General features: G+C 45.0%; 4 non-coding genes across 4 annotated transcripts; 1 reads left to right on the top strand and 3 right to left on the bottom strand.

The window, feature by feature from the left end:
• Nucleotides 1–41,889: 41,889 nt before the first annotated feature.
• Nucleotides 41,890–41,979, top strand: trnar-ucg (transfer RNA arginine (anticodon UCG)). The gene is given in 2 exon segments: nt 41,890–41,926; nt 41,944–41,979. It is a non-coding gene; the product is annotated as a tRNA-Arg (tRNA).
• A 6,165-nt stretch (nt 41,980–48,144) lies between these two features.
• Nucleotides 48,145–48,234, bottom strand: trnap-agg (transfer RNA proline (anticodon AGG)). Its single transcript is given in 2 exon segments — nt 48,145–48,180; nt 48,199–48,234. It is a non-coding gene; the product is annotated as a tRNA-Pro (tRNA).
• An 8,011-nt stretch (nt 48,235–56,245) lies between these two features.
• On the bottom strand, nt 56,246–56,335 carry trnap-agg (transfer RNA proline (anticodon AGG)). Its single transcript is given in 2 exon segments — nt 56,246–56,281; nt 56,300–56,335. It is a non-coding gene; the product is annotated as a tRNA-Pro (tRNA).
• A 4,761-nt stretch (nt 56,336–61,096) lies between these two features.
• trnap-agg (transfer RNA proline (anticodon AGG)) lies at nt 61,097–61,186 on the bottom strand. The gene is given in 2 exon segments: nt 61,097–61,132; nt 61,151–61,186. It is a non-coding gene; the product is annotated as a tRNA-Pro (tRNA).
• Nucleotides 61,187–72,089: the final 10,903 nt, after the last annotated feature.

Below are 72,089 nucleotides of genomic sequence, written 5' to 3'. Positions count from 1 at the left end.
ACAGCCTGCCATCCTGAATAACCCGCTTATCCCTGCTCTTTGATTTCTGTCTTTTAACCAGTGTAAAGCCCGTGTAGATTGGAGTTCACTCTCAGCTTTTACCATCGATGTGAAAATGAAACACGAGGAGACGAGGATTGCCCCGAACAGCAGAGCTGGGCACTGACTCGATTTCTATTGCTGCAGGAGTTATTCTGTTCCTCTGATATTTCCCTCACCATGCAAAAGCCTGTTTTAACTCACAGGCATTATTGGGCGGTTTTATTATATGTTGGAGAGTTTCCATCAAATAGATTGTAATAAATCTGCAAAAAGACTAGGTTAGGACTGGAAATGATAAGATGTCGATCACAGAGTGAACATCAAGGTCAGGCTCATTGTCAAATGAGACAGGAAACCACGAACAAGGAGGATGGGAATGAAGCAAGGTGGAAAGGAAGGGAGGAAGGAGGATAGAACTCTGGATTCGACCTTCTTTCCATTAGAGCTGGGAGAAATATTAGGTTGAGAAAGTGAGAACATTTTACCAAATAGGGAGAGAAAATATTGTCTAACATGGGGACTGTAACATTTTCAGGCCACGTATCTTCCAACTGCATTAACAGTCCTGAGGCTCGAACCTCTCACCAACTTCGATCTAACATTATTATCCAAAAGGAGTCATCCAAAAATCCCTTTTATTTCAGTATTTCTGTTTCCAAACGGTAGAAACAATCTTTAATGAAGTCCTTTTACCACATGTCCTGCCCGTGCACTCAGATTGACAATGTGGAAAATGTGGAGCAGGCTTCTGGAAACAAACGGATTTACATATTTACCTCAAAGTTTCGGCACTTCTGGGACTGAATTCCTGCTTTCAAGAAGAAAATTGCCGTTTTCTTGTGATGTACTGAACACGGTCTGATTATCTGGCAGTTATTATTTGAAGACTTGTGGAATGTCTCCAGGCCGAGGAAAGTGGATCTATTAAAATGTTCGGGCACATTTGGGATTTGAACGCGGTACCTCTTGCATTTTAATTGATGTGAATTCCCAAAACGAGATTCACACCCCTAGAGCAAAGAGCCACTAACCCTGTGCAGCGCGTTTAATCTCGGCAATGATAAATTCATATACATAAAGCAGATATTTTAGATCAGAGACAGTCTTAAATCTCATATATTGCTCAAATTCATCAATGTGTGAATCTGACGTTAAATGTGTTTCAATACAGTGGGGGGATTTAAAGCAGATTCGGGGCCGTTGGTTTCCAAGGCGATCTTACCTTTGTCTGTCTTGCCGCCCTCTCCCCTTCCTCCCACACGCTTCTGGTTTTTAAACCTTATTTTAAATCTGCTGCACTGCTGGGCCAGTGCATTCCATACCCCTTTCTCATACCCCTTTCTACAAATACCCTTTCACTGCTTGACTTCTCTGTTTATTAGTTATGAATCTCCTTGAGGTGCAATGGTGGCGTTTGTGACATCTAATTAAAAGGCGGCCAATTGGAAACAACTTGGGGTCACAGTTTCTTTTGCACAGAATTGAACCTGAATTTTTCAAGATGGAAGATTGTAATTGCTGCATCACAATAAACAATATATTGTTATAAATTTTGGCTCTTTAGATCACCAGTGTCAGAAGAAGAACTGTCTGATCCCCTGATTTATTTCATATAAGACACAAACATAGGGTAATCATTCAGAATCACCTCACAGATTGACAATGAGATAAATTAAGCGGGAGATAATAATAATAATAATAATAATAATAAACTTTATTGTCATTGTTAGTGCACAAGTGCAGTACAACGATATGTAGGCTTGCGGCTCCCGAGAGTGTACATTTAGATTAAGACATTTAAACATTCACCATTCATTTGGTTTGTAATACATTAACATAAACATAATAAAGTGCATTGGCAGATGTGCAGGCTTTAGAGTTTATTTGTGGAGTTCAGTAGGATGACAGGCCTGGGAGAAGCTGTTCCTAAATCTGGTCGTTCGGGTGCGAATGCATCTGTAGTATCTCCCAGATGGCAGGGGGGCGAACAGACTGTGGCTGGGGTGGGTACGGTCTTTGATGATGGTCCGTGACCTCCGTAAACAGCGTTTCTGGTATATATGTGCTCTATGGTCGGTAGCCGGGTGCCGGTAATGCGTTGGGCAGTTTTGACTACCCGCTGCAGGGCTTTCCGGTCATGGGAGCTACAGCTGCCATATCATACTGTGATACAGTTCATCAGGATGCTCTCTATTGTGCAGCGGTAAAAGTTAGAGAGGATCAGGGGTGACAGGTTACATCCCTTCAGCCTCCTTAAGAAATATAGGCGCTGCTGGGCCTTCTTCACCAGAGAGGAGGGATTGAGGGACAAGGAGAGGTCTTCCGTGATGTGGACTCCGAGGAACTTAAAGCTGTCCACCCTTTCCACCACAGCCCCATTGATGTGGATGGGGGTGTGACTTCCGCCTTTAGACTTCCTGAAGTCCACAATTATTTCTTTGGTTTTCTTGATGTTAAGGGCCAGGTTATTATCGGCGCACCACTTCACGAGATGCTGGACCTGCTCCCTGTAGGCTGACTCATCGTTGTTGGTGATCTGGCCTACTACCGTGGTATCATCCGCAAACTTGATGATGGTGTTGGAACCATGAACAGCCACACAGTCGTGGGTGAAGAGGGAATGGAGGAGGGGGCTCAGCACACATCCTTGTGGGGCGCCCGTGTTCAGGGTCAGTAGGGGGGAGGTGTGGTTACCTAATTTGAAAGACTGGGATCTGTTTGTTAGGAAGTCCAGGGTCCAGAGGGAAGTGTTCAGGCCAAGAGTGTGGAGTTTGGTGGCCAGCTTGTTGGGGACGATAGTGTTGAATGCTGAGCTGTAGTCTATGAACAGCATTCTGATGTAGGTCTCTTTACCGTCGAAGTGATTCAGTGCAGAGTGTAGAGCAGTTGTGATTGCATCCTCCGATGATCTGTTTGCACGATAGGCAAACTGGTGTTGGTCAAGAGAGGTGGGAACACTGGCTTTGATGTGAGCCAGGACCAGTCTCTCGAAACACTTCATTATGATGGGTGTGAGTGCGACAGGTTGCTACTTGTTCAGACACGTCACAGCCGTTTGCTTTGGCACAGGAATAATGGTAGCAGTCTTGAAGCATGTAGGGACTACTGCCTGGGCCAATGACAGATTGAAGATGGAGGTGAAGACATCAGCCAGCTGATCAACACATTCCTTGAGTACCCATCCAGGGATGCTATCAGGTCCAGCAGCCTTACGTGTGTTCACTCCGCGTAGAACACCCCTTACGTCGGAGGTCGACAGAATGAGCACCTGGTCTTCCGGGGGTGGCAAGGCTTTGGTTGCCGGCTCCCTGTTGTCCTTGTCAAAACGAGCATAGAAGTTGTTAAGCTCCTCCAGAAGGGAGGCATCGCTGGTGTTTTTACTCTTGTAGTCAGTGATGGACTGGATGCCTTGCCACATGCGCCGGGGGTCCGAGTTGTTGTGGAAATGATCCTCTATCCACAGTGTCTGTTTCCTTTTGGCAGTCCTGATACCCTTTTTTTAGGTTCGTCCTAGCTGCACTGTAAGCCGCCGCGTCGCCAGATTTAAATGCTGCGTTGCATGCTTTCAACAGCGAGCGGACCTCCCTGTTCATCCAGGGTTTCTGGTTGGGGTATGTCCTGATATTTTTATGGGTCGTGACGACCTCGATGCAACTGTTAATGTAGAATAGCACTGTGGATGCGTATTCCTCGATGTCATTATGGGCAAACATGCTCCAATCAGTGCATTCGAAGCAATCCAGAAGCTCCGATACTGCCCCCTCTGGCCATACTTTCACTGCTCTCACTGATGTTCTCCCTCTTTTGATGAGCGGTTTGTATGCCCGGGCTAGAAGCAGGGAGAGGTGGTCAGACTTCCCAAGGTGGGGGCAGGGAATGGCCTTATAAGCATCTACAATGCTCGTGTAGACTTGATCCAGTGTGTTCTCCCCTCTTGTGGGGCAGGAAACATTCTGGTGGAATTTCGGGAGTACAGATTTTAGGTTTTTGTGATTGAAGTCCCCCGCGATGATAAAAGCTCCGTCTGGGTGCGCAGTTTGTTGTTCGCTGATGGCCCTGTAGAGGTCCGTCAGTGCTAGTTTGGCATTAGCGTGTGGTGGGATGTAGACCGCAGTGATGATAACAGCCGTGAATTCCCGAGGCAGGTAGAAGGGTCTGCACCTTACCATGAGGAATTCCAAAGCAGCTGAACAGGATCTATCGATTATGTCTGTGTTAGTGCACCAGGCATTGTTAGAGTAAATGCACAAACCGCCTCCCTTGCTCTTCCCGGAGTCTGCAGTTCTGTCGGCGCAGAAGACCGTGCGTCCTTCTAGCTGGATGGTGGTGTCAGGGATGCCGTTGTTCAACCAGGTCTCTGTGAAGATCATGGCACAGCATTCCTTTGTCCTTTTCTGTGAGGAGTGATCAAGTTTGATCTCATCCATTTTATTTACCAGTGACCTGACATTGGCCAGGAAAATACTTGGGAGGGAGGGTTTGTGTGGGGCCCTCTTCAGCCTATTTTGGATTCCGGCCCTCTTGCCCCGCTTCTGCTTGCGGTCTCTGCGCGGTCTGCGCCGACTTCCAGCTGGGGAAGGACGCCACGCTGGTCCCGGGGATCGGGCGATGTCGGGAGGCAGATCGACGGCGCCAAGTGTGAGCCACACGCAGTCGGCCCAGATATTGAGGAGCGTCTGCCGGCTGTACAGTAGGTCTGCTCTCAATTCCCGTATTAGCAGAGTCCAGAAGAGACTCAGAAAGAGGGTAAAAACGCTCAGTCTCGGGAGAGACAAAGCCGCTGCGCCCATGCGCGCCGCCATTTTATTTTTTTACAGACAGCAACGTGACACATGGTGGAATAGACAAGAGAGTTGGAGACATAGAAAACGGCCTGAGAGTCCAGAAGACAGTGGCCAGTAGCTGATAGATATCAGTGAGTGGAGGCGAGGAATTGGGTCGAGATTCGGCCCCGTGGCTTAGCTGGTCAAAGCGTTTGTTTAGTAAACAGGAGATCCTAGGTTCGACACCCAGCAGGGCCGTTTCTTTAATGAATCTCCAGGCGTGACTTTCTTCTCATGTGCAAAGGCTAAAATTATTTTAAATGTAACTGCGGCTGCACTAGTTCCCATTCTGGTTGAAGGCTCCAGTCACTGCGGTGCCTAGTTTGAATTTCACCGCTTCCTGCTTTCTGGTGGTGCTGATTTTGGCCTCTTCACCAAAAAATCCATCTTTTCTAAGCAGTGCCGTGCGTTACTTTGTTGTGGTCAGAGCAGAGCTACAGTAGTTGATCTGTGGCACCGCGATCATATAGTGGTTAGTATTCTGCATTGTGGCCGGAGCCACCTCGGTCCGAATCCTAGTCATGGCAGAAATTTTTCTTCCTCCCACAATCAATAGCCCTCCATTACTTTCCTCCTTCAATATCATTGTAACTTTCCTGCGGTATTACCTTAATCTAACATTCACTTTCAGCCACTTAAACTGCTAAGTGTGCTCTGCTCCCACCGCTGATCCTGGGGCACATGTCCCATTCGCCCAAATCTGAATTGGTGCATTGAAACCAGTCGATAGATTTAGACCTGCGGGACCCCTCGACAGACAAGCTCTGAGAAAGCAGGGCCGGCCTTTGGAACCAAAGCAGCCCGATTGCACAAGAAAATTCCTCGCGAAATGAAGTGCACTGGGGAGGCTAACTGAAGAATTGGGTTTGTTCAACTGGTAGTTGGCGCTTTTCCGTAAGCAGTTGAGGAGCGTGAGCGACAGGAAGCACTACATAGCTGCGGATGAAGGGTGAAATATGCAATTTTGGCAAATTGGCTATCATAAAGTAAAATGGACGCTCAGGAGTTAACAAGGAGAGTAAGGGATTCTCCGGATGTAACAGAAAGTGTAAGGGACACTCCGGATATACCAGGCAGTTTAAGGGATGCTCCGGAATTACCAGAAAGGGTAAGGGACGCTTCTGTTGTACCAGACAGGGTAAGGCACGCTCTGGATATACCAGACAGGGTATGGCACGCTATAGATGTACCAAGCAGGGTAAGGGACGCTCCGGATGTATCCGACAGTGTAACGGACGCTCCGGATGTATCCGACAGTGTAAGGGCGGCACCCGCTGGATCAGACAGGGTAAGGGACGGTCCGGATGTATCGGGTAGGGTAAGAGACGCTACGGATGTACCAGACTGGGTAATGTACGCTCCCGATGTACCAGACAGTGTAAGGGAAGCTCCGGATGTATCAGATAGTGTAAGGGATGCTCCGGATGTACCAGACAGTGTAATAGACACTCCGGATGTACCAGACAGGGTAAGGGATGCTCAAGCGGTTCTGGACCGGGTAAGGGATGCTCAGGGCCTATCAGATAGAGTAAGGGACGCTCAGGAGTTATCAGAGAGGCTGATGGATTCAGAGTTATTACTTTCTACAGCTCACATTTTCTAAGTATCAATAAAAGCAAAAGTTGAACCCGAATGTAACAGCTGCTCTGCCGTGTCCCACGTGGGGTCAATGAGAAGGTAGAATGGGGGCGCACTGGACATTTACAGAGCTCAGAAATACATTTAAACTGACACAGATTCCCCCACCCAATACAGTAATAAATAATACAGATACATCAAAATATATTTGTAACGAACAGTGGTGCAAAAGCATTTACATCTAACACAATAGCAACTCACAAATACACTTGTATCTAATATGGACACACACAAATATATTTATAACCATCACTCGTGATTGTTTGCTGAAAAGATACCTTAATTGTTTGTCTTTAAAGCCATTATATTTACATGGCAGCTGCATTGACCTTCCTCCAAAGCCGCTGGAGATTGATGGAGAATGATTTGGGTCCTGAACGATCATTTCTTAGGCGGATTAAAACAAGTTTGAGTGCAAGTCCAATATTAGAAGTCGACGTTTAAAACGGGCTCGTGTGGGACCTTTCGCAAATCGCAATCTACCATCCCCAAAGCGAGATTCTTACACCTAGACTAAATAGTCACGCTGTCTAGAATACAGGCCCAATCAACTGGTTATCAAGCGTAAAATCAAATGGATTTGTCATGTACTGTCCATTCCATTTTGACTGACACGTGTGCCCGCAGTTCCATTCCCGTTCCAAACCCTCTGTTTACTGTCGATGACTTGCCCGGAATGTGTTTGGAGAAGTGTTAGAATCGCAGTACAGCCCTTCCCATTGTCGCTTCCTCTAAATCTCCATCCAGGATTTTCACCAGTGCAAGCTTCATCAGCTTGAGCTACTTTTTAATTAGTTCTCAGCATTAACTGTGCTGATCCTTTAAATTGCCCCACTAGACGGCATCTCCAAATTTGTCCATTGCACCTCTAGGGCACATTTCATACGTAAACCTGCAACATCTGCCAGAGAAAGATTCAATTTCAGCGGTTCCAACAACAATGAGTCGATCGATATCAACCTCGACCATCCTTAACTACGATATAGATGCAAATCTCTGCGCTCCCCTGCTTCAGTGACATTTTGTTTTGCAGCGATGGGCAATTTGTGCTCTCTGAGGCTGCAATTGCTGCTTTCCGCTGGCAGAGGGTGCTTGGAGAGAGCGGGGCCGGAAAGGTGGCCTGAACGTTGCTCCATTCTCGGCCTCACGCACTCCGGGAGCTGGGGAACAGCAAACCAACTCATGGGTTTGTTGCCGCATCTGAAATGCGGCTCCAAACTGTTGCTATTAACCGAGTCAACGCTGCCGGATCCTGTAATGATCTCTCACACTGTCGATATCTCTGTAGAGTTTTTATTAATCTCTACCTGCAAGAGATGATTGAACCAGGGACCTGTTGTACTTTAGATGGAAGTGATAACCGCTACACTTCAGAAGCCACTGCTCTTTAAATAATTGGAGAAACAGCTCAGAACAGCAATTGTCATCTACAAATAACCTTACCATGCGATACGGATCCAAATCCACGTCAAGGAGTTAACTTTAAGAAAACTGTTTACTCTATTACGTAAAACTCATTAGACTGTGTGAAACCTTTGTTGTAATCGTCATTAATCAACCGGTAACTCACATGGTTAACGAATCATGGGCCAAATTTTAAAACGTTTTTTGCGTTTTGGAAGTGATGAATTTTCATCGGTTCTCATTTTGCAGGCTGCATTTTAGGAGTTGGATCAAACTGTTCAGTGCTTATGACACCAGGATCTGGTGCAGCCTTTGGTAAATTCACCAGCTCGCTAATACATGAGAGTAACTCCTGCTTCACTCTTTCATATAAACCCAGCCAATGCGCCTCAATTAAACAACATTGCACCCCTGCACGATTAGACAACCTGAAATGTGCAAGTAAATGAGCACGGATAAGTAGGACTATTCAAGCATGGTTCTAATAGCGCAATTGGTTAGCGCGCGCTACTTATATAACTAGTACAGGCTCCGAGACGTGCCGAGGTTGTGAGTTCGAGCCTCACCTAAAGCAGCCAATGCTTTTGCGGTGTGATATTTCGACCGGAGCAGAAGGTACAATTGGTGTTTCCGCAAACTATATGCTTGTTAGCTGTTCCACGTGGGCTCTTAGGTTACTCAGGCCAACCGTGTTACAATAAATAATAGGAGTTTTAAAGGATTCCTTCAGTGTGACGTATTGACAGGAGGGAAGGTGGGGCCAGTTTTAACTGTTAAACAAGCAACTATCAGGCAAAGAATAATGTGCAGCAAATAGATTCGATTTCAAAGCAGTGACTAAGTCTTTGGCACAAGCGAGAAGATGAGTAAACTCACGAGTTATCTGTACATGTTTCCAACATCATGTTGAACACAAACAGCGATTTACCTGAACATGATGTTAAGAGTTACAATGGACGGAAGTTACATACAGACAATCGCCCAAACAACATATCCACAATTAGGTTGTCGCCGACCTTCTTGTTATTGGGAGAATTTTGAGCAGATTCAGTAAACTGCTCATATAAAGAAGTGGATTTAGGAAAAGATAAACATATTTCAAATTAATGAGCAGGTCCTTTGCGAACTGTGTTCGCACCAGTGCAGAGAAACCTAATGCAACGTCATACTAAAGTCAGCGGCTCGTTGTCCTTGGGATCTGATTCTCGCAAGAGATATTTCACTGCTTAACATGCGAGCGGTCCCGGGTTCAAATCCCGGATGAGCCCCGCCACATTTAGTTAAACTCAACAACTCGGGCATCACAGCTGGCATCGCCTTCCTTTAAAAAAGATGAACACACTGAATGATCCCGGACTGTGAGCACACCCGGTTTAACCAGACACAGAGTGATCCTTGACTGACCACGACCCCGCCCATTATAGACAGGCCTGATTATCATTGCTTATGAAATCGATGGAAACATAACTGGTTTTTATAAAGGGCGGCCGATTACGATGCGCGATTTTTCTAGGGCGCCAAGTTGAAGTTTTACTCCATTATCATTTTTCCCTTTACCTCCGTCATTTCACTCCAGCCAAATGAACTGAGTTCAGGTGCCAGACGTAGCTCAGCGGTAGCAAACTCAAGCCCCACTCCAGAGACTTGAGCACATAATCCAGGCTGACACTCCATTGCAGTACTGAGGTAGTGCTGCACCGTCGGTGATGCCATCTTTCAGGTATGACGTTCAACCGAGGCCTCAGATCCCATGAGAGTATGCCGAAAAGAACAAGGATTTCTCCCCATTGTACTGCCCATTATTTATCTCTCAACTAAAGACACTAAAACAGAAAATCTCCTCATTAAGTTTGATAAATATTTTTGAAATTACATTTCCTCCCAAACGAAAAAGTTATGTTTCTGCTCCCTAGTCTATGTTCCCGCTTGTCTTTCATTTGGTGCCAATCGCAGAGGAAGGATGGCAGGTAGGGGCGGTTCTCAATCTTTGATTCCTGCTCTACCTTCATTCAAGAACTCCAGTGGTCTGTTTTCATTTTAACAAGATATGAAGAGTGCAGGGGCACAGGCCTGAATCACCAGTGTGATTTTGACAAGTTTGCGATTACAAAGCCTATTTTATGCAAAATTCAGTGAAATGCTCGGAATGTTTATCAGCATCAAATGTGTGAAGGAATAACGACGAGGATGGGATTACGAACCCACGTGTGCAGAGCACAATGGATTACACTGCGCTCAACCATTCCAAGGGATATGGCGAGTAAGCAAGGACAGGGTACTGAATTTGGATGATCAGCCAAGGTCTCATTAAGTGGCGGAACAGGCTCCAGGGGCCGAATGGTCTACTTCTCGTCCTGTCTTCTATGTTTCTATTCACTGCTATTTGCATCAAAGCAAAAATACTCTGAATGAAAGTCCACTTCACCGCTTGTCCTGCCCGTGCACACAGATGTACAATGTTGAAAATGTATAATCAGCTCATGTAAGCAAAAGGCCTTCCGTTATCCTCAGGTGAGGAAATGTCAGAAATGGTCGGTTGGAAGCCAGATTCAGGACAGGGAAGAAAAACTTTCGCCCTGTTACTTAATTGACCACAGCAGGACTCAAGCCTGCAATCATCTGATAACTGAGCAAAGTGTACCAATATCAGACACCTTATCCATTAGGCCACGCAGCCGCTGTTACTTCGATGCTCTTGTTATGGGGTGAATTGTGAGCAGATTCAGGGAAACCTAATGCCACTTCGAGCACAAAATCGGCGGCTCGTTGGTCTAGGGGTATGATTCTCGCTCAGGGAATTTCGCTACATAAAAATCCCGGACACCGCCAACATTAACAACTCGGTCATCACAGCTAAAATCGCACTCCTGTTAAAAAGACTTATACAGTTGATGATCCGTGAGTGCGCGCTCACCTGGTTTATTCATAGAGTCATTATGACACAGACGGAGGCAATTCGGCCCATCGAGCCAATGCTGGCTCTCTGTAGAACAATCAAGCCAGTACCATTCTCTCCCACTATTGCCGTATTCCTGCAAGGTTATTTCCCTTAAGTGCCTAAACAGTCTCCCTTTGAATACATTGAGTGAATTCGGCAGCGAATTCCAGGCCATCACCGCACAGAGTGTAATTTTTTTCCTTCACATCCCCCCTGTATCTCTTGCCCAAAATCTTAAATAACCTAGTCCTTGTACCATCAACTAGTGGGGAAAGCCGTTCCCCGTCTCGCCATCGAAACCTGTCATAATCTTGTACACTTCTATGAAATCACTCCTTAACCTCCTTTACTCTGATGAAAACAAATCCAGCTTCTCCATGCTGTCCTTGTAGCTAAGAACCCCCATCCCCAGAACCATTCTGGTAAATCTCCTCTGCACCCGCTCAAGGGCCTTCACATCCTTCCTAAAGTTTGGTGACCAGATTTGACGCAATACTCCAGTTGTGGTCAAATCAGTGCTCTATAAAGACTCAGCATTACTTCTCTACTTTTGTACTCAATACCTCTATTTATGAAGCCCAAGTTCACAAATGCTTTGCTAACCACTCTCTCAATGTGCCCTGCCACCTCCAGGGACCTATGCACATTAACTCCCATGTCCCTCTGTCCCTGCACACTATATAAAATTGTGCCTTTAAGTGTATATTGTCGCTCCCTGTTCCTTCTGCCAAAAATGCATCAACTCACACTTCTCTGTTTTAAATCCCATTTGCAACTTTTCTGTCCATTCTGCTAGCCTTTTTATGTCCTGTTGTAGTCGGTTGGCATCATTATCAATGTTTGCCATACCCCCAGGTTTGGTTGGTGTCATCGGCAAATTCAGAAAATCTACTCTGTATTCCAATATACAGGTCATTTAGATATATATGAAAAAGGCAGTGGGCACAGCACTGACCCTTGGGGAAAAACACTGTCTACCATCCTCCAATCTGAAATACAGCCATTTACCACAACTCACTGTTTTCAGTCCTTAAGCCAATTCCTTATCCTAAGCTGCCACTGACTCACCTGTTCCATGAGCCTCTATTATGTTAACCAGCCTTTTATGTGGTACTTTGTCAAACGCCTTCTGAAAATCCATGTAGCCAGCATCCACTGCATTCACTTCATCGATCCTCTCTGTTACTTCATCAAAAATTCAATTAGATTAGTCAAGCACGTTCGGAATTTTACACATCTGTGTTGGCTTTCCTTAATTAGCTTAAACTTCTCCAAGTATCCGTTAATTTTTTCCTTGTTTATTGTTTATAAAAGTTTACGCACCACTGATGTTAAATTGACCGGCCTGTAGATATTGGCCCAGAAATTCGGGTCCCAACACGTGAGTACGGACGGAGTACCCACGCGTTGTCCCGATGGAAGTGCTGGTTTCTTGCATGCACTACACATGCGCGGGAAACCGGCATTTCCGATCCTCTGAACCAAAGGGTTCAGAGGTCGAACGCATGTGCGCAGGAGTCTGCGCGTGCGCATTGAACTTCTGCTTTTTTTTACAGTTTGCCCGTGCGTGATGGCCTCTACATTTTACACATTTAAAAACCAGACATAAGGACTTCATTTTAAAAGGTAAGTGGTCCATTAATTAAAATTAGAAATTTTTTTCCACAGGTTTATTATTTTTAAATACTTTACAGTAAGGTAAGTTTATTTTTAGCCCTGATTTATTATAAAATTATTTTTTTCAAAAATATAAATTATTGTTTAAAATAGTTATTTAATGTTATTTATAGTTGACAAAAAAAATGTTTTTAGCCTGTTTTTTTGTTTTTCATACAGACCCCAGCATCTGCAATATTTGACCCCTTGTGACCCCACGTCATTGTTCTTTGATGTAATGTTTTCCTGACTGACCTGTTTGGACACCATTCACACCTTTGATTGCTGTAATTATCTCTCTGCCGAGGTGTGATAAATGGCAGTTGGTAAGATTACCTGTAAACATCTGACATGATTCTCTGACTATATAATCAGTGTCTTTATGCATTTCTCCACTTCACCTGACGAAGGAGCAGCACTCTGAAAGCTTGCGATTTCAAATAAAGCTGTTGGACTATAACCTGGTGTTGTGTGACTTCTTACATTTGTCCACCCCAGTCCAACTCCGGTATCTCCACACCATAGTTGATTTAAATAGCGTGATTTTTTTCAAATTTATTTTAAGGTTAGGTACTGTTTTGGGCGGCCGGAGTTTTCATGAGTTTGACAGTTCTTTCTGTCAAACTCATGCATGGGCTTTTCCCTCCTTCGATTGGTTGCCCAGTGCTCACATGAATCCAGCCAACACATCGCACTAACTACGCCGCTGGATCACGCAAGCACAGCGCGCCGGGAGCTGGAGTGGGCCACAGACCGGAAATGCATGCAGGCCCAGGCCTCAACGGCCAGTGCGCTAGGTAAATGCAGGTCGGGGGTTTTCACCCATGGGAAGCCCCCGAGCCGAATTTCTGGGCCAATATTTTGAGAAGAAATTTAACTTCAAACAATTTGGCCAATCTTAATGACCAGATAATCTGTTTAGTGTCGTTAGTTGAGTGATAAATAATGGGCACTACATTAGGAAGAATACTCTGGTCATTTTGAAATATTGCCATGGGAACTGAGGCCTCCGGTTAATATCTCATCAGAAAGTCGGCACCGCTGACGGTGCAGCACTCCCTCAGTACTGCACTGGAGTGACAGCCTGGATTATGAACTCAAGTCTCTGGAGTGGGGCTTGAGTTTGTTGCCGCTGGAACACGGCTGACACCTAAACTCAGTTCATTCGGCTGGAGTGAAATGACGAAGATAAAGAGAAAGATGACAGTGGAGTAAATGTTCAACTTGGCACCCAAGAATAAACCGGAAATTGTTATCGACTGCCCATTATAGAAACCGCCCAATTTATGTTGCAATCGATTTCATAAGCAATGAAAATCATGCAATGTCTATAACGAGAGCTGGATCGAAAGAATCATAGAATCTTAGAAATGATGCCCTGTAGATCCAAGTCCAGTTCATTATTGTACATCAAATAGAGCAGTGAATGTGGCCTCAGACAGCGCATTACAGCCCATCTCTGGGAAACGATATACAGCGGCCCGGCCAAACCTCCCCACACACCGAGCACAAGCACAGAAAAAACAGGCACAGGAGCTTTTGCCGAGGAACCGGAGTGAGTAAAATGTTCTTTTATCTGTGATAGTTGTAAATATCTTTGCTGTCTCTGTGTTAGTAACAAATGTAGTTGTGTGATTTTCTGTTGTATAGAAATATATTTGTTTATTTGTGTTAGTGTTTATGTGTTTTAATGCAACAGTTTTATTTAAAATTGCACTGCGGCACATCTGTACTCGTTATAAATGTATTTCTTCTGTATATGTTTGTAATTATGTTACTTGTAAATAAATCATAAATAAACGAAAGTACAATTATAACACAGCGATACACGCAGCGATGCTCTCCGGCCGCGCAGCACCAGCCGCTTGTAGCTGCGATGGCCGGAAGGATTAATGCGTTGGGCTTGAAATCCACTCGGGTTTTCCAGCTCGCTGCATTACTGTTTAAAGCTTCATTCAATGCTCGAATAAATAAGAGCTGGAGCTGCCGGGCTGCATTTACATCGATCGCCAGTGCTAATCTAACCCGCAACAGGGCAGGAAATGATAAAGAAAGGCTGAAAGAACATGTAGTCCGGCAGAGCTGGACATCCAGTAGATCGAATTATCTGCCGAGCCGATGATGAGACTCCTTCTTGAAAATGGTTTGTCAGTCCAGCTCAGAGGGGATTAAACATCATGAAAGTGGGATGGGACTGGGGCCACTTGTATAACAGGAAGTGTAGGGGGCAGTTTCCCTTCCTTGAAGAACATTCATGATTCAGTTGCAGAATTTGTTTGCACCAGTCGCCACTCGGCCCAAGGATGAGCCGAGCCGATCACGTGGAGCTGAAGCAATTCCTCCAAACAGTTATGTCAGTGACATTTCAAGAACAATAAGAAATCAGCGTCGCTTTGTCAGCGACCGTGTCCCATAATGGGTGAGGTGTTTAAGTTCGGTGTGTTACATAATGTTTCGGAAAATTGCAGTTTCGAGTCTTCTCACGGTCGGTTTGCACACTGGGTTCCAACGTCCAACTGTTTCACACCCGACCATTTCTAGAAATCACTGATCTCATGTAACAGAAATACCTGAATTACTTTTGCTGACAGAAACTGACTACACATTTTTAGCAGTGCGGATCTGGATGCACCGGCAGGGCTTGCGGGAAAGTGTAAACTTTTCCTCTTACATTAGGGGAGCGGAGGATTAGATGCGAGGTGCTGTTCAGCCAAGAGGTTTGAAAGGGGGAAAGGGCTGGTAGACGGGGGGAGTGAAAAGAGCAGTGACTCGCCCAAGGTCGATAAGGCCGAACGAGTGAAGATAAGAAGACCAGAACAGGCTGGAAACAAAGAACAAGTGAGGATCAGCCGGTGTGGAGACAAGCGAACGAATGGCAGGTTAGTCTAGTTGTTTAAAGTGCGGTGTTTATAGTTCTCAGGGTTCCATCCCACTTTGAGTCAGAGAGAGTTGTGCTAAGTTTATGTTCACAGAAGGAGAAAACACAGAAGGAGGCCATTTGGCCCATCGCGCCTGTGCTGCCTCTTTGGTAGAGTTATCCAATTAGTTCCAATCACTTGAGCTTTTCTATTGCAATGTATAGTTTTCTCTTCCAGTATTCATCCAATTCCCTTTGAAATTTATTACTGAATCTGCTTCCACCATTCTTTCAGGCATTGCATTCCAGATCACAACAACTCCCTGTATGAAACAATGGTCCCTTATGTCGCCTCTGGATCTATTATCGATCAGCTTCAATCTGTTTGCTCTGGTTACCGACCCTTCTGCCACTGGAGACAGTTTCTCATTATTTACGTTAACAAAACCGGTCATGATTATGAAAACCTCTCTCAAATCTCCTCTTCTCCATCTCTGCTCTAAACAACCCCAGCGTCCCCAGTCTCTCCACATAACTTAAATCCTTCAGCCCTGGAACCAATGCGTAAATCTTTTCTGTTTATTTCTTCCCTCTCATAAATAATTACAATGAAATGTTTGCAAGGAAAAGCACGAACAATAAAAAGAAGAGTCAAATAAATACTGAACAAAAAGGATGTGAATGTTTGGAAGGTGAAAAGAACAGAGGATCTGAGTTTTATTATCGATCAGTGAGAGGAATCCATCGCTCTCCCGGGCTTGTGTGGGTCAGTTTACTGATAAACCTGGGAATTGAGAGAAAGCTGGTTCATGGTTTGTAGAACAAGACGAGCCCCTGGGACGGAGCCACCAGCTGCCGCTCTGTAATAACAGACAGAGAGGGCTAGTTTATGTGAGCCCGGCTAGCTCAGTCGGTAGAGTATGACACTTTTTATCTCAGGGTCGTGGATTCGAGCCCCACGTTGGGCGAAGCATCTTTTATAATTTTTAGCTGATTTCACATGCGATTCCCTGCTCTGATTTGCTGCAGAAAGTTCAGGGAGTGTTTGACACAAATGAAATTTAACAGCGGTATCAGAAAGTCTCTCCCTGATTCTGGAAACTTATCTCTCCCTAGTATCCCGTTGCTAAACATTGAAGTTCATATAATTTCATCTGCAGCTCGGGGTTAGTCTGTTCTGTAAACGTTACAAAAAACCCTTCAGTGTATTTCACTCCGTGTCCAACCCTGTGAGGTCTCCCCTGGTGTGTCAGCTTTCTGTGATTATAAACGCTTCAGCAGATCATTAACATAACCTGATCTTTGAGATCTGGTTGTGTCCCATTCTCCTAAAGTGAGGAATGAACGAAGAGACAATTCCAACCTGGGTTAGATTTTCTTCCAAAAGAGTGACACAAAGCTTCGTTAACATTGGGCCATAAAGCTCAGTTGGGAGAGCGTTCAACTGAAGATCTTAAGGTCCCTTGTTTCGGCCGTTTTTATTATTTTTTGTCTTTCTTTGGTCTGATTCTCGAACTGAAGGATGTAAACTGAAGTTAATTAATCGCCACTGAAGGGTTTCGTTGAAATAGAGAGAAATCAAAGATGGGAAATATTTTAATTTTCTGTATTTAGCTTTGATTTTTCTATCTCCTTCTGCAATTTTGTCTGTTTTTTTTCTCACTCGGTGCCGGGTGAACATTGGATTTGATGCATTTGTCCTAAACTGATGCCTTTTCCACATCTCGGGACGGTCAGACACGTCCTGTCTGTCTGTTGCTGCTTGTGACCATTAACGGGAACAGGCCGCGAGTTAAAACTTAATCAGCAAACCGAAAAAAGACAAATAACCAGAAAGATGTGTTACTCCGCCCCAGTGCAAAGGTGCAATCGATGTCTTTCAAAGTAATTGCACCATACATTTTGTGTGGATCTAATTTTGTAAAGTTTAGATTTCGCATGTTACGAACATTATAACAAAATGTAAAACAACAACAACTTGAATATATGTAGCGCCTTTCATAGAATCATAGAATGGAATGGTTACAGCACGGAAGAAGGCCATTCAGCCCGGAGAGGCCGTGCCGGCTGTCGGCAAGAACACTTCAGCTAGTCCCACGCTCCCGCCCATTCCCATAGCCCTGCATTTTTTTCCTTCAGATAATTATTCAACTCCCTTTTGAAAGCCATGATTGAATCTGCCTCCACCACCTTTTCAGGTAGTGAATTCCAGATCCTTATCATTGCTGCATAAAAAATGGTTTTGCTTCAGTCGCCTTTGGTTTTTCGCCAATCATAAATCTGTGTCCTCTGGTTCTCGACACTTCTGCCAATGGGAACAGTTTATCTCTACTCTATCCAGACCCCTCATGATTATGTAAACCTCTATCAGATCTCCTCTCAATCTTCTCTGCTCTAAGGAAAACAACCTGAGCTTTTCAGTCTATCCACGTAAGTGAAGTCCCTCATCCTCGGAACCATTCTCGTACATATTTTTCTGCACCCTCTCTAAGGCCTTCACATCCTTCTTAAATTGTTGTGCCCAGAATTGGACACAATACTCCAGTTGGAGCCAAGCCAGTGTTTTATACATGATCAGCATAATTTCCACTCTTTTGTAATCTATTGCTCTATTCATGAAGCCCAGGACCCCGTCAGCTTATTTTTTAACTGCTTTCTCAACCTGCCCTGCCGCCTTCAACGATTTGTGCACATACACCCCCAGGTCTCTCTGTTCATGCATCCCCTTTAGGATTGTACCCTTTAGTTTACGATTCCTCTCCTCATTCTTTCCACCAATATGTATCACTTCACACTTTTCTCCGTTAAATTTCACCTGCCACGTGTCCGCCCATTCCTCCAGACTGTCTATGACGACATGAACTCTAACGCTATCCTTCTCACTGTTTACTGTACTTCCAAGTTTTGCATCAGCTGCAACTTTTGAAACTGCACTGAACTCCCAGGCCCAAATCATTAATATATATCAAGAAAAGCAGTGGTCCTAGAACCGACACTGGGGATCAAAACTGTAAACCTTCCTCAAGACTGAAAAGCAACAGTTCACCACAACTCTCTGTTTCCTCTGCTTAGCCAATTTCGTATTCATGCTGCCACTGTCCATTTTATTCCATGGGCTTTAACATTGCTGGCAAGCCTATTATGTGGCGCATTGTCGAAAACCTTTTGGAAGTCCATGTACAGCACATCAATCGTATTGCACTCATCAACCCTCTCTCTTACCTCATCAGAAATCTATATCAAGTGGGTGAGAGAGTTATACTACAATCAGTGAGCGCAGCACATCCCTTCAACATTGTTCAGATATAAAATTTAAAAAATACTCTCTAACAGAAAACCTGAGAGTGTAATCAAAAGTAACAGAAAAAGCGCACTTAATTCTGAAAATAATTATTGCCCCAAAACTGGACATTCAATCCTTCAAACACTGCCCTGATATAAACTCAGGACCGCACACTGTGAAAGCTCAGTGATCCCGCCATGATTCAAGCACACAGCATTTTACTGTGAATGCAGATACACTGGTGTTCCACCACTAGGTCCACAGTTTACAAGTGACACCGAATCCAGAGAAGGTAGATCAGTGTGGACCGCCACCCGGGCTCTCGGACTGCGAAAGGTGGAAACAGCAGCAGCCAGGCTTGCCGCACTCTAATCCAGCCACTACCGGTGGAGAGCTGCCAGTCCCGGCTGGAGCCATGCCTGGGAGCCGCTGAAAACAGTGACTACAAGAGCAAGTCAGATGCTGGGTATTCTGCCGCGATTGTCTCATCTCCTGACTCCCAAATCATTTCCCCCAACTACAAGGCACAAGTCAGGTGTGTGATGGAATACTCTCCAATTGTTTGGATGAGTGCAGCTCCAACAACACTCAAGGAGCTCGACACCATACAGGACAAAGCAGCCCGCTTGATTGGCATCACATTCAGCACCTTAAACATTCACTCCCTTCACCAGTGGTGTACCCGGATGCAGTGTATGCCATCTACAAGATGCACTGCAGCAACTCGCCAAGGCTTCTTCAACAGCTCCTGCCAAACCCAAGAACTCTACCACCTAGAAGAACAAGGGCAGCAGGCGCATGGGAACACCATCACTTCCAAGTTCCCCTCCAAGTCACACTCCAGCTTGAGTTGGAAATATATCATCGTTCCTTCATCGTCGCTGGGTCAAAATCCTGGAACAGCCTCTATAACAGCATTGTGGGAGTACCTTCTTCACACAGACTGCAGCGGTTCAAGAAGGCGGCTCACCATCGCCTTCTCAAGGACAATTAGGGATTGCCAGCAAGGCCCACATTCCAAGAAGGAATAGAAAGAACAGTTTTTCCACGCATGATGTTGCTTAATAAAGGGATTGTTGATGAAGTGCCTGTCTAACTAATTGCTGCGTCACCTGATCAACGTTCCCTCCATTATCTTTTTTTAGTTTTAACATTGCAGCCAGCATTTCTTCGGACAACAACAAAACCAACACAATTCTATGATAGCGGTGGGATTCGAACCCACGCTCCCGAAAATACTGGAGCCTAAATCCAGCATTTTAGACGGCTCGGCCATGTTACCACGCCAACGCTGCTGCAGTTCTGATACTATTGATTGATAATTGAAAGCCGGCTCGCCTGTTGATTTTGCATTGAGTCAAGGGCTTTGCAATTGTGTTCATGGAGGCAGGTGGTTGCGAGGTTAAGGCGGAGGGTCGCTAATCGTTTATGCTCTACATGCGTTGTTCCGAATTCTACCATTATTGCATTTATGATTGATCTTTTTCCCCTTTTTCAACACATCCAAGACTCCTGTATCTGAGTCCTTTGCTTGCCCAATCCGCAGTGGGAAGTTTTGTTTTGCTGCCTCACTCTATTTGCTTAAATCAGCAAAGTCCTCATTTCGGCCCCAACTGCTCCTTGCACGGAGGTGCTGAAATTGTAAGATATGAGTTACGTGTTGTATCAATCAAAGTGGATAGTGATGTCCTGGTAAAACGAAAATTTCTATTCAGATGCTGCCTGAGCTGCTGAATATTTCCAACATTTTCTTTATTTAATTTTGTGCTTTCACTTTTGCAGTTTACCCAACAACACAAAACTTGCCTCAAGGGCGCAGCTTCAGGCATAACGTTCCTGTGCTCTTCCCACACACAAGATCGCGCTTAACTTTCCCACACCCGCTGTAAGGTCAGTCGGTTCCGCCCACATTGTCCTGCGCCGCTACATTCCAAATACACTTTGCTCCTGGTATCAGGGAGTCTCAGAGTTTCTCAGTGGGGATTCTGGGAAAGGTGGGACTTGTACAAGTCGGACGGTTTACACCTGAACCAGGGGGGAACCAATATCCTTGCGGGGAGGTTTGCTAGCACTGCTGGGGAGGGTTTAAACTAACTTGGCAGGGGGTTGGGGTACAGAGTGGAGCTATAGTAGGGGGTGATTTACGGTCAAATACAGAGGGAAAAACAAGTCAGCTGGGAAGGCAGAGCAAATATGTGAAGGCAAAATAGAATATGGCAGGGCTGGAAGGCATTTATTTTAATGCAAGGAGTCTTGCAAATAAGGTGGATGAACTGAAGCTGTTGTTGAACACATGGGAGTACGATATTGTTGCTATCACGGAGACATGGTTGAGGGAGGGTCAGGACTGGCAGCTCAATATTCCGGGGTATAGAATCTTCAGGCGAGACAGAGGGGGGTGTAAAAGGGGAGGGGGTGTTGCAATATTAATTAAGGAGTCAATTACTGCTGTAAGGAGAGATGATATATTAGCGGGTTCCTCTAATGAGGCCATATGGGTAGAACTTAAAAACAAAAAGGGGGCAAGCACTTTGCTGGGAGTGTACTATAGGCCCCCAAACAGTCAGGGGGAGATAGAGGAACAGATATGTAGGCAAATCTCAGAGAAGTGCGAAAATAATAGGGTAATAATAGTGGGGGATTTCAACTTCCCCAATATAAATTGGGACAGTCAGAGTGTGAAAGGCTTAGAGGGTGCAAAATTCTTAAAGTGCATCCAGGAGAGCTTTTTGAGCCAACATGTAGAAAGTCCTACAAGAGAGGGGCGGTACTGGACCTAATTCTGGGGAATGTAGCCGGGCAAGTGGTGGAAGTGTCAGTAGGAAAGCATTTTGGCGACAGTGACCATAATTCGGTGAGATTTAAGGTGGTCATGGAAAAAGACAAAGACGGCCCGGAAATAAGGGTTCTAAATTGGGGGAAGGCCGATTTTAATATGATAAGGCAGGATCTGGCCAAAGTGGACTGGGAGCAGCTGCTTATAGGAAAATCCACATCAAAACAGTGGGAGACGTTCAGAAGGGAAATAGAGAGAGTACAACGCCAACATGTTCCTGTAAAGGTCAAGGGTGGGACCAACAAGCAAAGGGAACCTTGGATGACAAGGGATATACAAAAATGCATTAGAAATAAAAGTGGGGCTTTTGGCAGTTACAAAAGACTAAAGACAGAAGAAGCCCTAGAGGAGTATAAAAAGTGCAGGGGCATACTTAAAAAAGAAATTAGGAGGGCGAGGAGGGGCCATGAAATAACACTGGCGAGCAAAATAAAGGAAAATCCTAAGGTGTTTTATAAGTATATTAAGGGGAAGAGGATAACCAGGGAAAGGGTAGGGCCCATTAGGGACCAAAGTGGCAATCTGTGTGTAGAGCCAGAGGATGTAGGCGGGGTTTTAAATGAATTTTTTGCATCTGTGTTCACTCTGGAGAAAGACGATGCAGACATAGAAATCGGGCAAGGGGACTGTGACATACTTGAACATATTAGCATCGAGAGGGAGGAGGTGCTAGCGGTTTTAGCGGGCCAAAAAGTGGATAAATCCCCAGGCCCGGACGAGATGTATCCCAGGCTGCTGTGGGAGGCAAGGGAGGAGATTGCAGGGGCTCTGACACTAATTTTCAGAACCTCTCTGGCCACAGGGGATGTACCAGAGGACTGAAGAACAGCTAACGTAGTACCATTATTCAAGAAGGATAGCAGGGATAAACCAGGGAATTACAGGCCAGTGAGTCTAACATCTGTGGTGGGGAAATTATTCGAAAAAATTCTGAGGGACAAAATTAATCTCCACTTGGAGAGGCAAGGATTAATCGGGGATAGTCAGCATGGCTTTGTCAAGGGTAAATCATGTCTAACAAATCTGATCGAATTTTTCGAGGGGGTGACTAGTGGGGTGGATGAGGGAAATGCTGTGGATGTGGTTTACATGGACTTCAGTAAAGCTTTTGACAAACTCCCGCATAGGAGACTGGTCAAGAAGGTAAGAGCCCATGGGATACAGGGTGCCTTGGCGCGTTGGATCCTAAACTGGCTGAGTGGCAGGAGGCAGAGGGTGATGGTCGAAGGTTGCTTTTGTGACTGGAAGCCTGTGTCCAGTGGGGTACCTCAGGGATCGGTGCTGGGTCCCTTATTGTTTGTGATCTACTTAAATGATTTGGATGAGAATGTAAAAGGTATGATCAGTAAGTTCGCAGATGACACGAAAATTGGTGGGGTGGTAAATTGCGAGGAGGAAAGCCTCCGGCTACAGGACGATATAAACGGGTTGGTCAGATGGGCGGAAAAGTGGCAAATGGAATTTAACCCTGAAAAGTGCGAGGTGATGGATTTTGGACGGACAAATAAGGCAAGGGAATACACAATGAGTGGTAGGACCCTAGGAAGTACAGAGGGTCAGAGGGACCTTGGTGTACATGTACATAGATCCCTGAAGGCAGCGGAGCAGATAGATAAGGTGGTTAAAAAGGCATATGGGATACTTGCCTTCATTAGCCGAGGCATAGAATATAAGAGCAGGGAGGTTATGATGGAGCTGTACAAAACACTTGTGAGGCCACAGCTGGAGTACTGTGTGCAGTTCTGGTCGCCTCACTGTAGGAAGGATGTGATTGCTTTGGAGAGGGTGCAGAGAAGATTCACCAGGATGTTACCTGGGATGGAGCGCCTCAGCTATGAAGAGAGGCTGGACAGGCTGGAGTTGTTTTCCTTGGAGCAGAGAAGGCTGAGGGGGGACCTGATTGAGGTGTACAAAATAATGAGGGGCATAGATAGGGTAGATAAAGAGGAACTTTTCCCCTTAGTGGGGGGGTCAATAACAAGGGGGCATAGATTCAGGGTAAGGGGCAGGAGATTTAGAGGGGATTTGAGGAGGAACTTTTTCACCCAGAGGGTGGTTGGAATGTGGAACTCAATGCCTGAAAGGGTGGTGGAGGCAGGAGCCCTCACAACATTCAAGAAGCATTTGGATGAGCACTTGAAATGCCATTGCATACAAGGCTATGGACCAAATGCTGGAAAATGGGATTAGACTGGACAGGGATGGATGGGCGGCACAGACACGATGGGCCGAAGGGCCTCTTTCTGTGCTGTAAAACTCTATGACTCTATGACTCTATGATTGCGAGGGCAATGGGATCTCAGAGGCTCTGAGAGAATTGAAGGGTTTCTGAAATAGTACCACGTGGGTATGAGGGCACGAACTGGATATCAGAGAGAGTAACGGACTCTCAGAAGGTATCGCAGAGGATGACGGAACTCAGGAGGTATCAGAGAGGTTATGAGCGCTCGGGAGTTATGAGAGAGAGTAAGGGGCGCTCGGAATGTATCGAAGAGAGTAAGGGAAACTGAGGAGCTATCAGTGAGAGTAACCAATGGTCTGGAGATATCAGAGTGGTTAATGAACACTCAAGTTTTATCAGAAAGATTGAGGAAGGCTTAGGTGGTAGCAGCGAGGCTGGTGGAACAGGAGGTGCTATCTTCTAAACATCACATTTTCTAAATATCAACATGGTTAATGAAAGCAAAGTTGAATCCGAATGTGACAGATGGTTTGCCGTGTCCTCAGGGACAACAAAGATAAGGTAGAATGGAGTCGGACTGGACATTTTCCGCGCTTAGGAATACATTTATAACTGACACAGATCGCCCACCCAATACATTAAATAACAATAGACACATCTAAGCATATCAGTAACTAACAGAGACGCAAAATCATTTATATTCAACGCATTAGCAACTCGCAAATGCATGTGTATCTAACATGAACACACCCAAATATATTTACAAGGATCACAGGTAATTGATTGCTAAAAAATGACTTTAATTGTGTGTCTTTAAAGCCATGATGTAAATATGGTAGTTTACATTAACCTTCTTCCAAAGCCGCTGGTGATTGCTGTGGAATGATTTGAGACCTATCTGATAATTTATGACGTGGAACTGCAAGGTTGAAGCACATTCGACTGATTCCACTGGCCCTGTTCTGCTGACTCTCAACACAATACATACTTACAACCAATAAAACAAACCTGCCTTGAATGGAAGTGGGCTTCGTTTTCTAGAAGGAATATGTCAACTGGGCCGAAAAATGACCTTCAGCAGATCCAGATAAAATCGTTCAGTATAAGTAAAGGACAAAATGCCAGAAGTGGGATTTGAACACACGTCTGCGATCTGAAATGAGCACTTTAGACCGCTCAGCCATCCTGACTTACTAATGCAAAATCCAATGTCCCTGCACTGACACACTGAGGTAAACAAAACGCGAACTGTTGCTGGAAGGCCGAGTGATCGGGATACAAACTCCCCGGATTTCAATGTCAGCGTGCTCTGTGTATGAGGAGGCTTCGGCGGGCCGTGTGGTATGTTGCTTCACTAGCAGTATTGCGCTGCCTTCGCTGCAGTGGGTCCCCCAGCGATGGGTATTAGGATAATTGCTTTTCTTGTTATTTATAAATGACCTGGACTTGGGTATAGGGACTCAAATTTCAAAGTTCGCACTGTGGCTGCCCGATGCGGCCAAAGACGCGGGCGCGGTAGGACGAGCTGTGCTGGCAGCCGTCACGGGAGGGCGAGCCGGGCCGGCGGCCGCCGCCCGTGCGTCACGTGATGCGTGACGTGACGTCAGCGCGTTAGGACGCGTCCTTAAAGGGGCAACGGCCCAAACAGGTAAGTTAAAGGGGCAACGGCCCAAACAGGTAAGTTATGTACATACAAAGGTAAGTTAAAGGGAATTATGTATATACATAGTAAGGGTCACCCGGTGGAACCGCCACATGCTCCACCCCAGAATTCGCTTTAATGCAAGTTCAAATATGAGATGGTCTGACGAGCTAGTGGCCTTGGTGGGCGTGCTGTCTCGACTTGGCAGGCCAGGTTTGAAGGTGCTGGTCATAAGCGGATCCTTACGCGCGTCGTGGCAAATGAAATGCATCCATCAGGTGAAGGACCGTGGAGACGTGCGAAACAGCAGGCCTTATCAGAGTGATGGGCAGGTTGGGCGGATGCGGGCAATGTCTCCGTTGATGTTTAAACAAGTCCTTGTTCTGACAAACTCTGCAGGAACTCCAAACGATCGATCCAGAAGGACTTGACAGGCAAGGTCAGTGAACTCGCCGACAGGTGAGCAAAACCTTCGGGAGGCTGGAACGCACAGAATGCTGCATGCCATAGTGCTACGATGATAACACAATGGAGGGTGAAAAGTTGCTGCGTTGATCAGTGCTCGGTGAGAACAGCAACTTTACCATGGCAGATCACGGCCACGGGATGCCCGTTGGACCCGTCCTCGATGTTTGCAGTGTCAGTAGATGTTTGCACATGTTAAGGAGAAAACTGGAGAAAGGGCGTCAATGGTCCGGGTTGTTGTGAATTTCGGTAGCGGTAAACTGCCTGGAGGGCGGCAAAGCTTTTTGTTGTTGTTGACTTGTTGGAAAAACTGCTGAGAGGGCAGCACGCTTCTCCGTCTCGCTGAAAAGTGTGGTCGGTAACACAACCAGCAGGCTGACGGGCTGTTGTATCGTCGGCGGGGAACGAGTCTTTGTAGTTGGGGTCACCAATGTAGCAGATCGTGTTCACCTAGATAGGTATTGGACGAATGACCACTAAATAATCGAATTGGACTGCAGGAGAACAATCAATAAGTTATTTAATGCAGGAAACAGATGTTATACAGCAGACAATGGAGTTGGATGCAGGAGAGCCGGGAGGTACGTCTTAACCCAGTGGGGATGCCACGAGGACTGAGTCCGCAGTCCTGTGTATTCCGTGATGACGTCATCACGCTCGGCTGTGTTTTCCCACGCTTCGGGTGTCAGGTGACCGCTTTGTGACGCCAGCGCGTTCGCCCGCGCTTGGGGCGATCACGTGACCTCCGCCAATATGGCGGCGCGTTTACCCGGCACTGAGGCTGGCCGTTGCGGCAGAAGTCACCAGCGCGAGAGGCACCCGGCACTGTGGCCGGCCGTTGCGACCGTCGAGGGAGCGGACGGCCGAACTAGGGCGGCAGCCGACGCGTTTATGTGCGTAACGTGATGCGTGGCGTGACGTCAGCGCGTTATATCGTGTCCGTAAAGGGGCAACGGCCCAAACAGGTAAGTTAAAGGGGTAACGGCCCAAACTGGTAAGTTATATGCATACTTAAATATGTTAAAGTGAATTATGTATAATATATGTAAGGGACACCCGGTGGACCCGTCACAAGAATGTTATTGGCAGATTTCAGGAGGACATAGACAGACCGGCGAAATGGTCATGGCAGATGAAATTTGACGAAGTAATTTTGGTAGGAAGTATCAGGAGAGTGAAAATAAACCACATGCTACGTTTAAAGTGGGTGCAGGAGCAGAGCGACCTGGGGGTGTACGGTCACAAGTACTTGGAGGTGGTAGGACAAGTTGAGAAGGCTATAAGGAGGGCATTCGCGGTCCTTGACTTTATAAATCAGGGAATAGAGCAAAAAAGCAAGGAATTTATGTTCAAACTTCATAAAACCCTAATTAGGCCCAAGCTGGAGTATTGTGACCAATTCTGGGCTCCACAGTGAGGAAGGATGTCAAGCCCTCAGAGAGTGTGCAGTTGAGATTTACTAGAATGGTACCAGTGATCAAAGACTTCAGTTACGTGCAGAGACTAGAGAAGCTGGGTTGTTCTCGTTAGAGCAGAGAAGCTTAAGGGGAGATTTGAGGGAGGTGATTAAAAGCTTGAAGGATTTGGGGAGAGTTAAGAAGAACAATCTGTTTCAAGTGACCAGAGGGTGGGTTACCTGAATTCACAGATTTACGGTATTTGGAACTGAAACAGAAGTGACAGGAGGAAACATTAATACAGTGAATTTTTATGATCTGTAATGCACTGCCTGAAGGGGTAGTGGAAGCAGATTCAATGCTAACATTTAAAAGGTAATTGGATAAACACTTGGAAATATAAAATATGCTGGGCTATGGGGAATCCGCAGGGGAGTGGGACTAATTGGTTCACTATTTCAAAGGCTCGATGGGCCGAATGCCCCCTACTCTGCTGTAATATTCTATCATTCTATGATTCTATGTTATCGACCTCCATGGCGTCACCTATAGGCGTGAGATGTAATGCTCTGCACAACTCTGCTTCAGTGGGATCTTGTTCCCCAGAGATGGGCTGTAATGCACTGTGTTGCCACATTCGCTGCTATTTGCCAGCAGCGGGTTATTGAAGAGAGCTGCTTTTCGCGGCCTCACTCATTCTGGGCTCTGGAAAACAGCAACAAAATGATAGATTTGCTGCCGTGTCTCAAATTCAGCTTAAAACAGTTATTATTAACCGATGCAGCCCTGCAGGATCTTATAATGATCTCTCACAAATCAACTGAAACCAGTCAGAATGTGAATATCATTTTGCTTTTCCAAAATAAACGGTGTGACATTCATTGTAGAAACACGGAGAGAGCCTGGTGTGGCTCACTGCGGAAACATCCATGTCACAGCGAACCAGCTCTCCTGCAACCAGTGCGGCCTCCCATCCGTCCTTTCGGGGCCTAGTCTGCTAAGATGAATTCTGATTTCCGTGAAGCCAGTCTCAGGCTTTTTAATATTTTTGATGTGCGTGCTATCCGACCGCAGGGTAAATGTTGGGAATATCAACCGGGCCCAGCTCGCAATGTTTGTATCACATTTGTGTTCATTCGTTGAAAACTGAAACTGTGAGACAATAAGATAAAGATTACTCGATCGTTATTGGAACCATCAATTATTTGAGCTGACAGCTGACCTTGTCAACCGATTGTGCCACAGAAACACAACCCTTTCCAAACTGAAACACCGAGCTACAACCTCAGGTTACAGCGACCAATATGGATCGATGATGTATTACAAATTACTTTCAGTCTGATTTAGATAAGTGGAGCATTGGAGACTGCACTTTATACATTCTGAATTCCAATATCCTGTCAGCTCAGCCCGCAGATCTATTCCCATTCCCAGCCCTCTTTCACATTTCGATGAGGTCCATCCTATAACCAAGTTTGCTGATGGCATTAAGTTAGGTGGCACAGTAAGTCGTGTAGGTGGGAGCAGAAAGTTCCAAAGGAACATTGATAGATTAAGTGAGTGGGCACAACTGTGGCCGATGGAGTTCAACGTGGAGAACTGTGAGATCATCCACTTTAGACCTGAGTAATACAAATCAGAGTCTATTCAAAAAGGTGAGGAGTTAGGAACTCTGGAGGAGCAGAAAATATTAAAACTTAACGTAGAGTAATTCCTTTAAACTACTGGACAGGTACAACATAAAATGAAAGGTTCATGGAATTGTAGCCTTCATATCAAGTTGGCGGTAATACAGAGTGGTGGAAGTTCTGCTGGAAGTCAACAGGAAAGATAGGGAAATGGTACAGGGGGAGTCGTAGTCTTCGTGATTAAGCATGAAATCACTACAATGCTAAGAGAGGATATAATGAGAGATAAGTAGGCTATGGAGACTTTATGGGTAGAATTAAGAGCTAGGAAAAGAATTAAGACTGTAGGGAAGTTGGGTAGAGGCCCCCTGGCCGCAGCTGTGAAATGTTAGATTTTATAAATGCAGAAATTAGACAAGCGTGTAGGAAAAGCAGAGTGGTTTTAATGGAGGATTTTAATTTTCCTATAGATAGCGATAAGCAGACTAGCACCTGTCAGAGAGTTAATTAATTTATTGAGTGCATCCGGAATGGTTTTCTACAACAATCTGCCTTAGAAAAAACACGCAGGCAGGCCATATTTGATTCAGTAATGAGTAATGAGTCAGATTTATTCAACAGACTAAAGGCGCATGAACATTTGTTTAATAGTGATCATAGCAGGATCGAGTTCAACATAGTGTTTGAAAGGAAGAAACGCGAAACAACTGCTAAGGTTCTAGATTTGGGTGGGGCCGACTTCAACGGGATGAGGCAGAGACTGTCCACATTAAACTGGGCAAATCTGTTAATAGGTAAAATGACAGAAGATCAGTGGGAGGTGTTCAAAATAAATTTAACATGGTACAGAATCAGTTTATACCGCTGAGGGGAAAGAACTCTACTGGACAAAAAAACAGGCATGGATGACTAAAGAGGTAAGAGACAGACAGCGGTAAAATAAAATAAAAAGCATATAAAAAAGCTAAACATAGCACAGATCCTGACGAATGGGAAAGATACAAAGCACAGATAGTAAGAGCATATAGTAAGAGCTACAAAGAGGGAGTATGAACAGAAAGAGACTGGTGAAATGGGCAGACACATGGCAGATGAAAGTTAACGTAGGTAAGTGCAAATGGATATATTTTGGTCGGAAGAATGAGGAGAGGCAATATAAATTAAATGGTACTAATTTAATGGGGCCGATTATTTCCTTTTATCGGCTCCCTCTGGAGATCACTGGCCCCTAAATTGCTCACAATGCTCTCCCCTGCAATTTATTAACCAGCTCTAAATGGTACAATTATAAAGAGGGTGCAGGAACAGGGAGACATTGGGTGTGTGCACACAAATCTTTGAAGGTGGCAGGACAAGGCGAGAAGGATGTTAGAAATGATTAGGGTTCCTTTCTTTTATTAATAGATGAATAGAGCATAAAAGCAAGGAAATTATACTAAACATGTATAAAGCACTGGTGAAGCCTCAGCTGGAGTATTGCGTTCAATTCTGGGCAGCACACTTTAGGAAAGAACTCAAGGCCTTGTAGAGAGTCCAGAATAGAGTTACTGGAATGGTACCAGGGATGGGGGACCTCATTTATGCGAAGAGACTGGAGCAGCTGGGATTTTTCTCCTTAGAGCAGTGAATGTCAAGAAGATTGTTGATAGATATGTTCAAAATTAAGAATGGTTTTGATAGAGATAAAAAAGGAGAAACCTTAGAAATGTCAAATTAAATATGATAAAACCCTCCCAGGCACAGTTGGGGTGATATTTGGTTTATGAGACGGACGCCTTACCACTTGGCCACCGCGCAGTACTCAGAGCTTGAGTTGAGGTTGAGGGAAAACAGAACAGACACTTGTATACAGCAATAAAATGAGATAGTGGAGCCGGCAAATAACCGCCTCATTTAGATGAATCCTTTAATAAAACCTTTCAGAGAATCACAGAATCATACATCACAGAATGAGGCCATTTGCCCCGTCGTGCTCTTGAAAGAGCAATCCAATTATTCCCAGCTCTTTCGCCATACCCCTGCACAATTTTCCAATTCAAGTATTTATCCAATTCCCTTTTGAAACTTACTATTGAAGCTGCATCCACCACCATTTCAGGCAGAGCATTACAGATTATAATAACTCGTAATGTAAAAAAGAAAAACTCCTCATCTCCCCTCTGGTTATTTTGCCAATTACATTTCGACTGTTGTCCTCTGGGTCTTGCCAGGACTGGAGAATTTTGGCTCTGAGGAAAGATTGGATTGGCTGGAGTTGTTTTCTTTGGAACAGAGGAGGCGGAGTTGAGACTTAATTCAGGTGTATGAAATATTGTGGGGCCAAGCTAGAGTGGATAGGAAGCATCCATTTCAGTTAGCAGAGAGGTTAATAACAAGGAGGAATAGATTTAAAGTAATTGGTAGAAGAATTAGAGGGAAGTTGGGGAGAACTTTTTTCACCCAAAGGGTGGTGGGGGTCTGTAACTCTCTACCTGAAATGGTGGTAGAGCAGGAACCCACGTCATATTTGAAAAGAATTTGGATATTCACTTGATGTGCCGTAAACTGCAAGGCTACGGACCAATAGCTGGAAAGTCGGATTAGGCTGGGTCGGTCTTTCAGCCAGAGCCTATGACCCTCCTTCTGTGCTGTAAATTTCTAAGGTTCTTTGAGTCTAAGAGGTACTGAGTTCTCCTAGGTGTCCTGGGCATAGCTGTGTCCGACAGCTAACATCACAGTGGGATCTTGCTGTGTAGAAATCGGCTGCCGTGTTTTCCTATATTATAAGCAGTGACTACGCTTCAAAAGGTACTTCATTTTCTGTAAAGCAATTTAAAAAAAATCACCATTGATGGGATGTGGGTGTCGCTGGCAACATCAGAATTTATTGCACATCCCTAATTGCCCTTGAAAAGGTGGTGATGAGCGCCTTTTTGAAACACTGCAGTCCGTGAGGTGAAGGTACCCACGTTGCTTTTAGGGATGGAGATCCCGGATTTTGACCCAGAGACAATGAAGGAACGATGATATATTTCCAAGTCAGGATGGTGCATGCCTTGGAGGGGAACTTGCAGCTGGTGGTGTTCCCATGCGCTAACTGCTCTTGTCCTTCTATGAGGTACAGGTCGCGGTTTTGGGAGGTGCTGTGGAAGAAGATTTGGCACTTGTGTAGCGCGATGGTTACTTACCACATATCAGCCCAAGCCTGAATGTTGTGCAGGTCTTGCTGCATGCAGGCCAGGATTGCTTCATTATCTGATAAGACGAGAATGGAACTGAACATTGTGCAATCATCGCTGAACATCCCCAGGTCTGACCTTATGATAGAAGGAAGGTCATTGATGAAGCAGCTGAAGATTAACTCCTGCAGTGATGTCCCGGTGCTGACATGATACGCCTCCAACATCCACAAGCATCTTCCTTTATGCTAGGTATGTCTCCAACAGTCGACTTTCCCCTGCGTCCACCCACAAGTTCCATTGACTTCAATTTTACTCGGGCTCCTTGATGCAACACTTGGTCTAATGCTGTTTTGCTGCTAAGAGCAATCACTCTCACCTCGCCTTTAGAATTCAGCTCCTTTGTCCATGTTAGAATCAAGGCTGTAATGTGGTCTGGAACCTAGTGGTCCTGTCGGGACTCAAACTGAGCATTGGTGAGCAACTGGGACGTCCGACGGTCGGAAAGGTGCTATAGCAGGGCAAGTTCTCTTTTTTACTGTTTAAAAGCTACTAACATATGCGTGATGTTTATTTGTAGGAACAGATGGTCATCGAGCTGAAACCTTAACTCTGCCTTCCTCTCCCCACAGATCCTGCCAGGATGTCCCAGCATGGCCCGTTTATAAACGTTGATATTAAATAAATGGTTCCTTCTGCAGTGGGGAAAGAGTTAAAGTGACATCGCTGGCAGTTTCACTGAATGGTGTAATAAAGAAAATAATCTAATAAGTCATTGCAGTAGTAAGCTTTTTCTAAATTGCTGAACTGGCAGTTGAGATAACCTAAGCGGTAGTGTTAGAACTGCATACTGTGTCACTTACAGACAATTGCAAATAGTCAGATGTGGAAACCATAAGAGGCCTAGAGGATGTAAGTTCTGTTCTGGCAGGAAAGTAAAACAATGAGTTGGAAGTAAAGAGGCCTAGAGAGGCAGGAAAGGAGGACAATGAGTCAGAAGTACAATGTTGATGAGACCCTATCTGGCATAAGCAAAGATCATAGGTGCAACAACAGCGTGGGGGATAACGGACATAAAGGTTTACGATAATAAAAGTGGTACTTTAATGTTATGCAGCATAGGCAACCAATCAGTGAAAATGCATACGGCCAAGGTCCAATCAGGTGGCAGGAATGAATTCTGAGCGAGCAGGACATATGTGTTTTAATGTATAAAAATGTAGTGTTTGCTGTACTAATTTGGTGAAGTCTGGCTAAGACAGAGCAGATTGTCTCCCCACCAGTGTAATAAAGAAGACTTGATTATCGATCAGAAAACCTTTTTCAAGTGTTTGTTTAAAATGCTCCACATCTATTGGCATCATGAACAGGATCCTCACGGACGGGATGCATGGGCGAGTGAAGCTGAGCCAAAAACGTGAGTACTTTAAAAAGCCACATACAGTGAGGGCAAGGCAACACCGTCTCATGTCCACCGCCCCCTTTTGAATCAAAGAAATAAAATATTTGAATCGATAAGTCAAGCGGTCTTGGGGTGCAGGTGAAATGCGCGGAAGTGTAGGCGTGGTATGTGTTGCAAGTAGTGCGTTAACTTTGGAGAAAAAGTCTAAAGCATAACTCTGACAACTCGAGTTGCAAGCAATGCAGAAAGTTTAAGCATACCTCTGACAACTCCAGTTGCAAGTAGTGCTCAGAATACATCTGACAACAAATTATCCGAACAAAATTGTTGCCAGGATGGACTCACTCTGTGAGAGTAAATAAGGGAGGTACCTCTGAGAACTGCGTTTGCAAGTAACATCTCACTCTGCGAGAGTAAAGCAAAGATGGTAACTCTGACAACTGTGGTTGCAAGTACTGTCTCACTCTGCGAGAGTAAAGTACGGGACGTACTGCTGACAACAATTAACCATGGAAAGTGAAAAACTCGAGTGGGGACCGGTGGGGTCTCTGACACGCTATTTAGCGGACAAAAAGAAAAGATTAATTGACAAAATTGTTAATAACCATTGGCAACCGAATGACCCACCAGCCAAACAAAGAGAATGGTAAGCTAAAGAAACAAAATTAAATGAAGAAAAGGCCATCAATTTAGTGGCTCGCGCATATTATGAGTTGAGTAGCCATGCTCGAATTTGGACCAAAAATGGGCGCGAAAATTGTACCGAAGTACCAGTAATGGCAACAGATCCTGTAGCGCCATCAGAGGCGAAAAGAGTATTCAAGGACAGGATAGACTGGGAGGTGCTAAGCCAAAAAGGGGCTGAACATGACCTCGACTATAATGATGGGGATATCCCTCCCCCATATGATGACATAAAAACGGCACCTATTAAGGTGGAATTTATTCCGGGCACCCCGGCGATGCCTATACCGGTAGGGGCATCCCCAGGTACCATTACCATCCCAGCAGTACCAGTTCAGATAAAAAACACTTACGTACCTTTCTCCCCAGGAGATAAATTAAAGTTGCTTCAAATACTGCCGGAACTAAAGCCCCGACAGAGTAATGCCATATTCTGACAGAAACTAAGAGAAATGAGAATAGGTCAGAACTTCCAAAACCGGGATGCTGATGGAGTAGTGAGGGCAAAAATGAGTGAAGATATGTGGGGTCAATTACCTCAACAATATAGGGACGGAACATGGTATCAAAATGTAGCCCCTACAAAGCAGCAACGAGATATGGATTATATAGCATTTAGGACCGCAGTTACGCACGTTTTAGGATTTGTACAAGTAAAGTAGGGACAAGTCATGGGAATTAGTCAGGGGAAAGGGGAGTCCGCCCATGACTATGGAGAACGGAAGTGGACTAGTTTTGTAGCCCACTCAGGTATAATAGCACCACAACAAGACAATTTGGCATGTTTTTAAATGTACAAGGAAGGGCTGTGTGGTGCCCATCAGGCCATACTGAAAACTGGTTTGGTCACCATGCAGACCTTTGATGAACTGATCAGATGGGCGACCGAGGTAGACAACCAGCAGAAAGTTAAAGTGGCTGCCTTGGAGGAACAGATAGCTGCAGTAAAGGAGATGGCAGAGCTAAGCGATCTCACAACCATCGGATCAAATCAAAGCTCTGCAGTACTGCCACATCCAGTCGTGAGCGGTGGTGGACAATTAAACAGTTAACAGGAGGAGGAGGCTCCAAACATACCCCATCCTCAATGATGGTGGAGCCCAGCACGTGAGTGCAAAGACAAGGCTGAAGCATTTGCAACTATCTTCAGCCAGAAGTGCCGAGTGGATGATTCATCTCGGCCTCCTACTGAGGTCCCCAGCATCACAGATGCCAGTCTTCAGCCCATTCAATTCACTCCACGTGATGTCAAGAAACGGCTGAAGACACTGGATACTGCAAAGGCTATGGGCCCTGACAACATTACGGCAATAGTACTAAAGACTTGTGCTCCAGAACAAGCTGCGCCCCTAGCCAAGCTGTTCCAGTACAGCTACAACACTGGTATCTACCCGGCAATGTGGAAAATTGCCCAAGTATGTGCTGTCTACAAAAAGCAGGACATATCCGATCCAGCCAATTACCGTCCCATCAGTCTACTCTCAATCATCAGCAAAGTGATGGAAGGTGTCCTTGACAGTGCCATCAAGCGGCTCTTACTCAGCAATAACCTACTAACTGACACCCAGTTTGGGCTCCTCCAGGGCCACTCAGCTCCTGACCTCATTACAGCCTTGGTCCAAACATGGACAAAAGAGCTGAACTCAAGAGGTGACATGAGAGTCACTGCCCTTGACATCAAGGCAGCATTTGATCGAGTATGGCATCAAGGAGCCCTAGCAAAACTGAAGTCAATGGGAATCAAGGGGAAAACTCTCCATTGGTTGGAATCATACCTAGCATAAAGGAAGTTGGCTGTGGTTGTTGGGGAACATTCATCTCAATCACATGACATCACTGCAGGAGTTCCTCAGGGCAGTGTCCTAGGCCCAACCATCTTCAGCTGTTTCATCAATGACCTTCCCTCCATCATAAGGTCAGAAGTGGTGATGTTCGCTGATGATTGCACACTGTTCAGCAACATTCGAGACTCGTTGGATAATGACGCAGTCCATGTCCATATGCAGCAAGACCTGGACAACATTCAGACTTGGGCTGACAAGTGGCAAGTAACATTCGCATCACACAACTGCCACGCAATGACCATCTCCAACAAGCGAGACTCTAATCATCACCCCTTGACATTCAATGGCATTACCATCGCTTAATCCCCCACTATCAACATTCTGGGGGTTACCATTGATCAGAAACTGAACTGGACCAGCCATATAAATACTGTGGCTACAAGAGCAGGCCAGAGGCTGGGAATTCTGTGGCGAGTGTCTCACCTCCTGACTCCCCAAAGCCTTTCCACCATCTACAAGGCACAAGTCAGGAGTGTGATGGAATACTCTCCACTTGCCTGGATGAGTGCAGCTCCAACAACACTCAAGAAGCTCGACACCATTCAAGATAAGGCAGCCCGCTTGATTGGCACTCCATCCACCACCTTCAACATTCACTCCCTCCACCACCGGCACATTGTGGCTGCAGTGTGTACCATCTGCACAATGCGCTGCAGCAACTCGCCAAAGCTCCTTCAACAGCACCTTCCAAACCTGTGACCTCTACCACTTAGAAGGACAAGGGCAGCAGACGCATCGGAATATCACCACCTACAAGTTCCCCACCAAGCCACACACCATCCGTACTTGGACCTGTATCGCCGTTCCTTCACTGCCGCTGGGCCAAAATCCTGTAACTCCCTTCCGAACAGCAGTGTGGGAGTACCTACACCATATGGACTGTACCGGTTCAAGAAGGCGGCTCATCACCATCTTCTCAAGGGCAATTGGGGATAGGCACTAAATGCAGGCCAACCAGCCAGCGACGCCCACATCCCATCAATGAATAATTTAAAAAAAAGTCTGTATTAAATGCAATAGGATTTGGCACAAGAGTTATGAGTGGTCAGTTGTTAATGACTTCTTTTTGCGAGCAGTTTCCTTAAATCTGCTCACAATTCTCCCCATAAAAAGTGGTTTAGTATCATCAGCGGCCGCGTGGCCTAATGGATAAAGTTTCTAACTTCGGTTGCGAGTTTAACAGTTATCAGAAGATTGCAGGTTCGAGTTCTGCCGCGGTCGTTTAATTAACTGGGCGACACTTTTTCTGTTCTGAATCTCTCTTCAAACCGATCATTTCTAACAGTCCCTCAACTGAAGCAGCGGAAGGACTTTTGCTTACATTAAGCTGATTGTACATTTTCAACATTGTAGATCTGTGTGCACGGGCAGGATAAGCAGTGAAGTGGAATTTCTTTCAGGGTATTTCTGCTTAGATGCAAAAAGCAGGAAATGGATTGACTGAGAGCAGTGAATGGTTGAGAGGAGGTGGCCGAGAAATTAAGGCGATGGACTGTTAATTTAGTTGTGCTCTGTACACGAGGGTTCGGATCCCATCCTCATCGTTATTACGTCTGATACTGGTACACTTTCCGAGCATTTAACTGAATCTTGCTTAAAATAAGCTTTCAAATGCAACATCGTCAGAACCGCTCTGATGCTCCTGGTCTGTGCCCCATGCATTACTCATATGCTGTTAAAATTAAAAGAGACCACTGAATTCTTCAACTTCTTGTATGAAGTTGGAGCAGTGATCGCGATTCGGAGATTGTCAAACTCCTCCTTTCTTCTGCTGAGATTGTCACCGAATGAAAGAGTAGCGGGAACAGAGGCAAATGATAAGGGAGCAGAAACACAAATTTCACCTTTAGGGGGCAATGTAATTTCAAAAATATTTATCAACCTTAATGACGAGATTTTCTGCTTTAGTGTCTTTGGTTGCGATATAAATAATGGGCGAGACATCCTCGTTCTTTTCGGCATAATCTCATGTGATCGGAGGGCCCGGTTTAATGTCTTACTAGAAAGACGGAGGCACCAACAGTGCAGCACTGCATCAGTACTGCACTGGAGTGTCAGCCTGGATTATGTGCTCAAATCTCTGGAGTGGTGCTTGACTTTGCTGCCGCTGAGCCACGGCTGACACCTACACTCATTTCATTTGACTGGCGAGAAATGACGGAGATAAAGGGAAAAATTATAACGGAGTAAACCTTCAATTTGTCATCCAACAGAAAAGCGGTCATTGTAATTGGCCGTCTGTTATAGAAACAGTCCGATTTATGTTGCCATCGATTTCATAAGCATTGAAAATCAGGCCTGTCTATAATGGAATGGGTCGTGGTCAGTTGTTAATCACTCTGGGTCTGTTTAAAACGGGAGTGCTCACAGTCCCGGATCATTCTGTGTCTGTTTAAAATGGCAGAGCTCACAGTCCCGATTAATTCCGTATTTTTTAAAGTAGAGCGATTTCAGCTTTCATGACCGAGGTGTTGAGTTTAACTAAATGCGGCAGGGTTCGTCAGGGCTTTGAACCCGGGACCTCTCGCACTTTAAACCACGGAAATTCCCTTAGCGAGAATCATACCCCTAAACCAACGAGCCGCCGATGTTCTGTTTCGATTTGCATTGCGATTCCCTGCGCTGGTGCAAACCCAGCTCGCAGAAGTCCTGTTCATTCAGTTAAAATGTTTAACTTTTCCTCAATCCGCTTCTTTTTGCGAGCAGTTTCCTTGAATCTGCTCACAATTCTCCCCATAATAAGACACCCAGCAGTATCAGCGGCTGCGTGGCCTAATGGATAAGACGTCTGACTTCGGTTATGAGTTATTCAGTCATCAAAAAATTGCAGGTTCGAGTCCTGCCGCAGTCGTTTAATTAACTGGGCGACACTTTTTCCGTTCCGAATCTGGCTTCAAACCGACCATTTTTGACAGTCCCTCAACTGAAGCAGTGGAAGGCCTTTTGCTTACATTAAGCTGATTGTACATTTTCAACATTGTTGATCTGGGTGCACGGGCAGGATAAGCGGTGAAGTGGACTTTCTTTCAGGGTATTTCTGCTTAGATGCAAAAAGCAGGAAATGAAATGGCTGAGAGCAGTATATGGTTGAGTCGAGGTGGCCGAAAGGTTAAGGCGATAGACAGTTAATCTATTGCCGATCTGTACGCGAGGGTTCAGCTCCCATCCTCGTCGTTATTACGTTTGATACTGGTACACTTTCCGAGCATTTAACTGAATCTTGTCTAAAATAAGCTTTCAAATGCAATTTCGTCAGAGGCGCTCTGGTGCTCCTGGTTTGTGCCCCATGCATTACTCATATCTTGTTAAAATTAAAAGAGACCACTGCAATTCTTCAACTTCTTGAATGAAGTTGGAGCAGTGATCGCGATTCGGAGATTGTCGAACTCCTCCTTTCTTCTGCTGAGATTGTCACCGAATTAAAGAGTAGCGGGACCAGAGCCAAATGATTAGGGAGCAGAAACAAAAATTTCTCCTTTAGGAGGCAATGTAATTTCAAAAATATTTATCAACCTTAATGACGAGATTTTCTGCTTTAGTGTCTTTGGTTGAGATATAAATAATGGGCGAGGCATCCTCGTTCTTTTCGGCATACTCTCATGGGATCCGAGGGCCCGGTTTAACGTCTTACTAGAAAGACGGAGGCACCAACAGTGCAGCACTACGTCATTACTGCACTGGAGTGTCAGCCTGGATTATCTGCTCAAGTCTCTGGAGTGGTGCTTGACTTTGCTGCCGCTGAGCCACGGCTGACACCTAGACTCAGTTCATTTGGCTGGAGAGAAATGACGGAGATAAAGGGAAAATTACAATGGAGTAAACTTTCAATTTGTCACCCAACAGAAAAGCGGGCATCGTAATCGGCCGCCTGTTATAGAAACAGTCCGATATATGTTGCCATCGATTTCATAAGCATTGAAAATCAGGCCTGTCTATAATGGAATGGGTCGTGGTCAGTTGTTAATCACTCTGGGTCTGTTTAAAAAGAGAGTGCTCACAGTCCCGGATCATTCTGTTTCTGTTTGAAATGGCAGAGCTCACAGTCCCGGATCATTCCGTTTTTTTTAAAGGAGAACGATTTCAGTTTTCATGACCGAGGTGTTGAATTCAACTAAATGTGGCGGGGCTCGTCCGGGATTTGAACCCGGGACCTCTCGCAATTTAAGCCATGGAAATTCCCTAAGCGAGAATCATACCCGCCGATGTTATGTTTTGAAGTTGCATTGCGATTCCCTGCGCTGGTGCAAACCCAGCTCGCAGAAGTCCTGTTCATTCAGTTAAAATGTTTAACTTTTCCTCAATCCGCTTCTTTTTGCGAGCAGTTTCCTTGAATCTGCTCACAATTCTCCCCATAAAAAGAAACTCAGCCGCATCTGCGGCTGCGTGGCCTAATGGGTAAGGCGTCTGAATTCGGTTAGCGAGTTTTTCAGTTATCAGAAGATTGCAGGTTTGAGTCCTGCTGCGGTCGTTTAATTAACTGGGCGACACTTCTTCTGTTCCGAATCTGGCTTCAAACCGACAATTTTTGACAGTCCCTCAACTGAAGCAGTGGAAGGCCTTTTGCTTACATTAAGCTGATTGTACATTTTCAACATTGTGGATCTGGGTGCACGGGCAGGATAAGCGGTGAAGTGGACTTTCTTTCAGGGTATTTCTGCTTAGATGCAAAAAGCAGGAAATGGAATGGCTGAGAGCAGTATATGGTTGAGTCGAGGTGGCCGAAAGGTTAAGGCGATAGACTGTTAATCTATTGCCGATCTGTACGCGAGGGTTCAGCTCCCATTCTCGTCATTATTACGTTTGATACTGGTACAATTTCCGAGCATTTAACTGAATCTTGCCTAAAATAAGCTTTCAAATGCAATTTCCTCAGAGTCGCTGTGGTGCTCCTGGTCTGTGCCCCATGCATTACTCATATCTTGTTAAAATTAAAAGAGACCACTGCAATTCTTCAACTTCTTGAATGAAGTTGGAGCAGTGATCGCGATTCGGAGATTGTCGAACTCCTCCTTTCTTCTGCTGAGATTGTCACCGAATGAAAGAGTAGCGGGACCAGAGGCAAATGATTAGGGAGCAGAAACATAAATTTCTCCTTTAGGAGGCAATGTAATTTCAAAAATATTTATCAACCTTAATGACGAGATTTTCTGTTTTAGTGTCTTTGGTTGAGATATAAATAAGGGGCGAGACATCCTCGTTCTTTTCGGCATACTCTCATGGGATCGGAGGACCCGGTTTAACGTCTTACTAGAAAGACGGAGGCACCAACAGTGCAGCACTACCTCAGTACTGCACTGGGGTGTCTGCCTGGATTATGTGCTCAAGTCTCTGGAGTGGTGCTTGACTTTGCTGCCGCTGAGCCACGGCTGACACCTAGACTCAGTTCATTTGGCTGGAGAGAAATGACGGAGATAAAGGGAAAAATTACAATGGAGTAAACTTTCAATTTGTCACCCAACAGAAAAGCGGGCATCGTAATCGGCCGCCTGTTATAGAAACAGTCCGATATATGTTGCCATCGATTTCATAAGCATTGAAAATCAGGCCTGTCTATAATGGAATGTGTCGTGGTCAGTTGTTAATCACTCTGGGTCTATTTAAACCGGGAGTGCTCACATTTCCGGATCATTCTGTTTCTGTTTGAAATGGCAGAGCTCACAGTCCCGATTAATTCCGTATTTTTTAAAGTAGAACGGTTTCAGCTTTCATGACCGAGGTGTTGAATTTAACTAAATGCGGCGGGGCTCAGTCCGGGATTTGAACCCGGGACGTCTCGCATTTTAAGCCACGGAAATTCCCTAAGCGAGAGTCATACCCCTAGACCAACGAACCACCGATGCTTTGCTTCAAGTTGCATTGTGATTCCCTGCGCTGGTGCAAACCCAGCTCGCAGAAGTCCTGTTCATTCAGTTAAAATGTTTAACTTTTCCTCAATCCGCTTCTTTTTGCGAGCAGTTTCCTTGAATCTGCTCACAATTCTCCCCATAAAAAGACAACCAGCAGTATCAGCGGCTGCGTGGCCTAATGGATAAGGCGTCTGACTTCGGTTATGAGTTATTCAGTCATCAGAAGATTGCAGGTTCGAGTCCTGCCGCAGTCGTTTAATTAACTGGGCGACACTTTTTCTGTTCCGAATCTGGCTTCAAACCGAACATTTTTGACAGTCCCTCAACTGAAGCAGTGGAAGGCCTTTTGCTTACATTAAGCTGATTGTACATTTTCAACATTGTTGATCTGGGTGCACGGGCAGGATAAGCGGTGAAGTGGACTTTCTTTCAGGGTATTTCTGCTTAGATGCAAAAAGCAGGAAATGGAATGGCTGAGAGCAGTATATGATTGAGTCGAGGTGGCCGAAAGGTTAAGGCGATAGACTGTTAATCTATTGCCGATCTGTACGCGAGGGTTCAGCTCCCATTCTCGTCATTATTACGTTTGATACTGGTACAATTTCCGAGCATTTAACTGAATCTTGCCTAAAATAAGCTTTCAAATGCAATTTCGGCAGAGTCGCTGTGGTGCTCCTGGTCTGTGCCCCATGCATTACTCATATCTTGTTAAAATTAAAAGAGACCACTGCAATTCTTCAACTTCTTGAATGAAGTTGGAGCAGTGATCGCGATTCGGAGATTGTCGAACTCCTCCTTTCTTCTGCTGAGATTGTCACCGAATGAAAGAGTAGCGGGACCAGAGGCAAATGATTAGGGAGCAGAAACATAAATTTCTCCTTTAGGAGGCAATGTAATTTCAAAAATATTTATCAACCTTAATGACGAGATTTTCTGTTTTAGTGTCTTTGGTTGAGATATAAATAAGGGGCGAGACATCCTCGTTCTTTTCGGCATACTCTCATGGGATCGGAGGACCCGGTTTAACGTCTTACTAGAAAGACGGAGGCACCAACAGTGCAGCACTACCTCATTACTGCACTGGAGTGTCAGCCTGGATTATGTGCTCAAGTCTCTGGAGTGGTGCGTGACTTTGCTGCCGCTGAGCCACGGCTGACACCTGGACTCAGTTCATTTGGCTGGAGAGAAATGACGGAGATAAAGGGAAAATTACAATGGAGTAAACTTTCAATTTGTCACCCAACGGAAAAGCGGGCATCGTAATCGGCCGCCTGTTATAGAAACAGTCCGATATATGTTGCCATCGATTTCATAAGCATTGAAAATCAGGCCTGTCTATAATGGAATGGGTCGTGGTCAGTTGTTAATCACTCTGGGTCTGTTTAAAAAGAGAGTGCTCACAGTCCCGGATCATTCTGTTTCTGTTTGAAATGGCAGAGCTCACAGTCCCGGATCATTCCGTTTTTTTTAAAGTAGAGCGATTTCAGTTTTCATGACCGAGGTGTTGAATTCAACTAAATGTGGCGGGGCTCGTCCGGGATTTGAACCCGGGACCTCTCGCAATTTAAGCCATGGAAATTCCCTCAGGGAGAATCATACCCCTAGACCAACGAACCGCCGATGTTATGTTTTAAGTTGCATTGCGATTCCCTGCGCTGGTGCAAACCCAGCTCGCAGAAGTCCTGTTCATTCAGTTAAAATGTTTAACATTTCCTCAATCCGCTTCTTTTTGCGAGCAGTTTCCTTGAATCTGCTCACAATTCTCCCCATAAAAAGAAACTCAGCAGCATCTGCGGCTGCGTGGCCTAATGGGTAAGGCGTCTGAATTCGGTTAGCGAGTTTTTCAGTTATCAGAAGATTGCAGGTTCGAGTCCTGCTGCGGTCGTTTAATTAACTGGGCGACACTTCTTCTGTTCCGAATCTGGCTTCAAACTGACAATTTTTGACAGTCCCTCAACTGAAGCAGTGGAAGGCCTTTTGCTTACATTAAGCTGATTGTACATTTTCAACATTGTTGATCTGGGTGCACGGGCAGGATAAGCGGTGAAGTGGACTTTCTTTCAGGGTATTTCTGCTTAGATGCAAAAAGCAGGAAATGGAATGGCTGAGAGCAGTATATGGTTGAGTCGAGGTGGCCGAAAGGTTAAGGCGATAGACTGTTAATCTATTGCCGATCTGTACGCGAGGGTTCAGCTCCCATTCTCGTCATTATTACGTTTGATACTGGTACAATTTCCGAGCATTTAACTGAATCTTGCTTAAAATAAGCTTTCAAATGCAATTTCGTCAGAGTCGCTCTGGTGCTCCTGGTCTGTGCCCCATGCATTACTCATATCTTGTTAAAATTAAAAGAGACCACTGCAATTCTTCAACTTCTTGAATGAAGTTGGAGCAGTGATCGCGATTCGGAGATTGTCGAACTCCTCCTTTCTTCTGCTGAGATTGTCACCGAATGAAAGAGTAGCGGGACCAGAGGCAAATGATTAGGGAGCAGAAACATAAATTTCTCCTTTAGGAGGCAATGTAATTTCAAAAATATTTATCAACCTTAATGACGAGAATTTCTGTTTTAGTGTCTTTGGTTGAGATATAAATAAGGGGCGAGACATCCTCGTTCTTTTCGGCATATTCTCATGGGATCGGAGGACCCGGTTTAACGTCTTACTAGAAAGACGGAGGCACCAACAGTGCAGCACTACCTCATTACTGCACTGGGGTGTCTGCCTGGATTATCTGCTCAAGTCTCTGGAGTGGTGCTTGACTTTGCTGCCGCTGAGCCACGGCTGACACCTAGACTCAGTTCATTTGGCTGGAGAGAAATGACGGAGATAAAGGGAAAATTACAATGGAGTAAACTTTCAATTTGTCACCCAACAGAAAAGCGGGCATCGTAATCGGCCGCCTGTTATAGAAACAGTCCGATATATGTTGCCATCGATTTCATAAGCATTGAAAATCAGGCCTGTTTATAATGGAAGGGGTCGTGGTCAGTTGTTAATCACTCTGGGTCTGTTTAAAAAGAGAGTGCTCACAGTCCCGGATCATTCTGTTTCTGTTTGAAATGGCAGAGCTCACAGTCCCGGATCATTCCGTTTTTTTTAAAGGAGAACGATTTCAGTTTTCATGACCGAGGTGTTGAATTCAACTAAATGTGGCGGGGCTCGTCTGAGATTTGAACCCGGGACCTCTCGCAATTTAAGCCATGGAAATTCCCTAAGCGAGAATCATACCCCTAGACCAACGAGCCGCCGATGTTATGTTTTAAGTTGCATTGCGATTCCCTGCGCTGGTGCAAACCCAGCTCGCAGAAGTCCTGTTCATTCATTAAAATGTTTAACTTTTCCTCAATCCGCTTCTTTTTGCGAGCAGTTTCCTTGAATCTGCTCACAATTCTCCCCATAAAAAGAAGCTCAGCAGCATCTGCAGCTGCGTGGCCTACTGGGTGAGGCGTCTGAATTCGGTTAGCGAGTTTTTCAGTTATTAGAAGATTGCAGGTTCGAGTCCTGCTGCGGTCGTTTAATTAACTGGGCGACACTTCTTCTGTTCCGAATCTGGCTTCAAACCGACAATTTTTGACAGTCCCTCAACTGAAGCAGTGGAAGGCCTTTTGCTTACATTAAGCTGATTGTACATATTCAACATTGTAGATCTGGGTGCACGGGCAGGATAAGCGGTGAAGTGGACTTTCTTTCAGGGTATTTCTGCTTAGATGCAAAAAGCAGGAAATGGAATGGCTGAGAGCAGTATATGGTTGAGTCGAGGTGGCCGAAAGGTTAAGGCGATAGACTGTTAATCTACTGCCGATCTGTACGCGAGGGTTCAGCTCCCATTCTCGTCCTTATTACGTTTGATACTGGTACAATTTCCGAGCATTTAACTGAATCTTGCCTAAAATAAGCTTTCAAATGCAATTTCGTCAGAGGCGCTCTGGTGCTCCTGGTCTGTGCCCCATGCATTACTCATATCTTGTTAAAATTAAAAGAGACCACTGCAATTCTTCAACCTCTTGAATGAAGTTGGAGCAGTGATCGCGATTCGGAGATTGTCGAACTCCTCCTTTCTTCTGCTGAGATTGTCACCGAATTAAAGAGTAGCGGTACCAGGGCCAAATGATTAGGGAGCAGAAACATAAATTTCTCCTTTAGGAGGCAATGTAATTTCAAAAATATTTATCAACCTTAATGACGAGATTTTCTGCTTTAGTGTCTTTGGTTGAGATATAAATAATGGGCGAGACATCCTCGTTCTTTTCGGCATACTCTCATGGGATCCGAGGGCCCAGTTTAACGTCTTACTAGAAAAACGGAGGCACCAACAGTGCAGCACTGCCTCATTACTGCACTGGGGTGTCTGCCTGGATTATCTGCTCAAGTCTCTGGAGTGGTGCTTGACTTTGCTGCTGCTGAGCCACGGCTGACACCTAGACTCAGTTCATTTGGCTGGAGAGAAATGACGGAGATAAAGGGAAAAATTACAATGGAGTAAACTTTCAATTTGTCACCCAACAGAAAAGCGGGCATCGTAATCGGCCGCCTGTTATAGAAACAGTCCGATTTATGTTGCCATCGATTTCATAAGCATTGAAAATCAGGCCTGTCTATAATGGAATGGGTCGTGGTCAGTTGTTAATCACTCTGGGTCTATTTAAACCGGGAGTGCTCACATTCGCGGATCATTCTGTTTCTGTTTAAAATGGAAGAACTCACAGTCCCGATTAATTCCGTATTTTTTAAAGTAGAACGGTTTCAGCTTTCATGACCGAGGTGTTGAGTTTAACTAAATGCGGCGGGGCTCAGTCCGGGATTTGAACCCGGGACGTCTCGCATTTTAAGCCACGGAAATTCCCCAAGCGAGAGTCATACCCCTAGACCAAAGAACCACCGATGCGCTGCTTCAAGTTGCATTGTGATTCCCTGCGCTGGTGCAAACCCAGCTAGCAGAAGTCCTGTTCATTCAGTTAAAATGTTTAACTTTTCCTCAATCCGCTTCTTTTTGCGCGCAGTTTCCTTGAATCTGCTCACAATTCTCCCCATAAAAAGACACCCAGCAGCATCAGCGGCTGCGTGGCCTAACGGCTTAGGCGTCTGACTTCGATTATGAGTTTTTCAGTTCATTAGAAAATTGCAGGTTCGAGTCCTACCGCAGTCGTTTAATTAACTGGGCGACACATTTTCTGTTCCGAATCTGGCTTCAAACCGACCATTTTTGACAGTCCCTCAACTGAAGCAGTGGAAGGCCTTTTGCTTACATTAAGCTGATTGTCCATTTTCAACATTGTTGATCTGGGTGCACGGGCAGGATAAGCGGTGAAGTGGACTTTCTTTCAGGGTATTTCTGCTTAGATGCAAAAAGCAGGAAATGAAATGGCTGAGAGCAGTATATGGTTGAGTCGAGGTGGCCGAAAGGTTAAGGCGATAGACAGTTAATCTATTGCCGATCTGTACGCGAGGGTTCAGCTCCCATCCTCGTCGTTATTACGTTTGATACTGGTACACTTTCCGAGCATTTAACTGAATCTTGTCTAAATAAGCTTTCAAATGCAATTTCGTCAGAGGCGCTCTGGTGCTCCTGGTCTGTGCCCCATGCATTACTCATATCTTGTTAAAATTAAAAGAGACCACTGCAATTCTTCAACTTCTTGAATGAAGTTGGAGCAGTGATCGCGATTCGGAGATTGTCGAACTCCTCCTTTCTTCTGCTGAGATTGTCACCGAATTAAAGAGTAGCGGGACCAGAGCCAAATGATTAGGGAGCAGAAACATAAATTTCTCCTTTAGCAGGCAATGTAATTTCAAAAATATTTATCAACCTTAATGACGAGATTTTCTGCTTTAGTGTCTTTGGTTGAGATATAAATAATGGGCGAGACATCCTCGTTCTTTTCGGCATACTCTCATGGGATCCGAGGGCCCGGTTTAACGTCTTACTAGAAAGACGGAGGCACCAACAGTGCAGCACTACGTCATTACTGCACTGGAGTGTCAGCCTGGATTATGTGCTCAAGTCTCTGGAGTGGTGCTTGACTTTGCTGCCGCTGAGCCACGGCTGACACCTAGACTCAGTTCATTTGGCTGGAGAGAAATGACGGAGATAAAGGGAAAATTACAATGGAGTAAACTTTCAATTTGTCACCCAACAGAAAAGCGGGCATCGTAATCGGCCGCCTGTTATAGAAACAGTCCGATTTATGTTGCCATCGATTTCATAAGCATTGAAAATCAGGCCTGTCTATAATGGAATGGGTCGTGGTCAGTTGTTAATCACTCTGGGTCTGTTTAAAAAGAGAGTGCTCACAGTCCCGGATCATTCTGTTTCTGTTTGAAATGGCAGAGCTCACAGTCCCGGATCATTCCGTTTTTTTTAAAGGAGAACGATTTCAGTTTTCATGACCGAGGTGTTGAATTCAACTAAATGTGGCGGGGCTCGTCCGGGATTTGAACCCGGGACTTCTCGCAATTTAAGCCATGGAAATTCCCTAAGCGAGAATCATACCCCTAGACCAACGAGCCGGCGATGTTATGGTTTAAGTTGCATTGCGATTCCCTGCGCTGGTGCAAACCCAGCTCGCAGAAGTCCTGTTCATTCATTAAAATGTTTAACTTTTCCTCAATCCGCTTCTTTTTGCGAGCAGTTTCCTTGAATCTGCTCACAATTCTCCCCATAAAAAGAAGCTCAGCAGCATCTGCGGCTGCGTGGCCTAATGGGTAAGGCGTCTGAATTCGGTTAGCGAGTTTTTCAGTTATCAGAAGATTGCAGGTTTGAGTCCTACTGCGGTCGTTTAATTAACTGGGCGACACTTTTTCTGTTCCGAATCTGGCTTCAAACCGACAATTTTCGACAGTGCCTCAACTGAAGCAGTGGAAGGCCTTTTACTTACATTAAGCTGATTGTACATTTTCAACATTGTAGATCTGGGTGCACGGGCAGGATAAGCGGTGAAGTGGACTTTCTTTCAGGGTATTTCTGCTTAGATGCAAAAAGCAGGAAATGGAATGGCTGAGAGCAGTATATGGTTGAGTCGAGGTGGCCGAAAGGTTAAGGCGATAGACTGTTAATCTATTGCCGATCTGTACGCGAGGGTTCAGCTCCCATTCTCGTCATTATTACGTTTGATACTGGTACAATTTCCGAGCATTTAACTGAATCTTGCCTAAAATAAGCTTTCAAATGCAATTTCGTCAGAGTCGCTCTGGTGCTCCTGGTCTGTGCCCCATGCATTACTCATATCTTGTTAAAATTAAAAGAGACCACTGCAATTCTTCAACTTCTTGAATGAAGTTGGAGCAGTGATCGCGATTCGGAGATTGTCGAACTCCTCCTTTCTTCTGCTGAGATTGTCACCGAATGAAAGAGTAGCGGGACCAGAGGCAAATGATTAGAGAGCAGAAACATAAATTTCTCCTTTAGGAGGCAATGTAATTTCAAAAATATTTATCAACCTTAATGACGAGATTTTCTGTTTTAGTGTCTTTGGTTGAGATATAAATAAGGGGCGAGACATCCTCGTTCTTTTCGGCATACTCTCATGGGATCGGAGGACCCGGTTTAACGTCTTACTAGAAAGACGGAGGCATCAACAGTGCAGCACTACCTCATTACTGCACTGGGGTGTCTGCCTGGATTATCTGCTCAAGTCTCTGGAGTGGTGCTTGACTTTGCTGCCGCTGAGCCGCGGCTGACACCTAGACTCAGTTCATTTGGCTGGAGAGAAATGACGGAGATAAAGGGAAAAATTACAATGGAGTAAACTTTCAATTTGTCACCCAACAGAAAAGCGGGCATCGTAATCGGCCGCCTGTTATAGAAACAGTCCGATATATGTTGCCATCGATTTCATAAGCATTGAAAATCAGGCCTGTCTATAATGGAATGGGTCGTGGTCAGTTGTTAATCACTCTGGGTCTGTTTACACCGGGAGTGCTCACAGTCCCGGATCATTCTGTGTCTGTTTAAAATGGCAGAGCTCACAGTCCCGGATCATTCCGTTTTTTTTAACGCAGAGCGATTTCAGCTTTCATCACAGAGGTGTTGAGTTTAACTAAATGTGTCGGGGCTCGTCCGGGATTTAAACCCGGAACCTCTCGCATTTTAAGCCACAGAAACTCCCTAAGCGAGAATCATACCCCTAGACCAACGAGCCGTCGATGTTATGTTTCAAGTTGCATTGCGATTCCCTGCGCTGGTGCAAACCCAGCTCGCAGAAGTCTTGTTCATTCAGTTAAAATATGTTTATCTTTTCCTCAATCCGTTTCTTTTTGGCGAGCATTTTAATTGAATCTGATCACAATTCTCCCCATAAAAAGAGGTACAGCCGCATCAGTGGCCGCGTGGCCTAATGGATAAGGCGTCTCATTTCGGTTGCGAGGTATTTCAGTTGTCAGACGATTGCTGGTTCGAGTCCTGCCGCGGTCGTTCAATTAACTTGGCGACACTTTTTCTGCTCTGAATCTGGCTTCAAACCGACCATTTTTGACAGTCCCTCAACTGAAGCAGCGGAAGGCCTTTTGCTTCCATTAAGCTGATTGTACATTTTCAACATTGTAGATCTGTGTGCATGGGCAGGATAAGCGGTGAAGTGGACTTTCTTTCAGGGTATTTCTGCTTAGATGCAAAAACCAGGAAATGGAATGGCTGAGAGCAGTGCATGGTTGAGACGAGGTGGCCGAGAGGTTGAGGCGATGGACTGTTAATCGAGAATGCGGATCCCATCCTCGTCGTTATTACGTTTGATACTGGTCCCCTTTCCGAGCATTTAACTGAAACTTGCCTAAAATAAACATTCAAATGCAATTTCGTCAGAATCGCCCTGGTGCTCCTGGTCTGTGCCCCATGCATTACTCATATCTTGTTAAAATTAAAAGAGACCACTGCAATTCTTCAACATCTTGAATGAACGTGGAGCAGTGATCGTGATTCGGGGATTGTCGAACTCCTCCTTTCTTCTGCTGAGATTGTCACCGAATGAAAGAGTAGCGGGACCAGAGGCAAATGTTTAGGGAGCAGAATCATAAATTTGTCCTTTAGGAGGCAATGTAATTTGAAAAATATTTATCAACCTTAATGAAGAGATTTTCTGTTTTAGTGTCTTTGGTTGAGAGCTAAATAATGGGCGAGAAATCCTCGTTCTTTTCGGCATACTCTCATGGGATCGGAGGGCCCGGTTTAACGTCTTACCAGCAAGACGGGGGCACCAACAGTGCAGCACTACCTCAGTACTGCACTGGAGTGTCAGCCTGGATTATGTGCTCAAGTCTCTGGAGTGCTGCTTGACTTGGCTGCAGCTGAGCCACGCCTGACACCTGCACTCAGTTCATTTGGCTGGAGAGAAATGACGGAGATAAATGGAAAAATTATAATGGAGTAAACCTTCAATTTGTCGTCCAGCAGAAGGGCGGGCATTGTAATCGGCCGCCTATTATAGAAACAATCCGATTTATGTTGCCATCGATTTCATAAGCATTGAAAATCAGGCCTGTCTTTAATGGAATGGGTCGTGGTCAGTTGTTAATCACTCTGGGTCTGTTTACACCGGGAGTGCTCACAGTCCCGGATCATTCTGTGTCTGTTTAAAATGGCAGAGCTTACAGTCCCGGATCATTCCGTTTTCTTTAACGTAGAGCGATTTCAGCTTTCATCACTGAGGTGTTGAGTTTAACTAAATGTGTCGGGGCTCGTCCGGGAGTTGAACCCGAGACCTCTCGCATATTTAAGCCACAGAAATTCCCTAAGCGAGAATCATACCCCTAGACCAACGAGACACCGATGTTATGTTTCAAGTTGCATTGCCATTCCCTGCGCTGGTGCAAACCCAGCTCGCAGAAGTCCTGTTCATTCAGTTAAAATATGTTTATCTTTTCCTCAATCCGTTTCTTTTTGGCGAGCATTTTAATTGAATCTGATCACAATTCTCCCCATAAAAAGAAATACAGCCGCATCAGTGGCCGCGTGGCCTAATGGATAAGGCGTCTGACTTCGGTTGCGAGGTATTTCAGTTATCAGACGATTGCAGGTTTGAGTCCTGCCGCAGTCGTTCAATTAACTCGGCGACACTTTTTCTGTTCTGAATCTGGCTTCAAACCGACCATTTTTGACAGTCCCTCAACTGAAGCAGCGGAAGGCCTTTTGCTTCAATTAAGCTGATTGTACATTTTCAACATTGTAGATCTGTGTGCATGGGCAGGATAAGAGTTGAAGTGGACTTTCTTTCAGGGTATTTCTGCTTAGATGCAAAAACCAGGAAATGGAATGGCTGAGAGCAGTGCATGGTTGAGACGAGGTGGCCGAGAGGTTGAGGCGATGGACTGTTAATCGAGAATGCGGATCCCATCCTCGTCGTTATTACGTTTGATACTGGTCCCCTTTCCGAGCTTTTAACTGAAACTTGCCTAAAATAAACATTCAAATGCAATTTCGTCAGAATCGCCCTGGTGCTCCTGGTCTGTGCCCCATGCATTACTCATATCTTGTTAAAATTAAAAGAGACCACTGCAATTCTTCAACATCTTGAATGAACGTGGAGCAGTGATCGTGATTCGGGGATTGTCGAACTCCTCCTTTCTTCTGCTGAGATTGTCACCGAATGAAAGAGTAGCGGGACCAGAGGCAAATGTTCAGGGAGCAGAATCATAAATTTGTCCTTTAGGAGGCAATGTAATTTCAAAAATATTTATCAACCTTAATGAAGAGATTTTCTGTTTTAGTGTCTTTGGTTGAGAGCTAAATAATGGGCGAGAAATCCTCGTTCTTTTCGGCATACTCTCATGGGATCGGAGGGCCCCGTTTAACGTCTTACCAGCAAGACGGGGGCACCAACAGTGCAGCACTACCTCAGTACTGCACTGGAGTGTCAGCCTGGATTATGTGCTCAAGTCTCTGGAGTGCTGCTTGACTTTGCTGCCGCTGAGCCACGCCTGACACATGCACTCAGTTCATTTGGCTGGAGAGAAATGACGGAGATAAATGGAAAAATTATAATGGAGTAAACCTTCAATTTGTCGTCCAGCAGAAGGGCGGGCATTGTAATCGGCCGCCTATTATAGAAACAGTCCGATTTATGTTGCCATCGATTTCATAAGCATTGAAAATCAGGCCTGTCTTTAATGGAATGGGTCGTGGTCAGTTGTTAATCACTCTGGGTCTGTTTCCACCGGGAGTGCTCACAGTCCCGGATCATTCTGTGTCTGTTTAAAATGGCAGAGCTCACAGTCCCGGATCATTCCGTTTTTTTTAACGTAGAGCGATTTCAGCTTTCATCACTGAGGTGTTCAGTTTAACTAAATGTGTCGGGGCTCGTCCGGGATTTGAACCCGGGACCTCTCGCATTTTAAGCCACAGAAATTCCCTAATCGAGAATCATACCCCTTGACCAACGAGCCGCCGATGTTATGTTTCAAGTTGCATTGCGATTCCCTGCGCTGGTGCAAACCCAGCTCGCAGAAGTCCTGTTCATTCAGTTAAAATATGTTTATCTTTTCCTCAATCCGTTTCTTTTTGGCGAGCATTTTAATTGAATCTGATCACAATTCTCCCCATAAAAAGAGCTATATCCGCATCAGTGGCCGCGTGGCCTAATGGAGTAAGGCGTCTGACTTCGGTTGCGAGGTATTTCAGTTATCAGACGATTGTAGGTTCGAGTCCTGCCGCGGTCGTTCAATTAACTCGGCGACACTTTTTCTGTTCTGAATCTGGCTTCAAACCGACCATTTTTGACAGTCCCTCAACTGAAGCAGCGGAAGGCCTTTTGCTTACATTAAGCTGATTGTACATTTTCAACATTGTAGATCTGTGTGCATGGGCAGGATAAGAGGTGAAGTGGACTTTCTTTCAGGGTATTTCTGCTTAGATGCAAAAACCAGGAAATGGAATGGCTGAGAGCAGTGTATGATGGAGACGAGGTGGCCGAGAGGTTGAGGCGATGGACTGTTCATCGAGAATGCGGATACCATCCTCGTCGTTATTACGTTTGATACTGGTCCCCTTTCCGAGCTTTTAACTGAAACTTGCCTAAAATAAACTTTCAAATGCAATTTCGTCAGAATCGCCCTGGTGCTCCTGGTCTGTGCCCCATGCATTACTCATATCTTGTTAAAATTAAAAGAGACCACTGCAATTCTTCAACATCTTGAATGAATGTGGAGCAGTGATCGTGATTCGGAGATTGTCGAACTCCTCCTTTCTTCTGCTGAGATTGTCACCGAATGAAAGATTAGCGGGACCAGAGGCAAATGTTTAGGGAGCAGAATCATAAATTTGTCCTTTAGGAGGCAATGTAATTTCAAAAATATTTATCAACCTTAATGAAGAGATTTTCTGTTTTAGTGTCTTTGGTTGAGAGCTAAATAATGGGCGAGAAATCCTCGATTCTTTTCGGCATAATCTCATGGGATCGGAGGGCCCGGTTTAACGTCTTACCAGCAAGACGGGGGCACCAACAATGCAGCACTACCTTAGTGCTGCACTCGAGTGTCAGCCTGGATTATGTGCTCAAGTCTCTGGAGTGCTGCTTGACTTTGCTGCCGCTGAGCCACGGCTGAAACCTGCACTCAGTTCATTTAGCTGGAGAGAAATGACGGAGATAAATGTAAAAATCATAATGGAGTAAACCTTCAATTTGTCGTCCAGCAGAAGAGCGGGCATTGTAATCGGCCGCCTGTTATAGAAACAGTCCGATTTATGTTGCCATCGATTTCATAAGCATTGAAAATCAGGCCTGTCTTTAATGGAATGGGTCGTGGTCAGTTGTTAATCACTCTGGGTCTGTTTAAACCGGGAGTGCTCACAGTCCCGGATCATTCTGTGTCTGTTTAAAATGGCAGAGCTCACAGTCCCGGATCATTCCGTTTTTTTTACCGTAGAGCGATTTCAGCTTTCATCACTGAGGTGTTGAGTTTAATAAATGTGTCGGGGCTCGTCCGGGATTTGGACCCGGGACCTCCCGCATTTTAAACCACAGAATTTCCCTAAGCGAGAATCATACCCCTAGACCAACGAGCCGCCGATGTTATGTTTCAAGTTGCATTGCGATTCCCTGCGGTGGTGCAAACCCAGCTCGCAGAAGTCCTGTTCATTCAGTTAAAATATGTTTATCTTTTCCTCAATCCGTTTCTTTTTGGCCAGCATTTTAATTGAATCTGATCACAATTCTCCCCATAAAAAGAGGTACAGCCGCATCAGTGGCCGCGTGGCCTAATGGATAAGGCGTCTGATTTCGGTTGTGAGGTATTTCAGTTATCAAACGATTGCAGATTCGAGTCCTGCCGCGGTCGTTCAATTATCTCGACGACACTTTTTCTGTTCTGAATCTGGCTTCAAACCGACCATTTTTGACAGTCCCTCAACTGAAGCAGCGGAAGGCCTTTTGCTTACATTAAGCTGATTGTACATTTTCAACATTGTAGATCTGTGTGCATGGGCAGGATAAGAGGTGAAGTGGACTTTCTTTCAGGGTATTTCTGCTTAGATGCAAAAACCAGGAAATGGAATGGCTGAGAGCAGTGCATGGTTGAGACGAGGTGGCCGAGAGGTTGAGGCGATGGACTGTTAATCGAGAATGCGGATCCCATCCTCGTCGTTATTACGTTTGTTACTGGTCCCCTTTCCGAGCTTTTAACTGAAACTTGCCTAAAATAAACATTCAAATGCAATTTCGTCAGAATCGCCCTGGTGCTCCTGGTCTGTGCCCCATGCATTACTCATATCTTGTTAAAATTAAAAGAGACCACTGCAATTCTTCAACATCTTGAATGAACGTGGAGCAGTGATCGTGATTCGGGGATTGTCGAACTCCTCCTTTCTTCTGCTGAGATTGTCACCGAATGAAAGAGTAGCGGGACCAGAGGCAAATGTTTAGGGAGCAGAATCATAAATTTGTCCTTTAGGAGGCAATGTAATTTCAAAAATATTTATCAACCTTAATGAAGAGATTTTCTGTTTTAGTGTCTTTGGTTGAGAGCTAAATAATGGGCGAGAAATCCTCGTTCTTTTCGGCATACTCTCATGGGATCGGAGGGCCCGGTTTAACGTCTTACCAGCAAGACGGGGGCACCAACAGTGCAGCACTACCTCAGTACTGCACTGGAGTGTCAGCCTGGATTATGTGCTCAAGTCTCTGGAGTGCTGCTTGACTTTGCTGCCGCTGAGCCACGGCTGACACCTGCACTCAGTTCATTTGGCTGGAGAGAAATGACGGAGATAAATGGAAAAATTATAATGGAGTAAACCTTCAATTTGTCGTCCAGCAGAAGGGCGGGCATTGTAATCGGCCGCCTATTATAGAAACAGTCCGATTTATGTTGCCATCGATTTCATAAGCATTGAAAATCAGGCCTGTCTTTAATGGAATGGGTCGTGGTCAGTTGTTAATCACTCTGGGTCTGTTTACACCGGGAGTGCTCACAGTCCCGGATCATTCTGTGTCTGTTTAAAATGGCAGAGCTCACAGTCCCGGATCATTCCGTTTTCTTTAACGTAGAGCGATTTCAGCTTTCATCACTGAGGTGTTGAGTTTAACTAAATGTGTCGGGGCTCGTCCGGGATTTGAACCCGGGACCTCTCGCATTTTAAGCCACAGAAATTCCCTAAGCGAGAATCATACCCCTAGACCAACGAGCCGCCGATGTTATGTTTCAAGTTGCATTGCGATTCCCTGCGCTGGTGCAAACCCAGCTCGCAGAAGTCCTGTTCATTCAGTTAAAATATGTTTATCTTTTCCTCAATCCGTTTCTTTTTGGCGAGCATTTTAATTGAATCTGATCACAATTCTCCCCATAAAAAGAAATACAGCCGCATCAGTGGCCGCGTGGCCTAATGGATAAGGCGTCTGACTTCGGTTGCGAGGTATTTCAGTTATCAGACGATTGCAGGTTCGAGTCCTGCCGCAGTCGTTCAATTAACTCGGCGACACTTTTTCTGTTCTGAATCTGGCTTCAAACCGACCATTTTTGACAGTCCCTCAACTGAAGCAGCGGAAGGCCTTTTGCTTCCATTAAGCTGATTGTACATTTTCAACATTGTAGATCTGTGTGCATGGGCTGGATAAGAGGTGAAGTGGACTTTCTTTCAGGGTATTTCTGCTTAGATGCAAAAACCAGGAAATGGAATGGCTGAGAGCAGTGCATGGTTGAGACGAGGTGGCCGAGAGGTTGAGGCGATGGACTGTTAATCGAGAATGCGGATCCCATCCTCGTCGTTATTACGTTTGATACAGGTCCCCTTTCCGAGCTTTTAACTGAAGCTTGCCTAAAATAAGCATTCAAATGCAATTTCGTCAGAGTCGCCCTGGTGCTCCTGGTCTGTGCCCCATGCATTACTCATATCTTGTTAAAATTAAAAGAGACCACTGCAATTCTTCAACATCTTGAATGAACGTGGAGCAGTGATCGTGATTCGGGGATTGTCGAACTCCTCCTTTCTTCTGCTGAGATTGTCACCGAATGAAAGAGTAGCGGGACCAGAGGCAAATGTTTAGGGAGCAGAATCATAAATTTGTCCTTTAGGAGGCAATGTAATTTCAAAAATATTTATCAACCTTAATGAAGAGATTTTCTGCTTTAGTGTCTTTGGTTGAGAGCTAAATAATGGGCGAGAAATCCTCGTTCTTTTCGGCATACTCTCATGGGATCGGAGGGCCCGGTTTAACGTCTTACCAGCAAGACGGGGGCACCAACAGTGCAGCACTACCTCAGTACTGCACTGGAGTGTCAGCCTGGATTATGTGCTCAAGTCTCTGGAGTGCTGCTTGTCTTTGCTGCCGCTGAGCCACGCCTGACACCTGCACTCAGTTCATTTGGCTGGAGAGAAATGACGGAGATAAATGGAAAAATTATAATGGAGTAAACCTTCAATTTGTCGTCCAGCAGAAGGGCGGGCATTGTAATCGGCCGCCTATTATAGAAACAGTCCGATTTATGTTGCCATCGATTTCATAAGCATTGAAAATCAGGCCTGTCTTTAATGGAATGGGTCGTGGTCAGTTGTTAATCACTCTGGGTCTGTTTCCACCGGGAGTGCTCACAGTCCCGGATCATTCTGTGACTGTTTAAAATGGCAGAGCTCACAGTCCCGGATCATTCCGTTTTTTTTAACGTAGAGCGATTTCAGCTTTCATCACTGAGGTGTTGAGTTTAACTAAATGTGTCGGGGCTCGTCCGGGATTTGAACCCGGGACCTCTCGCATTTTAAGCCACAGAAATTCCCTAATCGAGAATCATACCCCTTGACCAACGAGCCGCCGATGTTATGTTTCAAGTTGCATTGCGATTCCCTGCGCTGGTGCAAACCCAGCTCGCAGAAGTCCTGTTCATTCAGTTAAAATATGTTTATCTTTTCCTCAATCCGTTTCTTTTTGGCGAGCATTTTAATTGAATCTGATCACAATTCTCCCCATAAAAAGAGCTACATCCGCATCAGTGGCCGCGTGGCCTAATGGATAAGGCGTCTGACTTCGGTTGCGAGGTATTTCAGTTATCAGACGATTGTAGGTTCGAGTCCTGCCGCGGTCGTTCAATTAACTCGGCGACACTTTTTCTGTTCTGAATCTGGCTTCAAACCGACTATTTTTGACAGTCCCTCAACTGAAGCAGCGGAAGGCCTTTTGCTTACATTAAGCTGATTGTACATTTTCAACATTGTAGATCTGTGTGCATGGGCAGGATAAGAGGTGAAGTGGACTTTCTTTCAGGGTATTTCTGCTTAGATGCAAAAACCAGGAAATGGAATGGCTGAGAGCAGTGTATGATGGAGACGAGGTGGCCGAGAGGTTGAGGCGATGGACTGTTCATCGAGAATGCGGGTACCATCCTCGTCGTTATTACGTTTGATACTGGTCCCCTTTCCGAGCTTTTAACTGAAACTTGCCTAAAATAAACTTTCAAATGCAATTTCGTCAGAATCGCCCTGGTGCTCCTGGTCTGTGCCCCATGCATTACTCATATCTTGTTAAAATTGTAGAGACCACTGCAATTCTTCAACATCTTGAATGAATGTGGAGCAGTGATCGTGATTCAGAGATTGTCGAACTCCTCCTTTCTTCTGCTGAGATTGTCACCGAATGAAAGAGTAGCGGGACCAGAGGCAAATGTTTAGGGAGCAGAATCATAAATTTGTCCTTTAGGAGGCAATGTAATTTCAAAAATATTTATCAACCTTAATGAAGAGATTTTCTGTTTTAGTGTCTTTGGTTGAGAGCTAAATAATGGGCGAGAAATCCTCGTTCTTTTCGGCATACTCACATGGGATCGGAGGGCCCGGTTTAACGTCTTACCAGCAAGACGGGGGCACCAACAGTGCAGCACTACCTCAGTACTGCACTGGAGTGTCAGCCTGGATTATGTGCTCAAGTCTCTGGAGTGCTGCTTGTCTTTGCTGCCGCTGAGCCACGCCTGACACCTGCACTCAGTTCATTTGGCTGGAGAGAAATGACGGAGATAAATGGAAAAATTATAATGGAGTAAACCTTCAATTTGTCGTCCAGCAGAAGGGCGGGCATTGTAATCGGCCGCCTATTATAGAAACAGTCCGATTTATGTTGCCATCGATTTCATAAGCATTGAAAATCAGGCCTGTCTTTAATGGAATGGGTCGTGGTCAGTTGTTAATCACTCTGGGTCTGTTTACACCGGGAGTGCTCACAGTCCCGGATCATTCTGTGTCTGTTTAAAATGGCAGAGCTCACAGTCGCGGATCATTCCTTTTTTTTTTAAGGTAGAGCGATTTCAGCTTTCGTCACTGAGGTGTTGAGTTTAACTAAATGTGTCGGGGCTCGTCCGGGATTTGAACCCGCGATCTCTCGCATTTTAAGCCACAGAAATTCCCGAAGCGAGAATCATACCCCTAGACCAACGAGCCGCCGATGTTATGTTCCAAGTTGCATTGCGATTCCCTGCGCTGGTGCAAACCCAGCTCGCAGAAGTCCTGTTCATTCAGTTAAAATATGTTTATCTTTTCCTCAATCCGTTTCTTTTTGGCGAGCATTTTAATTGAATCTGATCACAATTCTCCCCATAAAAAGAGATACAGCCGCCTCAGTGGCCGCGTGGCCTAATGGATAAGGCGTCTAACTTCGGTTGTGAGGTATTTCAGTTATCAGACGATTGCTGGTTCGAGTCCTAGCCGCGGTCGTTCAATTAAGTCGGCGACACTTTTTCTGCTCTGAATCTGGCTTCAAACCGACCATTTTTGACAGTCCCTCAACTGAAGCAGCGGAAGGCCTTTTGCTTACATTAAGCTGATTGTACATTTTCAACATTGTAGATCTGTGTGCATGGGCAGGATAAGAGGTGAAGTGGACTTTCTTTCAGGGTATTTCTGCTTAGATGCAAAAACCAGGAAATGGAATGGCTGAGAGCAGTGCATGGTTGAGACGAGGTGGCCGAGAGGTTGAGGCGATAGACTGTTAATCGAGAATGCGGATCCCATCCTCGTCGTTATTACGTTTGATACTGGTCCCCTTTCCGAGCTTTTAACTGAAACTTGCCTAAAATATACTTTCAAATGCAATTGCGTCAGAATCGCCCTGGTGCTCCTGGTCTGTGCCCCATGCATTACTCATATCTTTTTAAAATTATAGAGACCACTGCAATTCTTCAACATCTTGAATGAATGTGGAGCAGTGATCGTGATTCGGAGATTGTCGAACTCCTCCTTTCTTCTGCTGAGATTGTCACCGAATGAAAGATTAGCGGGACCAGAGGCAAATGTTTAGGGAGCAGAAACATAAATTTCTCCTTTAGGAGGCAATGTATTTTCAAAAATATTTATCAACCTTAATGAAGAGATTTTCTGTTTTAGTGTCTTTGGTTGAGAGCTAAATAATGGGCGAGAAATCCTCGTTCCTTTCGGCATACTCTCATGGGATCGGAGGGCCCGGTTTAACGTCTTACCAGCAAGACGGGGGCACAAACAGTGCAGCACTACCTCAGTACTGCACTGGAGTGTCAGCCTGGATTATGTGCTCAAGTCTCTGGAGTGCTGCTTGACTTTGCTGCCGCTGAGCCACGCCTGACACATGCACTCAGTTCATTTGGCTGGAGAGAAATGACGGAGATAAATGGAAAAATTATAATGGAGTAAACCTTCAATTTGTCGTCCAGCAGAAGGGCGGGCATTGTAATCGGCCGCCTATTATAGAAACAGTCCGATTTATGTTGCCATCGATTTCATAAGCATTGAAAATCAGGCCTGTCTTTAATGGAATGGGTCGTGGTCAGTTGTTAATCACTCTGGGTCTGTTTACACCGGGAGTGCTCACAGTCCCGGATCATTCTGTGTCTGTTTAAAATGGCAGAGCTCACAGTCCCGGATCATTCCGTTTTCTTTAACGTAGAGCGATTTCAGCTTTCATCACTGAGGTGTTGAGTTTAACTAAATGTGTCGGGGCTCGTCCGGGATTTGAACCCGGGACCTCTCGCATTTTAAGCCACAGAAATTCCCTAAGCGAGAATCATACCCCTAGACCAACGAGCCGCCGATGTTATGTTTCAAGTTGCATTGCGATTCCCTGCGCTGGTGCAAACCCAGCTCGCAGAAGTCCTGTTCATTCAGTTAAAATATGTTTATCTTTTCCTCAATCCGTTTCTTTTTGGCGAGCATTTTAATTGAATCTGATCACAATTCTCCCCATAAAAAGAAATACAGCCGCATCAGTGGCCGCGTGGCCTAATGGATAAGGCGTCTGACTTCGGTTGCGAGGTATTTCAGTTATCAGACGATTGCAGGTTCGAGTCCTGCCGCAGTCGTTCAATTAACTCGGCGACACTTTTTCTGTTCTGAATCTGGCTTCAAACCGACCATTTTTGACAGTCCCTCAACTGAAGCAGCGGAAGGCCTTTTGCTTCCATTAAGCTGATTGTACATTTTCAACATTGTAGATCTGTGTGCATGGGCTGGATAAGAGGTGAAGTGGACTTTCTTTCAGGGTATTTCTGCTTAGATGCAAAAACCAGGAAATGGAATGGCTGAGAGCAGTGTATGATGGAGACGAGGTGGCCGAGAGGTTGAGGCGATGGACTGTTCATCGAGAATGCGGGTACCATCCTCGTCGTTATTACGTTTGATACTGGTCCCCTTTCCGAGCTTTTCACTGAAACTTGCCTAAAATAAACTTTCAAATGCAATTTCGTCAGAATCGCCCTGGTGCTCCTGGTCTGTGCCCCATGCATTACTCATATCTTGTTAAAATTAAAAGAGACCACTGCAATTCTTCAACATCTTGAATGAATGTGGAGCAGTGATCGTTATTCAGAGATTGTCGAACTCCTCCTTTCTTCTGCTGAGATTGTCACCGAATGAAAGAGTAGCGGGACCAGAGGCAAATGTTTAGGGAGCAGAATCATAAATTTGTCCTTTAGGAGGCAATGTAATTTCAAAAATATTTATCAACCTTAATGAAGAGATTTTCTGTTTTAGTGTCTTTGGTTGAGAGCTAAATAATGGGCGAGAAATCCTCGTTCTTTTCGGCATACTCTCATGGGATCGGAGGGCCCGGTTTAACGTCTTACCAGCAAGACGGGGGCACCAACAGTGCAGCACTACCTCAGTACTGCACTGGAGTGTCAGCCTGGATTATGTGCTCAAGTCTCTGGAGTGCTGCTTGTCTTTGCTGCCGCTGAGCCACGCCTGACACCTGCATTCAGTTCATTTGGCTGGAGAGAAATGACGGAGATAAATGGAAAAATTATAATGGAGTAAACCTTCAATTTGTCGTCCAGCAGAAGGGCGGGCATTGTAATCGGCCGCCTATTATAGAAACAGTCCGATTTATGTTGCAATCGATTTCATAAGCATTGAAAATCAGGCCTGTCTTTAATGGAATGGGTCGTGGTCAGTTGTTAATCACTCTGGGTCTGTTTCCACCGGGAGTGCTCACAGTCCCGGATCATTCTGTGTCTGTTTAAAATGGCAGAGCTCACAGTCCCGGATCATTCCGTTTTTTTTAACGTAGAGCGATTTCAGCTTTCATCACTGAGGTGTTGAGTTTAACTAAATGTGTCGGGGCTCGTCCGGGATTTGAACCCGGGACCTCTCGCATTTTAAGCCACAGAAATTCCCTAATCGAGAATCATACCCCTTGACCAACGAGCCGCCGATGTTATGTTTCAAGTTGCATTGCGATTCCCTGCGGTGGTGCAAACCCAGCTCGCAGAAGTCCTGTTCATTCAGTTAAAATATGTTTATCTTTTCCTCAATCCGTTTCTTTTTGGCGAGCATTTTAATTGAATCTGATCACAATTCTCCCCATAAAAAGAGGTACATCCGCATCAGTGGCCGCGTGGCCTAATGGATAAGGCGTCTGACTTCGGTTGCGAGGTATTTCAGTTATCAGACGATTGTAGGTTCGAGTCCTGCCGCGGTCGTTCAATTAACTCGGCGACACTTTTTCTGTTCTGAATCTGGCTTCAAACCGACCATTTTTGACAGTCCCTCAACTGAAGCAGCGGAAGGCCTTTTGCTTACATTAAGCTGATTGTACATTTTCAACATTGTAGATCTGTGTGCATGGGCAGGATAAGAGGTGAAGTGGACTTTCTTTCAGGGTATTTCTGCTTAGATGCAAAAACCAGGAAATGGAATGGCTGAGAGCAGTGTATGATGGAGACGAGGTGGCCGAGAGGTTGAGGCGATGGACTGTTCATCGAGAATGCGGATCCCATCCTCGTCGTTATTACGTTTGATACTGGTCCCCTTTCCGAGCTTTTAACTGAAACTTGCCTAAAATAAACTTTCAAATGCAATTTCGTCAGAATCGCCCTGGTGCTCCTGGTCTGTGCCCCATGCATTACTCATATCTTGTTAAAATTGTAGAGACCACTGCAATTCTTCAACATCTTGAATGAATGTGGAGCAGTGATCGTGATTCAGAGATTGTCGAACTCCTCCTTTCTTCTGCTGAGATTGTCACCGAATGAAAGAGTAGCGGGACCAGAGGCAAATGTTTAGGGAGCAGAATCATAAATTTGTCCTTTAGGAGGCAATGTAATTTCAAAAATATTTATCAACCTTAATGAAGAGATTTTCTGTTTTAGTGTCTTTGGTTGAGAGCTAAATAATGGGCGAGAAATCCTCGTTCTTTTCGGCATACTCTCATGGGATCGGAGGGCCCGGTTTAACGTCTTACCAGCAAGACGGGGGCACCAACAGTGCAGCACTACCTCAGTACTGCACTGGAGTGTCAGCCTGGATTATGTGCTCAAGTCTCTGGAGTGCTGCTTGACTTTGCTGCCGCTGAGCCACGGCTGACACCTGCACTCAGTTCATTTGGCTGGAGAGAAATGACGGAGATAAATGGAAAAATTATAATGGAGTAAACCTTCAATTTGTCGTCCAGCAGAAGAGCGGGCATTGTAATCGGCCGCCTATTATAGAAACAGTCCGATTTATGTTGCCATCGATTTCATAAGCATTGAAAATCAGGCCTGTCTTTAATGGAATGGGTCGTGGTCAGTTGTGAATCACTCTGGGTCTGTTTAAACCGGGAGTGCTCACAGTCCCGGATCATTCTGTGTCTGTTTAAAATGGCAGAGCTCACAGTCCCGGATCATTCCGTTTTTTTTAACGTAGAGCGATTTCAGTTTTCATCACTGAGGTGTTGAGTTTAACTAAATGTGTCGGGGCTCGTCCGGGATTTGAACTCGGGACCTCTCGCATTTTAAGCCACAGAAATTCCCTAAGCGAGAATCATACCCCTAAACCAACGAGCCGCCGATGTTATGTTTCAAGTTGCATTGCGATTCCCTGCGCTGGTGCAAACCCAGCTCGCAGAAGTCCTGTTCATTCAGTTAAAATATGTTTATCTTTTCCTCAATCCGTTTCTTTTTGGCGAGCATTTTAATTGAATCTGATCACAATTCTCCCCATAAAAAGAGGTACAGCCGCATCAGTGGCCGCGTGGCCAAATGGATAAGGCGTCTGACTTCGGTTGTGAGGTTTTTCAGTTATCAGACGATTGCAGGTTCGAGTCCTACCGCGGTCGTTCAATTAACTCGGCGACTCTGAATCTGGCTTCAAACCGACCATTTTTGACAGTCCCTCAACTGAAGCAGCGGAAGGCCTTTTGCTTACATTAAGCTGATTGTACATTTTCAACATTGTAGATCTGTGTGCATGGGCAGGATAAGAGGTGAAGTGGACTTTCTTTCAGGGTATTTCTGCTTAGATGCAAAAACCAGGAAATGGAATGGCTGAGAGCAGTGCATGGTTGAGACGAGGTGGCCGAGAGGTTGAGGCGATGGACTGTTAATCGAGAAGGCGGATCCCATCCTCGTCGTTATTACGTTTGATACTGGTCCACTTTCCGAGCTTTTAACTGAAACTTGCCTAAAATAAACTTTCAAATGCAATTTCGTCAGAATCGCCCTGGTGCTCCTGGTCTGTGCCCCATGCATTACTCCTATCTTGTTAAAATTAAAAGAGAGCACTGCAATTCTTCAACATCTTGAATGAATGTGGAGCAGTGATCGTGATTCGGAGATTGTCGAACTCCTCCTCTCTTCTGCTGAGATTGTCACCGAATGAAAGAGTAGCGGGACCAGAGGCAAATGTTTAGGGAGCAGAAACATAAATTTCTCCTTTAGGAGGCAATGTAATTTCAAAAATATTTATCAACCTTAATGGAGAGATTTTCTGTTTTAGTGTCTTTGGTTGAGAGCTAAATAATGGGCGAGAAATCCTCGCTCTTTTCGGCATACTCTCATGGGATCGGAGGGCCCGGTTTAACGCCTTACTAGCAAGACGGGGGCACCAACAGTGCAGCACTACCTCAGTACTGCACTGGAGTGTCAGCCTGGATTATGTGCTCAAGTCTCTGGAGTGCTGCTTGACTTTGCTGCCGCTGAGTCACGGCTGACACCTGCACTCAGTTCATTTGGCTGGAGAGAAATGACGGAGATAAATGGAAAAATTATAATGGAGTAAACTGTCAATTTGTCGTCCAGCAGAAGAGCGGGCATTGTAATCGGCCGCCTATTATAGAAACAGTCCGATTTATGTTGCCATCGATTTCATAAGCATTGCAAATCAGGACTATCTTTAATGGAATGGGTCGTGGTCAGTTGTTAATCACTCTGGGTCTGTTTAAACCGGGAGTGCTCACAGTCCCGGATCATTCTGTGTCTGTTTCAAATGCTAGAGCTCACAGTCCCGGATCATTCCGTTTGTTTTTTAAAGTAGAGCGATTTCAGCTTTCATGACTGAGGTGTTGAGTTTAACTAAATGTGACTGGGCTCGTCTGGGATTTGAACCCATAACCTCTCGCATTATCAGCCACAGAAATTCCCGAAGCGAGAATCATACCCCTAGACCAACGAGCCGCCAATGTTATGGTTCAAGTTGCTTTGCGATTCCCTGCGCTGGTGCAAACCCAGCTCGCAGAAGTCCTGTTCATTCAGTTAAAATATGTTTATCTTTTGCTCAATCCGCTTGTTTTTGCGAGCAGTTTCCTTGAATCTGCTCACAATTCTCCCCATAAAAAGAGGCTCAGCAGCTTCAGCGGCCGCGTGGCCTAATGGATAAGGCGTCTGAATTCGGTTGCGAGTTTTTCAGTTATCGAAAGATTGCAGGTTGGAGTCCTGCCGCGGTCGTTTAATTAACTGGGAGACGCTTTTTCTTTTCTGAATCTGGCTGCAAACCGACCATTTTTGACAGTCCCTCAACTGAAGCAGCGGAAGGCCTTTTGCTTACATTAAGCTGATTGTACATTTTCAACATTGTAGATCTGTGTGCACGGGCAGGATAAGCGGTGAAGTGAACTTTCTTTCAGGGTATTTCTGCTTAAATGCAAAAAGCAGGAAATGGAATGGCTGAGAGCAGTGTATGGTGGAGACGAGGTGGCCGAGAGATTGAGGCGATGGACTGTTAATCTATTGGGCTCTGTACGCGTGGGTTCTGGATCCCATCCTCGTCGTTATTACGTTTGATAGGGATTGCCAGCGAGGCCCACGTTCCAGGAAGGAATAAAAAGAACAGTTTTTTCGCGCATGATGTTGCTTAATGAAGGGATTGTTGATGAAGTGCCTGTCTCACTAGATGCTACTTGACCTGATCAACGTTCGCTCCATCATTTATTTTTTATTTTGAACTTTGCAGCGAGCATTTCTTCGGGCAAAAACAAAATCAATACAATTTTATGACAGGAGTGGGTTTCGAATCCACGCCCCCGAAAAAATGGACTTTTAATTCAGTGCCTTCGACTACTCGGCCACGCTACCACACTCGTGTGATTTTATTTCTGATACTGGTGACTGATAATTGAAAGCCGGCATTGAGTCAAGGGCTTTGCATTGAGAAAGAAGGAAACAAAGAGCTTTCTGAGCTCTGTTTATGGAGCGAGGTGGTTGAGGGGTTAAGGCGGTGGGTCGCTAATCATCTGTGCTCTACACGCATTGTTTTGAATTCTACCGTTATTGTATTTAAGACGAGATCTTTTTCAACGCATCCAAGACTCCTGAGTCCTTTCCTTGCCCAATCCGCAGTGGGAAGTTTTGTTTTGCTGCCTCACTCTATTTGCACAAATCAGCAAAGTCCTCATTTCAGCCCAAACTGTTTCTTGCACGGAGGAGTTGAAATTGTAAGCTATAAGTTACGTGAAGTGTAATTGAAAGTGGACAGTGACGTCTGGTAAAAGGAAAATTTCTCTTCAGATGCTGCCTGATCTATTGAATATTTCCAATATGTTCTGTTTTAATTTTGTGCTTTCACTGTAGCAGTTTACCCGACAACACAAAACTTGCCTCAAGGGCGCAGTTTCAGGCAAAACGTTTCTGCGCTCTTCTCACATACAAGATCTACTTACCTTTCCCCACACACGATGTAAAGGCAGCTGTTTCTGCCCACTTTCTCCTGCACCGCAACATTCCAAACACACGTTGCTCCTGGCATCAGGGAGTCTCAGAGTTTCTCAGAGGGGATTGCCAGAGCAATGGGGAGCTCAGAAGCTGTGAGGGAATTGAAGGGTTTCTGAGATAGTATCACGTGGGTATGAGGGCTCTAAATGGATACCAGAGAGAGTAACGGACACTCAGAAGGTATTATAGAGGGAAAGGGAACTCAGGAGGTATCAGAGAGGTTTAATGAGCGCTCGGGAGGTATGAGAGTGTGTAAGGGGCGATCAGAATGTATCGAAGAGGGTACGGGACGCTGAGGAGCTATCAGTGAGAGTAAGCAATACTCTGGAGATATCAGAGTGAGAAATGAACACTCAGGTTTTATCAGAAAGATTGAGGAACGCTTAGGTGGTAGCAGTGAGTCTGGTGGAACATGAGTTTTTATCGTGTAAACTTCACATTGTCTAAATATCAACATGGTTAATGAAAGCAAAGTTGAATCCGAATGTAACAGCTGGTCTGCCGTGTCCTAAGTGGGGACTGCAACGATCAATAACATGTCATTCTATAGTGGACACTAGGTGGAGCCGTAGAGCTGTGTAGAGCTGTATATAAGACTGCACTACCCAGCTGTATATATATTAAGACTACATTACCCATGAGGCACTAGGCTACCCACAAGGAAGCAGTCAAGATGGAAGCCTCTACAGATACTGTACCAGTCCACATGTGCTCAACAAAGTAACTAACAAAAGCTAGCTGTGTTCATAATAAGAATGTCTATTTATTAATGAACATAACATGGTGCCAGGATGGTGAAGATCTGCTGATAATTGTGAAAAGCGACATGGAGAATTTGAATCTCACAGAAAAAATCGACTACAATTGGCAGACTTTTAAACAGTAATTCGAACTCTACATTGCAGCCATCGGATTCGGTACGAAGCCAGACGCAAGGAAGATAGAATTGCTGCTTACGGTTGCAGGCCCACAGGTGATAGAGGTATTTAATACATTTGTATTTAATCCAGTGGAGAACAGAGAAAAATTAGGAGATGTGCTAAAAAAATTTGATGCACTTTGCGCTCCCAAAAAGAATGAGACGTATGAAAGATACATCTTCCATTCTCGGAAACAGCAACAAAATGAGACTTTTGCTAGCTTTATAACTGATCTGAAACTGAAAGCACAGACATATAATTTCTCTGAGCCCAAAGCATCCATGATTCGTGACCAGATTGTGTTTGGTATTCCTGATAAAAAAGTCAGGGAACGTCTGTTGAGAGAAACCAAACTAAATTTGGAAAATGCGGTGAAAATATGCCAAGCCAGCGAGCTAGCTCGAAAGCACACGAAGACTTTCAGTGAAATCAATAATGATGCGATTGCAATGAGTGATAATGCTGCTGTCGGTGCTGTGTACTACAAGGGGAAGAAACGTGGGCAGAACAGAAATGAAAAGCATTCGGAGGATGCAATTTTTAATTGTAAACGCTGTGGTTACAAACACCAGTTAAGACAATGCCCAGCGTTTGGAAAAATGTGCACAAAGTGTAATGGAAAGAATCACTTTGCCAAGCAATGCTTTTCAAAAGTAAAAACAACGAAAGGGCAACAAGCTAATGTGATTGAGGACATTGATGCTCAGAGTGATCACATTTGCAGTAAGTGTTGGCTGCTCGAGGAACTCCGGCTCCGTGTTGAAGAGCTGGAGTCCGAGCTTCAAACACTGAGACACATCAGGGAGGGGGAGAGTTACCTGGACTCTGTGTATCACGAGGTAGTCACACCAATTAGATTAATTAATTCAGATGTAGTCCGTGGCCAGTGTCAGGATGGTGTGACTAGAAGTGAGGCAGGTGCGGGGACCAAGGAGGTAGTGTTGGAGGAGCCGCTGCCCTTGCACTTGTCCAACAGGTTCGAGGCTCTTACTCCCTGTGGGGACAGGAGCAGGAACTGCAGGGAGGATGAGCAACCTGGCCACAGCACCGTGGACAGGGGGCTATTCAATTGGGGGGAGTTAAAATAAATGTTGTAGTGGTAGGGGATAGTATCGTTAGGGGGATAGATAGAGTTCTTTGCAGCCGAGAGCGAGAGTCCCGAAGGCTGTGTTGCCTGCCCGGTGCCAGGGTTAAGGACATCGCCTCTGGACTGGAGAGAAACTTGGAGTGGGAGGGGGAGGATCCAGTTGTCGTGGTCAATGTTGGTACCAACGACATAGATAGGACAAGGAGGGAGGTACTGCTGAGGGAGTTTGAGCAGCTAGGGGTCAAATTAAAAAGCAGAACCGCAAGGGTAATAATTACCTGAGCCACGAGCGAATTTGGCTAGGACAAATAAAATTAGAGAGTTAAATGCGTGGCTCAAAGGCTGGTGTGGGAGAAATGGGTTTTGCTTCCTGGGGCACTGGCACCAGTACTGGGGCAGGACGGAGCTGCTCCATTGGGATGGGCTTCACTTGGCCAGTGCTGGGACTAAAGTCCTGGCGGATCATATAACTAGGGTTGTAGAGAGGGCTTTAAACTAACTAGTGGGGGGGAGATTCCTAGAGAGCAAATAATAAAAATGACAACATAGAAGGTCATAGACTTAGGTTGCAGTGGGGAAATTAAAAATCAGAGCGTGTCAGGAAGTGGCAGAAGGTATGCAGTAAAAGGTAAAGTACTAAAAAGGGGAAAAGCAGGAACTAAGTGTCACAAAACATCTTTGAAAGTTCTCTATCTGAATGCACGTAGCATTTGTAACAAAATAGACGAGTTAATGGCACAAATAACTACATATGGGTATGATCTTGTGGCCATTACAGAAACATGGCTGCAGGGTGACAATGCCTGGGAATTAAACATACCAGGTTATTTAACGATCAGGAAGGACAGGCAGGAAGGAAGGGGAGGCGGGGTGGCTATGATAATAAAGGAAGGAATCACTGTAATAGAGAGAAATGATATTGGGTCAAAAGATCAGGATAATGAAAAAGTTTGGGTGGAGGTAAGGAATGATAAGGGGAAAAAACACTAGTGGGCGTAGTCTATAGGCCTCCGAACAGTGGCAACTCTGTTGGACGGAGTATCAATCAGGAAATAGTTGAGGCTTGTAATAAGGGAACATCTATAATTAGGGGGGATTTTAACTACCATATTAATCGGACAAATCAAATTGGGCAGGGCTGCCTTGAGGATGAGTTAATTGAGTGTATTAGGGATGAGTTTTTTGAGCAGTATGTAACTGAACCGACCAGGGGGCAAGCAACCTTAGATCTGGTCCTGTGTAACGAGATGGGATTAATTAAAAATGTCCCAGTAAAGGACCCCTTGGAATGAGTGACCATAACATGGTTGAATTACATATTCAATTAGAGGGTGAGAAGGTTGGATCTCAAACAAGCGTGCTAAGCTTGAATAAAGGAGACTATGAAGGTATGAGAGCGGATTGAGTAGAGTGGATTGGGACAATAGATTAAAGGGTAAGACGATACATGATCAGTGGTGTACATTTAAGGAGTTATTTTACAACTTCCAAAAAATATATATTCCACTGAGAAGAAAAGGGTGTAAAAGAAAAGACAGCCATCCGTGGCTAAGTAAAGAAATTAAGGATAGTATTCGACTAAAAACAAGGGCATATAAGGTAGCCAAATCTATTGGGAGGATAGAGGATTGGAAAAACTTTAAAAGACAGCAAAAAATAACAAAATGATTGATTAAGAAAGGTAAGATAGATTATGAAAGTAAATTAGCATAAAATATAAAAACAGATAGTAAGAGTTTTTATAGTTATATAAAAGAAAAAGGGTGGCTAAAGTAAATATTGGTCCCTTAGAGGATGAGACCGGGAAATTAATGGTGGGAAATATGGAGATGGCAAAAACACTGAATGAATATTTTACATCAGTCTTTACAGTAGAAGACACTAAGAATATCCCAACACTGGATAAACAGGGGGCTAAAGGGGGGGATGAGCTAAACACGATCAAAATCACTAAGGAAGTGGTACTCGGTAAAATAATGGGACTCAAGGCGGATAAATCATCTGGACCTGATGGCTTACATCCTAGGGTCTTGAAGGAAGTGGCGGTAGGGATTGTGGATGTATTGGTAATAATTTTCCAAAACTCCCTGGACTCGGCAAAGGTCCCGGCAGACTGGAAAACTGCTAATGTAACACACTTATTTAAGAAGGGCAGTAGACAGAAGGCTGGAAACTATAGACCGGTTAGCCTAACATCTGTGGTAGGTAACATTTTGGAGTCCATTATTAAGGAGACAGTAACAGGACATTTAGAATATCATAATTTAATAGGACAAAGTCAGCATGGTTATATGAAGGGGAAGTCATGTTTGACAAATTTGCTGGAGTTCTTTGAGGAAGTAACATATAGGGTGGATAAAGGGGAACCAGTGGACGTAGTGTATTTCGACTTCCAAAAGGCATTTGACAAGGTGCCACACAAAAGATTATTGCTTAAGATAAAAAATCACGGGATTGAGGGAAATATTCTGGCATGGATAGAGGATTGGCTATCTTACAGAAGGCAGAGAGTTGGGATAAAT

Source organism: Somniosus microcephalus, unplaced genomic scaffold (assembly GCF_052327205.1).
Source record: "Somniosus microcephalus isolate GS21.2 unplaced genomic scaffold, FLI_Smic_1.0 unresolved_chr1, whole genome shotgun sequence".
NCBI classification, from domain to species: domain Eukaryota; kingdom Metazoa; phylum Chordata; class Chondrichthyes; order Squaliformes; family Somniosidae; genus Somniosus; species Somniosus microcephalus.
Note: the sequence above shows the minus strand (reverse complement) of the source record. Positions and strands in the feature narration are given on the sequence as shown.